At 45.4% G+C, this 72,089-nt stretch overlaps 1 non-coding gene across 1 annotated transcript; it reads left to right on the top strand.

The window, feature by feature from the left end:
* The first annotated feature begins 37,654 nt into the window (after positions 1-37,654).
* On the top strand, positions 37,655-37,726 carry trnas-cga (transfer RNA serine (anticodon CGA)). The gene has a single exon. It is a non-coding gene; the product is annotated as a tRNA-Ser (tRNA).
* Positions 37,727-72,089: the final 34,363 nt, after the last annotated feature.

Genomic DNA, 72,089 nt, shown 5'->3' with positions numbered 1-72,089 from the left:
CTCTACCATTACCATCAAGCCAAGGGAGCAATAGTGGTTCAATGAAGTGTGCAGGAGGGCATGTCAGGAGCAGCACCAAGCAGACGTAAAAATGAGTGAAGCTACAACACAGGACTACTTGCATGTCATATAGCGGAAGCAGCATGCAATAGACAGAGCTGAGTGATCTCACAACCAACAGATCAGATCAAAGCTCTGCAGTCCTGCCACATCCAGTCCTGAATGGTGGTGGATAATTAAACTATTAACAGGAGGACGAGGCTCCACAAATATCCCCATCCTTAATGATAGGGGAGACCAGTATATCAGTGCAAAATACAAGGTTGAATCATTTGCAACCATCTTCAGCCAGAAGTGCCAAGTAGATGATCAATCTCGGCCTCCTCCTGAGGTCCCCAGCATCACAGGTGCCAATCTTCAGCTAAATCCACTTCACTCCACATGATATCAAGAAATGGCTGAAGGCTCTGGATACTGACAACATCCTGCTGCAGTGCTGAAGACTTGTGCTCCAGAACTAGCCACGCCGCCCGCCAAGCTACAACACTGGCATCTACCCAGCAATGTGGAAAATTGCCCAGGTATGTTCTGTATACAAAAGGCAGGACAAATCCAACCCGGTCAATTCCTGCCTGATCAGCCTCCTCTTGATCATCAGTAAAGTGATGGAAGGTGTCGTTGACAGTGCTATCAAGCAGCACTTACACAGCCATAACCTACTCACCAATGCTCACTTTGGGTTCCGCCAGGGCCACTTAGTTCCTGACCTCATTATGGCACTGGCCCAAATATGGACAGAAGAGCTGAATTCAGGAGGTGAGGTGAGGTGACAGTGACTGCTCTTGCCAAGGGCATCAAGGAGCCCTTGCAAAATTGAAGTCAATGGCAATCAAAGAGAAAAATCTCCACTGGTTGGAGTCATACATTGCGCAAAGGAATATGGTGCTGGTTGTTGTTGGCCAATCATCTCAGTACCAGACATCGCTCAGGAGTTCCTCAGGGTAGTGTCCTAGGCCCCAACCGTCTTCAGTTGCTTCATCAATAAACTTCCTTCCATCATAAGGTCAGAAGTGGAAATGTTCACTGATGATTGCAAAATGTTCAGTTGCATTAGTAACTCCTCAGATACTGAAGCAGTCCGTGTCCACATATAGAGAGACCTGGGCAAGATTGGGCTTGGACTCATAAGTGGCAAGTAACATGCACGCCACAAAAATGCCAGGCAATGACCATTTCCAACAAGAGTGAATCTAACCATCTCCCCTTGACAGTCAATGACATTACCATTGCTGAATCCTTCACAATCAACATCCGGGGGGGTTACCGATGAGCAGAAACTGAATTGGATCAGTCATATAAATACCGTAGCAACAAGAGCAGGTCAGAGGCTGGGAATTCTGCTGCAAGTAACTCACCTCCTGTCCACCATCTACAAGGCACAAGTCAGGAGTGTGATGTAATACTCCCCACTTGCCTGGATGAGTGGAGCTCCAACAACACCAAAGAAACTCAACACCATCCAGGATAAAGCAGATCACTTGATCAGCACTCCATCCACTACTTTAAATATTCACTTCCTGCACCACCAGTGGACAGTGGCAGCAGTGTGTACCATCTACAAGATGCACTGCAGCAACTCACCAAGCCTCCTTCGACAGCACCTTCCAAACCCCCAATCTCGACCACCGAGAAGGACATTGGATGAATGGGAACACCACAATCTGCAAGCTCCCCTCCAAGTTACACACTGTCCTGACTGGGAACGAGATCACCATTCCTTCACTGTCACAGGATCAAAATCTTGGAACTCCCTTCCTAACAGCAATGTGGGTTTACGTACAACACATGGACTGCAGCAGCTCCAAAAAGGCGGCTCACCACCACCTTCTCAAGGGCAATTAAGGATGGACAATAAAGGCTGCGTTTGCTGACAATGCAACCACTAGGTGGCACAACTCGCTTTCTCCCCCTCCTTCGCACCGGCCGCTTCCACCCTCCACAGTCGCTCGCTCCAGACCTCGCTGCTCCCCCCCCCCACTACTTCCCTGGCCGATTGTCTCCCGATCATGTCACCCCATTCTCCAGTCGTTCGCTCACTCCCCACCAACCCCCTCCCCTCCAGCCACTAGCTCGAGGCCGCGCTGCTTCCCTTCTCTCGGCCACTTGCTCCCACGTTTGTCCAGTCTCCACGCGCCGCCCGAAGAAGTAAGGTGGGCTGCAAAGTGTGACGTAGGAGCGAGTAGTGAGTGCCCTAGAGGAGGGAAGTGGCACGGCCTAGAGCTAGCGGCTGGAGCAGGGGTTGGGGGGCAGAGAGCAAGCAGCCAGAGAGCTGGATGACGCGGGTGGGGAACAATTGTCCAGGGGAGCATCGAGGTGTGGAGCGAGCGGCTGAGGGGAGGAAGCGTCGAGGCCTGGAGCGAGTTGCCGAGGGGGGAGAGCTCCAGCCTCAAAGTCTCCTATTCAGCCGCTTCCTCTAGCTGAGTGAGGGGCTGGATACCCGGTGACGCTTTAGCTCACATGTGCGAAGATGGACCAGGCGCAGATATGCGATGACGTTGGCGCTGTGCAATGACATCATCCTGCGCATGTGCCACTTAATCCTGGCAAGATGTAGCTGTGCCTATGCGCAGCTTGGCACAGTCCGATGATGTCAGCGGACCGCTGCATTGACAGGAATCACATTGTGTCAGCAGTGCCCACATCCCATGAAAGAATAAAAATGAGATTTACCACAATGGTAGCAGGGTGAGGGATTTCAGTTATGTGGAGAGATTGGAGAAGCTGGGGTTGTTCTCCTCGCAGCAGGGAAAATTCAGAAGAGATTTGACACATTTGTTCAAAATCATGAAGGTTTTCAATATTTTAAATAAGGAGAAATTGTTTCCAGTGGTAAAAGGGTCAATAAGCAGAGGACACAGATATCAGGAGATTGGCAGAAGAACCAGAGGTGACATGAAGAACCAATTTTTACACTGCAATGTGTTGTGATAAAGAAAGAAAAGACTTGTATTTATATAGCACCTTTCAAGACCACTTGAAATATCAAAGCACTTTGAAGACAATGAAATACTTTTGAAGTGTAATCACTGTTGCAATGTCAGAAATGCAGCAGCTGATATTCACAAACAGCAATGTGATAATGTCTAACTGATCTGATTGAGGGGCAAATATTGGTCATAACACCGGGGGTGGTGCAATGGTTAGCACTGCAACCTCACAGTTCCAAGGGCCCAGGTTCGACTCTGGGTTTTGACTGTGTGGAGTTTGCAAGTTCTCCCTGTGACCATGTGGGTTTTTGCCGGGTGCTCCGATTTCCTCCCTTGCAGGTGATAGGGAAATTGGCTGTTGTAAATTGCCCCTAGTGGAGGTAGAGAATATGGGATTACTGCAGGATTAGTACAAGTGGGTGGTTGTTGGTTGGCACAGACAAGGTGGGTTGAAGGGCCTGTTTCAGTGCTGTAGCTCTCAATAAAAATAAAATACTTGCTCTTCACTTGTTTGAAATTGCAGCATGGGATCTTTTACATTCACCCAAACATGCAGACCAGGTCTTGGTTTAACATCACACCTGAAAGGCAGCACCTTCAACACCCTCAGTGCTGCACTGGAGTGTCAGCTGTGAAATCTGAACCCAGAAGCTTGTGATTTCGAGGTGAGTGTGACCAACGGAGCCACAGCTTTTACCTGAGTCTCAATCCTTCTCCCAACAGTTTCTCTCTATCGGGTCTGTCACGACCCCTCATGATTGTGAACACCTCTATCAAATCTCCTCTCCAAGGAGAACAACCCCAGCTTCTCCAATCTATCCACATGACTGAAATCCTAACCACACGTTGCAGAAAGGAATTTTTCCTCATGTTCCTTCTGGTTTTGTGAGTCACCTTAAATCTGTAACCTTCGGTTATTGACCATTCAGCAGTTAGAAACAGTTCCTCTGTATTTACTCTACCTCAAACCTTCAAGGAAGCTCTGCAAAGTAACTGAAAATCAAGTTGTCAGAAGTGGGATTTAAACACATGCCTCCAGTGAAAGCTGCAACCTGAACAGAGAAGCTGAAACCGCTCAGTCACCTCAACTGTTCAGACCTTTTTGACCTCGTCATCACTTCTGTACTTTGAAAGGTTCACTCAGTTCTGGAACTTCTTCAATGTTACTGGAATGCTCAGTGATTGGGATATTAACTCCCCCGGGTTTTCCTGAGCTTGTTCTCGGTGTATGGGGATGTTTGACCTGGGCTGTGGAATCTTGCATCCCTGTAATGGACATTAACCCACTGATTGAATCTGTATTCACTGCTTTCCGCTGGTGCTGGGTAATTGCAGAGTGTGGGGCCGGAATGTTGCTGCTTGCCCCGGCCTCACTCACTCTGCGAAAGAGTGAATAATTGATGCGTCTGTTTCTGTATCTGAAATGTGACTTCGATCTGCTGTTATTAACCGAGGCAGCGCTGCAGAAGGATACGTTAATAATCTCTCACTAATCAACTGTAAACAGTCAGAATGTGTAACTTTGAGCAGCGCTTTCTGCACCGTCAGGGCTGGAAAGTTGAGTGAGGGAGAAACACTGTCTGTATCTGAGTGGATACAGCCCTGTACAGAGAAAGAGCCAATATACCGGGGCTGAGACACAGTGCATCTTTTCACATTTAATCACAATGATAGCCACAGTCAGGAGCTGAAAATGATGAAAAACCAAATAGCAAGAGCAAAAATAAGAAATGTCAGTAATTATAGATTAGCTGATCAGCTTTCACTGTGTTACCTGGTAGTCTACTGTTTTATATTCAATGCTCTCTCCACTGTGGCCAGGGAATGATTTCTTCTCAAAGGCTGAACATTAACAAAACTGCTTGTAATTTAAAATCTTTTAAAAGTAATTCCATGGAGCGAATGGGGCAAAGTCAAATAACTGCACCAATTATAGGAGAGCTGGTTGGTGATGACGTGGATGTGTCTGCAGTGTGCAGGACCAGACTGTTTCTATAGATTCACAATGAATGTTCCACCCTTTATTTATAAAAGTAAAACTGATAGTGGACAATGGCTATTCTGGTTGCAGCAACCTGAAGCTTTAACTCATTAACACCCTACTTTAGGGTAATTTAGAAAGAACAACATGCAGCTCTGTCAGTTAGTGTGCTTGTTTGTTCACCCACAATTTGATGGTTCAAGCACATAAACGGATGAGGCTTTATTAAATTAAACTCTTCTACATCTGCTATATTACTCTTGCTGTTGATTTTTCAAAGATAAGGTTCATCAAGTCTTTCTTTATGAAATCCATGCTGACTGTGTTTTATTATTTTTCATTTCCATCTGTATTTTCTACTTTGGAGGATTACAGGATATTATCATTTTTTTTATTCATTCATGGGAGGTGGGTGTCGCTGGCTCGGCCAGCATTTATTATCCATCCCTAATTGCCTTGAGAAGGTGGTGCTGAGCTGCCTTCTTGAACCACTGCAGTCCATGTGCTGCTGTTATGAAGAGAGTTCCAGGATTTTGACCCAGCAACAGTGAAGGAACGGTGATACAGTTACAATTCAGGATGGTGTGTGGCTTGGAGGGGAACTTGCAGGTTGTGGTGTTCCCATGCATCTGCTGCCCTTGTCCTTCTAGGTGATAAAGGTCATGGGTTTGGAAGGTGCTGTCTAAGGAGCCTTGGCACATTGATGCAGTGCATCTTGTGGATGGTACACACTGCTGCCACTGTGTGCCAGTGATGGAGGGCAAGAATGTTGTAAATGGGGTGCCAATCAAGCGGGCTGCTTTGTCCTGTTGAGTTTCTTGAGTATTGTTGCAGCTGCACCCAGCCAGACAAGTGGAGAGTATTCCATCACACTCCTGACTAGTGTACAGGCTTTGGGGAGTCAGGAGGTGAGTTACCTGCCGCAGGATTCCTAGTCTCTGACCTGCTCTTGTCGCCATACTATTTATATGGTTACTGGAGTTCAGTTTCTGCTCAATGGTAACCCCCAGGTTGTTGAGAGTGGGGGATTCAGCGATGGTAATGCCATTGAATGTCAAAGGGAGATGGTTAGATTCTCTCTTGTTTGGGATGGTCATCGTCTGGCAGTTGTGTGGTGGGAATCTTATACATCTTTATTGTGGAGTACTCTATTGTACTGTTGTGTGACTGCACTTGAAAAGTCGTGAAATGCAAGTCTTGCTTTTTCCATTGTTATCAGTGTCATTGTGATCAAAAGATAGGATTCATGAGCACAAAGTTTAAATCAATTTTGATTAAAATAATGTAAAAGCATCTATATTTTTGCACTGTACTTAATAATCTCCATGTTCCTATCCTTACCAAGTACAATGTCTTTGACCCTGAAATTGATTCCACAATCTCAGTCCCTCAGACAATTTCAGCTCAGTTCTGATGAAAGATCACAGATCTGAAACGTTAACTCTGTCTCTCTCTCCACAGATGCTGCCAGACCTGCTGAGTATTTCCAGTATTTTCTGTTTTTATTTCAGATTTCCAGTATCTGCAGTATTTTGCTTCTGTGTTACTTTGAAAGTTAAAACTGGCCCACCTGTCTACAATTCACACTGGGGTCTCCCATGAAATGATTCTGTATAATGTTGATGTAATGAATACAGACTCCAAGCACAGAGCTTCCTGTGGGGAATTGGGGATATGAAAACCAGCAAACTCTGCAGGAATTTCCACTGGGAGCACAAATTCACAAAATCTACCTTTTGTCTATCGATTCATTTTGATTGTCCTTCTGGAAAATTATTTTGAAACAATTTAAACATCAACCCACAGCTCCATGACTGGGTCAATTATGAGGTCATCCTCTGACAGGTCATGTGACAGCTGGAGCCACAAGACATCAGAACCAGATTTGTGACTGGATTAAAACCCGGAATCCTGTCAAAATGGCTTTTCAAATAAAGCTGTTGCTGTTTGAAAACACAGCAGTTAAACTTTCTGCCTGACCATGAGGGGAGCTAGGGAGAAATTTACAAAACTCAATCCTTTTACAAAATAGTTCAAAAACCATTCACTGAGAAATCATGTGAGGACTCGGATGCAGTCGAGAAACAAGCAGAATACAGAAAGTGCAGAGGAGAGCTGAAAAAGGAAATGAGATCAGCAAGATGTATGAGAAAAGATTAGCGGGTCACATAACTGGGAACACTGAAGTCTTTTACCAACATATGGACAGTCAATGAAAGGGTGGGTCAATTAGAAGATCCTGTGGAGGCAGAGGGTGTGGCTGAGGTACTAATTAAGTACATTTCATCTGCCATCACAAAACAAGCGGGTGCTGCAAATGTCACAGGAAAGGAGGAGGAAGTGGAGAATTTGGAGGAAATGAAAATAGATAAAGAGGAGACAATTACAAGGTTCGCAGTGCTCACAGTAGAAAAGTCACCCGGTCTGGATGGGCTGCATCCTGGGTTGCTGAGGGAAGTAAGAGTGGAAATAGCGGAGACTCGAACCACAATCTTTCAATCCTCCTTGAATTTGGGAATGATGCCAGAGGACTGGAGGATGGAGGTAAGATTGGGTAGTTCGATCTTAGTTTAACTTGACCATTTTTATAATGTATCCATTGTCAAAACTAACAACGTTAAGAAAGCCATTTTATAATTAACACATGACCAAAGGAACCATTTTGTGTTCAATACTAACGTTTATATCCTGTATAATTAATGAGTAGCTACCCATCCTGAAACAGATGATTGTAAAAGTAATGAATCTTGATTGAGTTATAATTAATGAATCAATAAACATTTTAGAGAGAATGGGTTTTCATTTAAAGTTTGTTCAATCTAATTACTGTGAGTTTCTGTGTCTTTGTGGGAAAGGGCAGTTTCAGCGAAATTTATTCAAACAATGGACCTTTCTCGGACCCCTGATAAAACCCATGGTATGTCACATTGTGACCTTCAAGAGTCTAGATTTAATGAATAGGAAACTTGTTTCAGATCAGATGGGGAGACAGTGTGAAACCACTCCATTGTACTCATGTCTGAGATTCTGAGGACAGGTGGCTGTTAGTGGAAGACATTATTAAGAACAAATTAAATGTACCTAGCAACAGCTTGGACCAATTATTATTTTACATGGTGGTGTGATGGCCATCCAGGGGTTAAAAGTAGGGATCTTGTAAGGTTTCAGTGTGCAGGAACAGTAGAAAACCTCAGGGGTAAAGGCTCAGATCATCGACCAAGTTCTCCACCTGATGAGGGATCTAGACAGGACAAAGAGGACCGTGACACTCTGAGACCAAGCTCGACCAGTCCACACACCTGCTAGAGCTGGAAAGTTATATTCCCCAAGTTTGTTCAAGATAATTTTACTTCCAATTATTAAGTACTATTTTACTCTCAATAAAAGTTCTGGACTTATTAATCAAGTATCCTGTTGCTTTAATTGGTTAAAGTCATGCCCAAAGTGATTGTCTGCAATAGACTTTCCAGAATTAAAAGATAAGTCTGCAAGGGTTGTGAATATTACAGCCCTGTTTAAAAAGAGAGATAAACCCAGGAACTACAGACCAATTAGTCTAATGTCGGTGGTGGGGAAACTTTTAGAGACAATTATCCAGGAGGAAATTCACTGTCACTTGGTAGAACATGGGCTAATAAATGACAGCCAGTACAGATTGGTGAACAGAAGATTGTGTCTGAAATAATTACTGAATTAATTTCTTTGATGAAGTTTCAGAGAGAGTTGACGAGGGTGGTGAGGTTAATGGTACGTGTCTGGACATCAAAATTGTGTTTGAAAAGGTACCATAAACTAGACTTGGGGCAGCACAATGGCACAGTGGTTGGCACTGCAACCTCACAGCTCTCGCAACCCAGGTTCAGTTCTGGGTACTGCCTGTGCAGAGTTTGCAAGTTCTCCCTGTGACTGTGTGTGTTTCTGCTGGGTGCTCCGGTTTCCTCCCACAAGCAAAGACTGCAGGTTGATAGGTAAATTGGTTGTTGTGAATTGCTCCGAGTGTAGGTAAGAGAATGGTGGGGATGTGGTAGGGAATATGGGATTATGGTGTAGGATTACTATAAATGGGTGGTGGTTGGTCAGCACAGGCTCAGTGGGCCGTAGGGACTGTTTCAGTTTTGCATCTCTCTATGACTTGTTAACAAAATTCAAGCAGATGGGATTAAAGGGGCAGTGGCAGTCTGGATCCAAAATTGGCTGCAGGGTAAAAAGTAGGGTGAATGCTTGTTTTTCAGAATGGAGGGAGTTATACAGTCATGTCCTTGTTGTTGCAATATGTTCAATGTCAGACCCCGAGCTGTCCGAGGGATGGGGCAATTTGTGATGTTCCTGTGGTTGCAATATTTGCAGTGTCTGACCTTGATCTGTCACAGGGATGTGGCATTTATGAGGTCCCTGTGGGGTGCTGTTTGTTTGGTGTATCACACTGACCTGTCCCAGAGAGCAGGAAGGTTGTGATGTCCTTGTGGGTTGCACTCTGTTCAGTGTCTGACTCTAATCTGTACCAGAGATGGGGCAGTGTGTGATATCCTTGTGCATGTCATACAGGCCTACTGGTGTGTGGTTCCATCCTGATGCCAAGAAACAGAGCCCCATCTCTGGGCAAAAAGTCTCACTTCTCAATGGGTGTCTCGAGAAGACACAGTGGTGCAGTGGTTAGCACCGCAGCCTCACACCTCCAGTGACCCACGTTTGATTCTGTGCACATGCCTGTGCAGAGTTTACAAGTTCTCCCTGTGACAGCGTGGGTTTCTGCCGGGTGCTCCGGTTTCCTCCCACAGCCAAAGACTTGCATATTGATAGGTAAATTGGCCATTGTAAATTGCCCCTAGTGTAGGTAGGTGGGAGGCGAATTGAGGGGATGTGGTAGGAATACGGGATTAATGTAGGATTAGTATAAATGGGTGGTCGATGGTCGATACAGACTCGGTGGGCTGGAAGGGCCTGTTTCCGTACTGTATCTCTAAATAAATAAATCAGAAGGCTGAGGGAGTAAACCTGGACAGTAAATCCGGAGTGGAGTCCTGGAGGCGGTTACCTGTGACTTATCAGGCAGTTTTCCAGCAACTCCTACAGTAGAGCTGGTACCAAACAGTACTGGTTTTTCCTTTCCTTTGGACAATACGAGCAATGCTGAGAGGGGGTCCTGATGCTCAGGGTCTCCATACTATTTGCCCAGGCCTGTGCCCTGGAGAGGACACTCCAGCTTCGTGGTTAAACATTGGCACAACCCGGGAATAAACAGTTACTGATTATAAGCTCTCATTCAATTGGTGCAGAGTATGAGCGCCAGGGGTTACTTCGGACAGTGGGAGAGCTCTTACTGTCTCATTGGATAGCTACCATTCACTCCAAGCTGGGCAGCCCCCAGTCAGTTTGGTGCTGTGAAGCCACGACCTGCTTGCTTCAATGGGTGCTTGGAGCTTGGAGAGTCATCTCTGAACAGACGGATTGATAATCTATGCACCAAGAAAAACAAATTCAACAAAGAAGACACCAGTCCTTCGCATCACAAGCTGGAATCTAAGGACCATGTGTCCTGGCCTTACCGACAACCTTCTGCAGGTTGATGACACACACAAGACAGTTGTGATCGACGAGGAACTCACAAGGCTCAATGTGGACATTGCTGTGCTGCAAGAAACTAGACTCGTTCAAAGTGGATCCCTCAAAGAGAAACACTACACCTTCTTCTGGCAGGGGAAAGCCCAAGAGGCAACTCGTGAGCATGGAGTGGGTTTCACAGTAAAATACACGCCACTTGAGATGAGTGAACCACTCACAGTAGGCTCAGAGAGACTTCTTACTCTTCACTTGTCAACAAGCATGGGCCCAGGTAATCTCATGTGCATCTATGTCCCGACACTCACCTCCACCCCAGATGTCAAGGATCAATTCTATGTGACACTTGACACTGCCATCAGAAGAATTCCCAGCACTGAGGGACTGTACCTTCTAGGAGACTTCAACACAAGCTTGGATACTGACTACACAGCTTTGCCAATGTGCATAGAGCACCAGGGGATTGGCAAGATGAACGAAAATGGACAGAGGTTGCAGGAGCTATGCTGTCACCATGGATTCTGTGTGATGAACAGCTACTTCCAGGTCAAGCTGTGCTACAAGGTGTCCTGGAGACATCCGAGATCAGACAACAATGCTCAAGGTCTCAGTGCGGTGTCAAAGTGGAATCAGCTGCACACCACCATCTATAACTCTGCACTCACTGTGTATGGGAAAAGAGATGGGAGGAATGCTGACTGGTTTGAGGCTTATTGGACTTAAATGGAGTCAGTTACTGTAACTAAGAAGAGAACCCTCATGAACTACAAACAAGTCCCCAGCAAACCACATCTAGATGCTCTCAGAGCAGCCAGAAACAAGTCTCTGCAGACTGCTCGGCACTGTACCAATCAATACTGGTTAAAACTCTGCTGATGAATCCGGGCATGCTAGAGGGATTTATGAAGGAATTAAGAAAGCAATGGACCCAGTAGTAACTAAATCAGCACCTTTTGAAGACAAAGACATGGGTGATCATCACTGAACCTAACAAGCAGATGGAAAGGTGAGTGGAGCATTACCTTGAACTCTACATAACGGAGAACATTGTCACTGAAGTAGCTCTCAGTGCAATTCAAGACTTCCCTGTCATGGAGGAACTGGACAGTGAGCCCTGCATAGTCCAGCTCAACAAGGGCTCAAAACATGCGTGAAGCAAACATTGTCACCTTGGACAAAATTAAGGGGGATCGCAGTGACTGCAGCAATTATCGGAGCCAGCTACTCAGTTTCACTCACCTGCTCGATCCCTTTCCTCCTGCAAGTTCCTTTGCTTCAAGTATCCATCCAATTTCCTTTTCAAATCATTGATTGTCTCTGCTTCCACCACACTCGTGGGTCAGGACATTACCACTCACAGCATAAAAAAATTCCACCTCACCCAAGGATGGGAAATATTTATATCTTCCATATTTAGCTTATTCTCTATCTCTACGAGAATAGAATGGCAGTCAACATGAAAGGGAACCCAAAAATCTTCAAGCAGTTTATAAATAATAAGCAGGTAGTAAACGGTGAAGTGGGCCCCATTAGGGACAAAGAGGGTAATATATACTTAGAGCTGCAGGGCAATGTTAATCTAGTTAATCTAGTTAAACCTTGTATCAATGATCACTAAGGAAGTGGAATTTGACAAAATATCAGTAGAAGTGGAGAGTGTAGAGGCAATGGAGAGGGTACAAATTGAGAGAGGGAGGTACTGAAAAGGCTGGTTATGCTTCAGGAAGATAAATTACCTGGTCCGGATGGCTTTCATCCCAGATTGCGAAAGGAAATGTGGATGCAGATAACAGAAAGGCTTTCTATAATCTTCCAATCTTCCCTGGATACGGGGGACGTGTCAGAGGATTAAACAGTGGCAAATGTGACACCCTTATTCAAGAAAGGGTGCAAGGACAGTCCGGCTAACTACAGGCCAGTTAGATTAACAGCAGTGGTGGGTAAGGTTTTAGAAAGAACAATCAGGGAAAAAATGAACAGTCACTTGGAGAGGTTTGAGTTAATTGAGGAGAGTGAGCATGGATTTATAAATGGGAGTTCATGCTTGACTAATCTAACTGCATGTTTTGATGAACTAACAGAGAAGGTTTATGAAGGGAATGCAGTGGATGTTGTTTATGTGGATTTTAAGAAACGACACATAAAAGGGTGATTGAGGTTCATGGAATAGGAGGTTCAGTGTCCAATTGGATAGAAAATTGGCTTAAGGAGAGAAAACAGCAAGTCGTAATAAATGGTTCATTCTCAGTCTGGAAGGTTGTCGACAGTGCTGTTCCCCAAGGGTCACTGCTGGAACCACTGCTTTTTATTTGCTACAAATAAATGACTTGGATCTTGGAATATAGAGTAGAATCTCAAAATATGCCGATAACACCAAACTTGGAGAAGTGGCAAACAGTGAGGATGAAATGAACCACCTGCAACAAGACAGTGATAGGCTAGCAGAATGGGCAGACAGGTGCAGATGGATTTTAATAGTGACTAGTGTGAGGTGATGCATTTTAGCAGAAGGAATAGGGAGAGGCAATATATACTTAATGGCACAGTTCTAAAGAGTGTGCAGGAATAGAGGGACCTGTTCACTGAACAATGAACAACGTGAACAATAACTTCTTGTTGTGTGCTCTCAGATTTGTAACCTTCACTGTACTGGAGTGAGGTGACATCTACTGGCAGGAAGCAAGAACTGCAATCAAGCAGCATAAACTCCATCGTCTGTCAGGGTGAAAGAAACATTGCAATGTGAGGAAATAGTGAATGGGTTTGATTGGGTTGATGGAGACATGATTCCAATTGTGCTGGAGTCCAAAGCAAAGGCCAGAAATATAAAATTGTCATTATTAAAAGATATGAGGAATTCATGATAAATGTATTTAGGTAGTGAGTGGGTGGAATCTGGATAGAATAGAAAGTGAGATTGGGTGGACAGAAGCAGTGTGAAAGGATGGCTCAAACAAAAGGTAAACGCCCTGAAAGGCGAACTCTGTTTCTCTCTCCACAGATGCTGCCAGAGTTTCTGAACATTTCCAACACTTTCTGTTTTTATTTCAGAATTTGCAGGATGTTGCTTTGCTCTGAAAAAAAATGGATGATCGGCTTTGGCTGCCAGTGAAATTCCACAGGAGCTAAAAGGAAGTTCTGATATCAGTGGCATGTTGATCTAGGGGTATGATTCTTGCTTAGGGTGAGTGATTAATTAATGTGTGAGAGATCCTGAGTTCAAATCCTAGACAAGCCCTTCTTCTTTGGCATTTTTAATTTAAGGTCATTGTTTGGTTTTAGCCTTGCAGAAGGCAGAATTGATTTCCATATGGAGCCTGCTTGAGGACCAGAGAGCTGGATTCAAAGAGCTTGATTAACTAAATGTGCAGATAGCCAAGTGGTAATATAAAGTGTTGCAGTAATTGTGACCTGACTCAAAAACAACAGGACTGGGTTCTGGACTGGAATGGAGTGGAATTCTTCAGTGTTTCTGTTGTTTGGCTTGCATTGACTCATCGATTTTCTTGTTTTTCACTTTGTCGATGCCTTTGAATAATTGTGGATCCTTCTTCAGATTGTCTTCTTTCACCAGGTAGTTCTGACCTCTGATGCTGATGATCGTAATGAGCTTCAACTCACTGATAGTTTTGGAACTGAACAGATTTCCTTTGCTTGAGTCTACAACATGGAACTCAGTCTGACATGTGGACCCATGGGAGGATTTGAATGCCACCCCTGCGTTGGAGAACACAGTTGCATCCATCCAATAAGAGAGCGAGTAGAAGTGACAGTTCTGTCAGTCAAACATTAAACTTTTAATTTCAGGGTGGTGAGTTTGAGCGCCATTTTGTTTTTCCCTTTTTTAAGGCTTCATTAGCAGAGAGTACAAGGAGTGTTTGAAATGAAATTCAGCAAAAGTATGAGAAAGTCTCACTTTGATTCGGGACTCATCTCTCTGCAGCATCTCGCTGTGAAAGATTGAACTTCATCTCATTTCATTCCCAGCTCGGTGTCAGTGCGGCTCAGTGGGACTTCTGGCTGTCTCCTGCTTCACAATCCATCAGTGCTGAGAAAGCAATGTGGAATATTATTCACGGCTCTGTAACCTGAGGACACCGATTTAAGGTGAATGGCAAAAGAACCAAAGGCAACATGAGGAAAAACTTCTTTTGCACAGCGAGTGGTTAAGATCTGATGTGCACTGCTTGAGACTGTGATGGAGGCTGATTCAACCATGGCTTTCAAAATGGTAAAAGATAATTATCTGAAGTGGAAACATTGCATGTTTCCATGGAATACATGAGTCTGTGGAATGAGCTGAGTTGCTCGTGCATAGAAGCAGCACAAGCACAATGAGATGAATGGCTTCCATTTGTTCTGTAACTATTCTATGATCTATGATTCTTTTCAGAGTGAAATCAACACTCACATACTAGAAACTGACAGGTACACTGTAAACTTCGCATTACCAGACAAGAAATTGACAGATACAGTGTGAAACCCACAGTCACGTAGCAGCAGTTGGCAGGTAACGTGTAAAAATCTTTCTTTCATATCCCAACTGCAAGGTACAAAGGAAATTAGGTACAAACCCAGGCTCACACTTCAAAGACTGAGAGATACAAAGCAAAACACATACTCACCTACAAGTACAGAGACGAAGACACACTCAGAGGAGGTGCAGATTAAAGACACATGCATGTAACAGAAACTGATAGGGATAGAATCAAACCCTTTCTCACTTCTCAGATACTGATAGATATAGACAAAAGCTGATGCTCACATACAAGTTGTTGAAAGATATGTGGTGAAACTCACAGAGCAATAGCAGAAACAAACAGGTACTGAATAATACCCACAGTCACAGACCAAAAACTGAAATATAGTGAGTTAAACACCACTTTCTCACACCAGAAACTCATGGCTACAAAGTGAAGCTGCCTCTATCCTCCCAGGCATTGACAGGTGCAAAAGAAAACACTCACGACGATTCCAGGTCATGAAATGTACGTAATAAAACCTTTCAGCTGAAAGAATAGCATTAATGACAGGTGTGATACCCAGAATGCTCAGCGTCCTAGAATCCGCCCTATCTTTGACAGGAGCGGGGCGCGCAGGCGCAGTAGAGAGCTCTGTCAGCAGCTGGAGCTGCGGGTTCGGAGTTGGAGCGGGATATTCACAAAGTGCGAGAAGACTTTGCGGACTCACACAGCTGGAGCAGGGCCTCAGGGCCACAATAAGATGGAACAATCCCATCTGTATCCCTGCGGATGGCGGCGGTGAAGCTTTTCCCGGTGAGGCTTCCCGAAACGGCGTCAATAAATGGATAAGAATTGGGGACTGGGCAGGGAGCGTCTCTAAATGAATAAAATTTGGGGACTGGTCAGGGAGCGTCTGTAAATGGATAAGAATTGGGACTGGGCAGGGAACGTCTGCAAATGGATCAGAATTGGGGGACTGGGCAGGGAGCGTCTCTAAATGAATAAGATTTGGGTACTGGTCAGGAAGCGTCTGTAAATGGATAAGAATTGGGGACTGGGCAGGGAGTGTTTATAATTGAATAAGAGTTGGAGACTGGGCAGGGAGCGTTTCTAAATGAATAAGATTTGTGGACCTGGCAGGGAGCGTCGATCAATGCTTAAGAATTGGGGACTGGTTCGGGAGCGTTTTTTTATTCGTTCGTGGGATGTGGGCGCCGCTGGCTTGAACTCAGCTCGAGTAATGTGTCCAGTTCTGGGCACCAGGCTTTAGAAAGGACATCAAAGCTTCTGAGACAGTTCAGAGGAGATTTACTAGAATGATACCAGAGATGAGGGGTGTCAGTTCTCTGGACAGGCTGGTGAAGCTGGGATTGTTCTCCTCAGAGTAGAGAAGGTTAAGGGAAGATTTAATAGAGATGTTCAGAATCATTAAGGATTTTCCTCGGGTAGAGAGGGAGAAACTGTTTCCACTGTCCTGGGGGTCAGTAACCAGAGGACACAGATTTAAAATAATTGGCCAAAAATGTCAAGGGGAGGTGAGGAGAGATCTTTTTACCCAGTAACTGATTCGGATTTGGAATGAATTGTCTGACAGGGTGGTGGAAACAGATTCAATTATAACTTTCATAAAGGAATTGGACAAATATTTCAAAGTGAAATTCTCCAGGATTATGGGGAAATAGGCAGGGGGTTGGACTAATTGCATCTTTTTGTCAGAGAGTCAGCAGAGGCACAATGGGGCCGAATGGCCTCCTTCTGTGCTGTATGATTCTATGAACATAAGAACGAGGAGCCGGAGTCGGCAACTCAGCCACTCGAGCCTGCTCTGCCATTCAACACAATCATGGCTGATCTCATCACGGCAGTTCTTGTTTCTTGCCAGTAGATGTCACCTCACTCCAATGCAGTGAAGTTTACAAATCTGAGAGAGACACAACAGGAAATAATTGTTCACATTATAGTGAATGTGTGGGATTTAGAAATACTAGGAGTGGAGACGAGTTATTACTTGTCTGCTCGATCCCCATAGCCCTGTAAAATTATTTCCTTCAAGTGGCCATTCAAATTCCTTTTGTAATCCTCGATTGTCTGCATTTCCACAGCTCTCGTGGGCAGCGAGTTACAGATCATCACCAATCAGTGTAAGAAAGTTCTTGCACACATTCCCCCTGTACCTCCTGTCCAAAACCTTCAATCTGTGTCCCCTAGTCCTTGTACCAATAGTTAACGGGAACAATGTTTCCTTGCCAACTTATTTAAAACTGTCATAGCCGAAAACAAATCTATCAATTCTCCCCTCAATCTCCTTTGATACAGGCAGAACAACCCTAGCTTTTCCAACCCAACCTTGTAACTAAAATCCTCCATCCCTGGATCCATTCTGGTGAATTTCCTCTGCATCCTCTCAAGGACGCTCACATTCTTTCTTAAGTGTGGGAAGCAAAACTGGAAGCAACACCCCAAATGGGGCCTAACCAGAGCTTGATAATGGTTCAGCATAACTTCCCTGCTTTGTACTCAATGCCTCTATTTATAAAGCCCAAGATCCCATATGCTTTACTAACCACTCTCGCAAAATGTCTTGCCACCTTCAAAGATTGATGCACATGAACCCCAAGTCCCTCTATTCCAACACACACTTTAGAACTGTGCCATTAAGTAAATATTGCCTCTCCCTATTCCTTATGCCAAAATACATCACCTCACACTTGTCACTATTAAATTCCATCTGCTACCTGTCTGCCCATTCTGCTAGCCTATCATTGTCCTGTTGCAGGCAGTTCATATCATCCTCACTGTTTGCCGCTCCTCCAAGTTTGGTGTCATCCGCATATTTTGAGATTCTACTCTATATTCCAAGATCCAAGTCACTTACCTTTAGCAAAAAAAAGCAGTGGTTCGAGCACTGACCCTTGGGGAACACCACTGTCGACTATCCTCCAGTCTGACAAATAACCATTTAAAAAGACTCGTTGTTTTCTGTCCTTAAACCAATTTTCTATCCAATTGGACACTGACCCTCCTATACCACGAACCTCAATTTTGTTAACTGCCCTTTTATGTGGTACCTTGTCAAACGCTTCCTTAAAATCCATATAAACAACATCCACTGCATTCCCTTCATCAAGCTGCTCTGTCAGTTCATCAAAAAATGCATTTAGATTAGTCAAGCATGAACTCCCATTTATAAATCCATGCTCACTCTCCTTAATTAACTCGAACCTCTCCAAGTGACTGTTGATTTTTTACCCTGATTATTCTTTCTAAAACCTTACCCACCACTGCTGTTAATCTAACTAGCCTGTAGTTACCCGGACTGTCCTTGCACCCTTTCTTGAATAAGGGTGTCGCATTTGCCACTGTTTAATCCTCTGGCACCTCCCCCGTATCCAGGGAAGATTGGAAGATTATTGCAAGTCCTTCCGTTATCTGCATCCGCATTTCCTTTCGCAACCTGGGATGTGAGCCATCCGGACCAGGTGATTTATCTTCCCTAAGCACAGCCAGCCTTTTTAGTACCTCCTTCTCCTAATTTGTACTCTCTCCATTGCCTCTACTCTCTTCACTTCGACTGATATTTTGTCAAATTCCACTTCCTTAGTGATCACTGATACAAAGTACTCATTAAGTAGATTAACATTGCCCTGCACCTCTAAGCTTATATTATCCTTTTTGTCCCTAATAGGCCCGACTCAACCTCTTACTACCCACTTATCATTAACATGCTGCTCGAAGATTTTTGGGTTTACTTTCATGTTGACTGCCAGTCTATTCTCATAGAAATAGAGAAAAAGCAAATATCGAAGATGTAAGTATTTCCCATCCTTGATGAGGTGGAATTTTTTATGTTGTGGGTGGTAATGTCTTGGCGCACGAGTGTGGTGGAAGCAGAGACAATCAATGATTTGAAAAGGAAATTGGATGGATACTCGAAGGAAAGAAACTTGCAGGAGGAAAGGGATCGAGCTGGTGAGTGGAACTGACTAGATTGCTCCGGGAAGAGCCAGCATGGACGTGATAGGCCAAATGACCACCTTCTGTGCTGTAAATGACTCTGTGTTGTTTCTCAAATTCAATCCACTGGTGCTTGGTGAATAATTTCAAAGTAAATTGTGCAACCGGAAAATCAGAACCAAGGCAAGGGACGCAAAAGGAAGCAAAATTGCTGAAACCCGGGATTAAACCAGCGACCTTTCGATCTTCAGTTTAACGCTCTCCCAAATGAGCTATTTCAGCCCAACATCAACAGCGGCTTGGTGTCCTTGTTTTGGAAGAAAATACATACATTCAGGTTTTCCAAAAAATTAAAGAACACAACATGTGAGTAATATTCCCCATTGCTTTCTCAGTACTGATGGATTGTGAAGCGGGAGACAGCCAGAAGTGGCACTGAGCCGCACAGACCCCGAGCTGAGAATGAAATGAGATCAAATTCAATCTTTCATAGTGAGATGCTGCAGAGAGGTAAGAGTCCTGAATCAAAGCGAGACTTGCTCATTTCAAACGCTCCCTGTACTCTCTGCTCATGAAGCCATAAAAAAGGGAATAAGAAAATGGCACACAAACTCACAAAAATAAAAGCAAAATACTGCGGATGCTGGAAATCTGAAACAAAAACAAGAAATGCTGGAATCACTCAGCAGGTCTGGCAGCATCTGTGGAAAGAGAAGCAGACTTAACGTTTCGGGTCAGTGACCCTTCTTCGGAACTGACAAATATTAGAAAAGTCACAGATTATAAGCAAGTGAGGTGGGGGTGGGGCAAGAGATAACAAAGGAGAAGGTGCAGATTGGACCAGGCCACATAGCTGACCAAAAGGTCACGGAGCAAAGGCAAACAATACGTTAATGGTGTGTTGAAAGACAAAGCATTAGTACAGATTAGGTGTGAATACACTGAATGTTGGATAGCAGCAAGTGCAAACCTGAAAAAAAACCTGAAAAAAAAACAGTGGGTAAGCAAACTGAACAAACTAAGATGAAATGAAATAAATGCAAAAAAATATTGGAAAAATTGTAAAAAAGAATGTAAAAAAAAAAGGAAGAGAAAATAACTAAAAATGAAAGTAAAATGGGGGGCTGTCATGCTCTGAAATCATTGAACTCAATGTTCAGTCCGGCAGGCTGGAGTGTGCCTAATCGGTAGATGAGATGCTGTTCCTCGATCTTGCGTTGATGTTCACTGGAACACTGCAGCAATCCCAGGACAGAGATGTGAGCATGAGAGGAGGGGGGTGTGTTGAAATGGCAAGCAACCGGAAGCTCAGGGTCCTGCTTGCGGACTGAGCGGAGATGTTCCGCAAAGCGGTCACCCAATCTGCGCTTGGTCTCCCCAATGTAGAGGAGACCACACTGTGAGCAGCGAATACAGTATACTACATTGAAAGAAGTACAAGTAAATCGCTGCTTCACCTGAAAGGAGTGTTTGGGGCCTGGGATAGCGAGGAGAGAGGAGGTAAATGGGCAGGTATTACACCTCCTGCGATTGCAGGGGAAGGTGCCCTGGGACGGGGACGAGGTGGTGGGGGTAATGGAGGAGTGGACCAGGGTGTCGCGGAGGGAACGATCCCTTCGGAATGCTGACAGGGGAAGGGAGGGGAAGATGCGACTGGTAGTGGCATCACGCTGGAGGTGGCGAAAATGGCGGAGGATGATCCTTTGGATATGGAGGCTGGTGGGATGAAAAGTGAGGACAAGGGGAACCCTGTCACGGTTCTGGGAGGGAGGGGAAGGGGTGAGGGGAGAGGTGCGAGGAATGGGTCGGACACGGTTGAGGGCCCTTCAACTCCACGCACTTCCTTCAAGTAAAATGTGTCGCTATGGGTACCCGCATGGGTCCTAGTTATGCCTGTATTTTTGTGGGATATGTCGAGCATTCTTTGTTCCAGTCCTACTCAGGCCCCCTCCCCCAACTCTTTTTCCGGTACATTGATGACTGTATCGGTGCCGTTTCCTGCTCCTGCCCCGAACTAGAAAACTTTATCAACTTTGCTTCCAATTTCCACCCTTCTCTCACCTTCACATGGTCCATCTCTGGCACTTCCCTTCCCTTCCTCGACTTCTCTGTCTCCATCTCTGGGGATAGGTTGTCTAATAATATCCATTATAAGCCCACCGACTCCCACAGCTACCTCGACTACACTTCTTCACACCCTACCTCCTGTAAGGACTCCATTCCATTCTCCCAGTTTCTCCATCTCTGACGCATCTGCTCTGATGATGCTACCTTCCATGACGGTGCTTCTGATATGACCTCCTTTTTCCTCAACCGAGGAATTCCCCCCACTGTGGTTGACAGGGCCCTCAACCGTGTCCGACCCATTCCCCGCACCTCTACCCTCACCCCTTCCCCTCCCTCCCAGAACCGTGACAGGGTTCCCCTTGTCCTCACTTTTCATCCCACCAGCCTCCATATCCAAAGGATCATCCTCCGCCATTTTCGCCACCTCCAGCGTGATGCCACTACCAGTCGCATCTTCCCCTCCCTTCCCCTGTCAGCATTCCGAAGGGATCGTTCCCTCCACGACACCCTGGTCCACTCCTCCATTACCCCCACCACCTCGTCCCCGTCCCAGGGCACCTTCCCCTCCAATCGCAGGAGGTGTAATACCTGCCCATTTACCTCCTCTCTCCCCACTATCCCAGGCCCCAAACACTCCTTTCAGGTGAAGCAGCGATTTACTTGTACTTCTTTCAATGTAGTATACTGTATTCGCTGCTCACAGTGTGGTCTCCTCTGCATTGGGGAGACCAAGCGCAGACTGGGTGACCGCTTTGCGGAACATCTCCGCTCAGTCCGCAAGCAGGACCCTGAGCTTCCGGTTGCTTGCCATTTCAACACTCCCCCCTGCTCTCATGCTCACATCTCTGTCCTGGGATTGCTGCAGTGTTCCAGTGAACATCAACGCAAGCTCGAGGAACAGCATCTCATCTACCGATTAGGCACACTACAGCCTGCCGGACTGAACATTGAGTTCAATAATTTCAGAGCATGACAGCCCCCCATTTTACTTTCATTTTTAGTTGTTTTTTCTTCCTTTTTTTCCATTCTTTTTTACATTTTTTACAATCTTTTTTTGCATTTATTTCATTTCATCTTAGTTTGTTCAGTTTGCTTACCCACTGTTTTTGTTCAGGTTTTTTTTCAGGTTTGCACTTGCTGCTGTTCAATATTCAGTGTATTCACACCTAATCTGTACTAATGCTTTGTCTTTCAACACACCAATAACATATTGTTTGCCTTTGCTCCGTGACCTTTTGGTCAGCTATGTGGCCTGGTCCAATCTGCACCTTCTCCTTTGTTATCTCTTGCCCCACCCCCACCTCACTTGCTTATAATCTGTGACTTTTCTAATATTTGTCAGTTCCAAAGAAGGGTCACTGACCCGAAACGTTAACTCTGCTTCTCTTTCCACAGATGCTGCCAGACCTGCTGAGTGATTCCAGCATTTCTTGTTTTTGATTCAAATCCTCCCATGGGTCCACATGTCAGACTGAGTTCCATGTTGTAGACTCAAGCAAAGGAAATCTGCTCAGTTCCAAAACTATCAGCAAACTGAAGCTGATTGCAATCAACATCATCAGAGGTCAGAACTACCTGGTGAAAGAAGACACTCTGAAGAAGGATCCACAATTATTCAAAGGCATCGACAAAGTGAAAAACAAGAATATCGATGAGTCAATGCAAGCCAAACAACAGAAACACTGAAGAATTCCATTCCATTCCATTCCAGAACCCAGTCCTGTTGTTTTTGGAGTCAGGTCTCAATTACTGCGACAACTTTATATTCTCACTTGGCTCTGTGTACATTGTGTAAATTTCAATTTTGTCGACAAGCTCTTTGAATCCAGTTCTCTGGTCCTCAAGCCAGCTCCGTAAGGCTGACACCAATCAGTAACATTCAACTAAAAATGCCAAGAGCTCATTGGTGATTTGAACCTGGGGTCGCTCACACTTTCATTAATCACACTCCTTAAACAAGAATCACACCCATTGACCAAGGAGCCACTGACAGCAAGGTGTTGTATTAGCTCCTGTGGAATTTCACGGGCACCCACAGTGGATCATCCAACCCATAATCCTGAGATTAAAAGTGTCCTGTTCCACTGACTGAACTGTCACTTCTACTCTGTCTCTTATTGGACGGATGCAGTTGTCGGCTCCACCCCCGGGTTGGCAGTTTTTTCTCCATGAACCAGCTTCCTCTCAATTCCCAAATTTATCAGTAAATCCACTGACAAAATCTCCAAAGTGTTATTTATTCCTCTCACTCCTCGATAATAAAATTTCGATCTCTTTGCTCTTTTTACCTTCCAAACATTGATATCCATTTTGCTCAGCATTTATTTCTCTCTCCCTTTTATTTAGTTCATGCATTTTCTTAGAAACATTTCATTTCAATTATTTCTGGGGCAAGAAATGAACAGAAGAGATTTGCTGCAATGATACCAGGGGTGAAGGATTTCAGTTATGTGGAGAGATTGGAGAAGCTGAGGTTGTTCCTCTTGGAGCAGAGAAAGTTCAGAAGAGATTTGTCCAAGGTGTTCAAAATCATGATGGTTCTCAACACTTTAAATCAGGAGAAACTGCTTCCTGTGGCAAAAGGGTCATTAAGCAGAGGACACAGATATCAGGTGATTGGCAAAAGAACCAGAGGTGACATGAAGAACCATTTGTTACACAGTAATGTGTTGTGATCTGGAATGCACTGCCTGATTGGGAGATGAAAGCAGATTCAATCGTAACTTTCAAAAGGGATATGGATAGATGCTGGAAGGGAAAATGTACAGGATTACAGGAAAAAGCCACGCAGCAGGACTAATTGTAATTTGTCTCTACCAAAGAGACAACACTGGCATGATGGACCAAATGGTCTCTTTGTTCGTCATTCTGTGATTCCATAGACATCATGTTACTAGAATTCCCTCTGACCTGGAAGAGAATCAAACCGAGATTCGAGGTATTGTAAACACCACCCATGCCATGTTGTTTATTCCCTGTTTTTCACATTGGCTGCCCCTCGTTCTTTATGTGTTTCCAGCCTGGTCTGCTCCTCTGACCTTCATTCCTGACACTCTATCGAGCGTGGCTGACTCATTGCTTGCAATGTTGTGTAATGGTGACTTCACCTTTAAGAAAGTGTACCTTTAAGAGACCAAGCCACTGATGCAACAGATGACATCATCATACATATATAAGGAGACACCATTTTGAGAGACACATTCTACACATGGCTTGTGGAGAGCACACACACACCAATGAGAAAATGGCAGCGATCTCTCTCCATTGTGGGTAAGAACCTGGTCATCAGGTGCGAGGCGCTCACGTTGTAGCTCTACGTGGTGCAGGTCTGGCCCATACACCACTCCTGCGCCGTGGCAGTCACCCGAGCCATTTTCCGCTTCGTCTGGGGATCTAAAATGGACCGGGTCCGCAGGGACACGATGTTCAAATCTCTGGACATGGGCGGGAAAAATGTACCCAACGTGGCCCTCATCCTGATGACCACCTTCGTGTGCGGCTGCATCAAGCTATGTGTAGAGCCCCAGTACGCAAACTCCAAGTGTCACTACGTGCTGTGGTTCTATCTGTCCCCGGTGTTGCGAAGGATGGGCCTGGTCACATTGCCGCGGAACGCTCCGTGCAGTTGGGCGGCGCCGTACCACCTATCCTTCGTGGAGCAGTTTCTGCAGAAAAACACCTTTGACCACCGGTCCATCAGGCAGTGGTCTGCACGGAATGTCCTCAAGGCCCTACGGGAAAAGGAAACGGTGGATCCTGTCGGATGGTTCCCCGAGCAGACCGTCAAAGTCATTTGGCGGAATGCCTCATCACCAGAACTTTCAAACAAGCACCAAGACGTAGCTTGGCTGGTGGTGAGAAGGGCCCTCCCCGTTAGATCCTTCATGCACACCCGAAGTCTCGCCCCCTCCGCACAGTACCCCCGCGTTGGCTGTGGTGGGGAAGAGACGGTCGCCCACCTCCTCCTGGAATGTGCCTTTGCAAAGCAGGTGTGGAAAGAGAAGCAGTGGTTTTTGTCAAGGTTCATCCCAAGCAGCTCTGTAACACAGGAGTCTGTGCTCTCCGGGCTATTCCCAGGGACGCACACCGAGACAAACATCAACTGCTGCTGGAGGACTATCAATTCGATGAAAGACGCCCTTTGGTCTGCCCGAAACTTGCTGGTCTTCCAGCGCAAAGAGTTGTCCACCACCGAATGTTGCAGACTGGCACATTCCAAGGTCCAGGACTACGTGCTGAGGGACGCACTAAAGCTTGGGACAGCCGCAGCAAAGGCTCAATGGGGAAAGACCACAGTGTAAGGTTCCCCCACCAAGCTGGACTGAGGGGCTGGAACCATGGGAAGCCCCTCGAACTGTATCGTTAATGTTCTCAATTGCTGTAAATGTAAAACTGTAATTGACATGACAATTGTGAAACGGAAGGGTTGGGAAGAAACTCATGACATTATTGAAAGAAACTGATCTCTTTTGCAATGTTTGTATTTTTTTGTGCTGTTTGGAAACTGTTTGGCAATGTAATTTTTACAGATTTTTATGAATAAAGTATATTTTGGAAATAAAAAAATAAAAAAAAAATGAGAAAAAGACCTGGGACCTGTGATCATGCCATGTAGATAAGAAAGACAATAAATACTGTTTGTATTGAATCTGAATATAAAGCCTGGGGTCATCATTTAATGTAGACGTAAGAACACAGCACAACACTATATTTTTCTGACATTGAGGATTAAAAAGAAGTAATCACACAGACAACCAGGGACATACAGAAGACTTACATTGACAATTCTAGATTTAAATAAATAACAATCATCATGTGTGCACAACAACAGCCAGTCTTTCCAGCCTTTACAGAGATAGACAGCAACCCAGGGCCACACTGGAGCAAATGGCTCACAAGACTTGAACTCCTAATGATGGCACTCGCTATCAATACACCCCGAAGAAAGAGAGCGTTACTCCTACACTCTGCTGGACCAAAAGTTGACAATACCTTCAATACACTCAGAGACACTGGGACCGATAATGATTATGATGTTGCGATGCATTTTCTAACAAGATATTTTTAAGCAAGGGCAAATCCCCACTCTGAAATTTATGTTTCAGGCAAGCAAAACAATCTGGTGCGAGACTCTTGACCACTACATGATGAGACTCAGAAGTCTGAGAAAGAGGCAAATAACGTGACGACGAGATTCCCCTGAGAAACACACAAAACACAAGGACACAGAGGAAACCCAGAGCAAGGTCAAGGATGACCAAGACAGAAATCACAATCACATTCAAACATCCAATCATTGCAGTGGTGAGGATCCTTATTACAAAACTTGTCCTTCGAGAGGGAAGAAGTGTCAAGTCTGCAGAAAAATGGGACATTTCACTACAGTATGCTGATCGAAGCCTGCAGGAAACATTCATAGATTTAAATGCCAGAAGGAAGATTACATATTTGCAGCACGAGAGAAGATTTTTGTTGCTCGCGACCACAAGTCCCGACACCTGCCCATATGTGATGTGTTCAGAGGTAATTAGACAATATCTGCAGTAATTGACTCGGAGCAATGATCAACATAATGGATGCTCCGACATTCCACAAGTAACAGAGAAAACAGAAACTGTAATTGAACAAGCTGATATCTAAAATCTTCTCCCATGGATCAGATACTCCTCCACCAGTCCTAGGGATCATGCAAGTTACTTTTAAGTCCTCCCAGGGGTCCACATGTCAGACTGAGTTCCATGTTGCAGAATCAAGCAAAGAAAATCTGCTCAGTTCCAAAACTATCAGCAAGTTGAAGCTGATTACGATCAACATCACCAGAGGTCAGAACTACATTGTGAAAGAAGACAGTCTGAAGAACGATCCACAATATATACAAAGACATCGGCAAAGTAAAAAAGAAAACTTTATTTTAGTTTGTTCAGTTTGTTTCTACTGTGCCTACCCACTGTTTTTTTCATGTTTGTGATTGTGGCTGTTTAGTTTTTCAGTCCATTAACACCCTATCTGCACTAATGCTTTGTCTTTCAGCACACCATTAACATATTGTTTGCCTTTTTCTGGTCAACTATTCTGTGGCCTTGTCCTATCTACACCTTCTCCTTTGTCATCTCTTGCCCCACCCCCGCTTTACTTGCTTATAATCTTTTACATTTCTAATATTTGCCAGTTCTGAAGAAGGGTCAGTGACCTGAAACGTGAACTCTGCTTCTCTCTCCACAGATGCTGCCAGACCTGCTGAGTCTTGTCAGCACTTTCAGTTTTTATTTCAGATTTCCAGCATCCGCAGTATTTTGCTTTTAAGAAATTCGATGAATCAGTTTCCTTATTTATTTCTGACAAATGATAGATTTGAGTTAGGTAAGGTACCAAGTGTGACAGAAACAAGCAGACAAATGGTGTTAATATACAGATCAGCAAATATCTAATTGAATGGTGGAACAGACTCGAAAGGCTGAATGTCCTCGTCAAGTTCCTATGTTTCTCTTCATTGTCCAAACCCCAACAGTAAACGTCTTTGTTCTCTCGATAGACATTGAATGAGCCATCGTGTGTTTCCAGTGTTTTGACTTGTTTAAAGGTCGGTTTTTGGGATGAGCCGATGGAATTTAAAACATATCCGGCTTCAAACTGCTATTAACCGAGGCCACGCTATTGTCGGATCATTTAATGACCACTCAAAATTCACCTGAGACCAGTGTTAGTGTGCAGCTATGAGAGGGGATTTCTGTACAGTCAGAGCAGGGAACAGCAGTGAGACCAGTGTTAATGTGCAGCTATGAGAGGGGATTTCTGTGCAGTCAGAGCAGGGAACAGCAGTGAGACCAGTGTTAATGTGCAGCTATGAGAGGGGATTTCTGTACAGTCAGAGCAGGGAACAGCAGTGAGACCAGTGTTAATGTGCAGCTATGAGAGGGGATTTCTGAACAGTCAGAGCAGGGAACAGCAGTGAGACCAGTGTTAATGTGCAGCTATGAGAGGGGATTTCTGTACAGTCAGAGCAGGGAACAGCAGTGAGACCAGTGTTAATGTGCAGCTATGAGAGGGGATTTTTGTACAGTCAGAGCAGGGAACAGCAGTGAGACCAGTGTTAATGTGCAGCTATGAGAGGGGACTTCTATACAGTCAGAGCAGGGAACAGCAGTGAGACCAGTGTTAATGTGCAGCTATGAGAGGGGATTTCTGTACAGTCAGAGCAGGGAACAGCAGTGAGACCAGTGTTAATGTGCAGCTATGAGAGGGGATTTCTGTACAGTCAGAGCAGGGAACAGCAGTGAGACCAGTGTTAATGTGCAGCTATGAGAGGGGATTTCTGTACCGTCAGGGCAGGGAACAGCAGTGAGACCAGTGTTAATGTGCAGCTATGAGAGGGGACTTTTGTACAGTCAGGGCAGGGAACAGCAGTGAGACCAGTGTTAATGTGCAGCTATGAGAGGGGACTTTTGTACAGTCAGGGCAGGGAACAGCAGTGAGACCAGTGTTAATGTGCAGCTATGAGAGGGGATTTCTGTACAGTCAGAGCAGGGAACAGCAGTGAGACCAGTGTTCATGTGCAGCTATGAGAGGGGATTTCTGTACAGTCAGAGCAGGGAACAGCAGTGAGACCAGTGTTCATGTGCAGCTATGGGAGGGGATTTTTGTACAGTCAGGGCAGGGAACAGCAGTGAGACCAGTGTTAATGTGCAGCTATGAGAGGGTATTTCTGTACAGTCAGGGAATGGAACAGCAGTGAGACCAGTGTTCATGAGCAGCTATGAGAGGGGACTTTTGTACAGTCAGGGAATGAAACAGCAGTGAGACCAGTGTTAATGTGCAGCTGTGAGAGGGGATTTCTGTACTGTCAGAGCAGGGAACAGCAGTGAGACCAGTGTTAATGTGCAGCTATGGGAGGGGATTTTTGTACAGTCAGGGCAGGGAACAGCAGTGAGACCAGTGTAAATGTGCAGCTATGAGAGGGTATTTCTGTACAGTCAGGGAATGGAACAGCAGTGAGACCAGTGTTAATGTGCAGCTATGAGAGGGGACTTTTGTACAGTCAGAGCAGGGAACAGCAGTGAGACCAGTGTTAATGTGCTGCTATGAGAGGGGACTTTTGCACAGTCAGGGCAGGGAACAGCAGTGAGACCAGTATTAATGTGCAGCTATGAGAGGGGATTTCTGTGCAGTCAGGGCAGGGAACAGCAGTGAGACCAGTGTTAATGTGCAGCTATGAGAGGGTATTTCTGTACAGTCAGGGAATGGAACAGCAGTGAGACCAGTGTTCATGAGCAGCTATGAGAGGGGACTTTTGTACAGTCAGGGAATGAAACAGCAGTGAGACCAGTGTTAATGTGCAGCTGTGAGAGGGGATTTCTGTACTGTCAGAGCAGGGAACAGCAGTGAGACCAGTGTTAATGTGCAGCTATGGGAGGGGATTTTTGTACAGTCAGGGCAGGGAACAGCAGTGAGACCAGTGTAAATGTGCAGCTATGAGAGGGTATTTCTGTACAGTCAGGGAATGGAACAGCAGTGAGACCAGTGTTAATGTGCAGCTATGAGAGGGGACTTTTGTACAGTCAGAGCAGGGAACAGCAGTGAGACCAGTGTTAATGTGCTGCTATGAGAGGGGACTTTTGCACAGTCAGGGCAGGGAACAGCAGTGAGACCAGTATTAATGTGCAGCTATGAGAGGGGATTTCTGTGCAGTCAGGGCAGGGAACAGCAGTGAGACCAGTGTTAATGTGCAGCTATGAGAGGGGATTTATGTACAGTCAGGGAATGGAACAGCAGTGAGACCAGTGTTCATGTGCAGCTATGAGAGGGGATTTCTGTACTGTCAGAGCAGGGAACAGCAGTGAGACCAGTGCTAATGTGCAGCTATGAGAGGGGATTTCTGTACAGTCAGGGAATGAAACAGCAGTGAGACCAGTGTTAATGTGCAGCTATGAGAGGGGATTTCTGTACAGTCAGGGCAGGGAACAGCAGTGAGACCAGTGTTAATGTGCAGCTATGAGAGGGGATTTCTGTACAGTCAGGGAATGGAACAGCAGTGAGACCAGTGTTAATGTGCAACTATGAGAGGGGATTTCTGCACCATCAGGGCAGGGAAAAGCAGTGAGACCAGTGTTAATGTGCTGCTATGAGAGGGGATTTCTGTCCAGTCAGGGCGGGGAACAGCATTGAGGGAGAGAAGCTGTCGTTATCTGGGTAGGGTCTGAGTTTATCGAATAGTATCAAGAAAGAGCAATTATATTGGGACTGGGTTGTGTTCTCTCTCACACACAGACAGTTACTCTCCCTCCCTCTGTCTTGCTCTCTCTCACAGACACATACCCAATTTTTTCTCTCTCTTGTGAACTCTGTCTGATACTCTTTCTCTCTGCCCATTTTCCAGTAGAAATAGAACGCCTTCTACTATTTTGGAGAATCTGGAGTTGTTCTTCTTTGGGAAGAGAAGGTTGAGATGAGATTTGATAGAGGTGTTCAAAATCATGAAGGGTTTGGACAGAGTAGATAGGGAGAAACTATTCCCATTGGCAGAAGTGTCAAGAACCAGAGGGCACAGATTTAAGGTGAAAAGCCAAAGAACCAGAGGCAACATGAGGAAAAACTTTTTTATGCAGCGACTGGTTAGGATCTGGATTGCACTGCCTGACAGTGTGGTGGAGGCAGATTCAATCATGACTTTTGAAAGAGAATTTAATAATTATCTGAAGAAAAGAAAATGCAGGGTTACAGGCAAAGGCGGGGGAGTGTGACTAGCTGGCTTGTTCTTGCAGAGAGCTGGCATGGACACAAAGGGCTGAATGGCCTCCTTCTGTGCTGTAACCTGTCTATGATTCTCTGACTCTAAGCCTAGAGATTACCAGTGCCTGTGAGTGCCTCACATGTCTGCAGGTGGTGAACCAGCCCGCAAACCAAGGAATGAAGCAGTAATTAAAGTTCAGAAATCCTAAGGTATCAGGATGTGGGAGGGACTATTGCTCTCAGTTTAAAGTACTGATTTCATTAATTGAATATCCTTAGTGTCCCAGCTCAGTGTAATCCTGAGCAATAATTGCCAGCAGGTTTTTGAAGTGACAATTAAATGAGGCCCTGTTGGTGGATGTTAAAGATTCCCCAGCGACATTGAAAGAATCACAGGGAATTCTCGCACTGTCCTGACCAACATTCCTGACTCAGTAACATCACCTGAAACAGCTAAACACAAAGAACTAACTGAAGGGTCAAAGTGTAAGGGAGAAAAACCAAACCCGTGTCAACTTCACACAGGAACCCATCGACCATCAGAAAACACACTTCATGAGCTGCAATGTCTGATCATTGAGTCACAGGTATCTCCTCCTGCCTGGCTTCGTTCCGTGTGGGAATGGGAATTAGAATGTTTCAGCAACTCATGAAGGTATCCCCGGAGCAGTTGAAACAGCATTCCCCGTGTTTCAATAAGAAATTCTGATCTGAAATGAAGAAAAAACAGAAAATGCTGGTAATACTCAGCAGATCTGTCCATGACAGGACTGATACAAGCTCAATTCTCAATCCAAACAGTGAGAGATCCAAACACTGAGACAGAATAAGAACAGAGAGAGAAAAAACAGGTTAACTGTGCTATGAGAGTAAAAGCAGGAAATGCTGGAAATACTCAGCAGGTTTTGGCAGCATCTGTGCAGAGAGAGAAGCAGAGTTAACATTTCAAGTCAGTTACCCTTCATCACAGCTGACAAATATTATAAATGAAAAGGTTTTAAGCAAGTAAAGCTGGGGGTGGGGCAAGAGATAACAAAAGAGGTGTTGATTGGACAAGGTCACAGAGAATAACTGACCAGAAGGGCATGGAACAAAGGCGAACAGTGCTGAACAGTGCTCAATGGTGTGCTGAAAGACAAAGCGTTAGTACAGAGAAGGTGTGAATTGACTGTAATGCACAAAGCACTCCGAGCACAAACATTAAACATTTTTTTAAAACAGAAACAATGGGTAGACACAGTAGAAACAAACTAACCAAACTAAAAAAAAAACTGAAATAAAATAACCAAATAAAAAAGAAAAAAGAAAAAAAACTAAACATAAAAAAGTGTGTAGGGGGTGTGGGGGTGTGGGGGGTGGGGTCCGTCATGCTCTGAAATGATTGAATTTAATGTTCAGTCCGGCAGGTTGTAGCGTGCCTAATCACTGACCTGAAACGTTAACTCTGCTTCTCTCTCCACAGATGCTGCAGACCTGCTGAGTATTTCCAGCATTTTTTGTTTTTGTTTCAGATTTCCAGCATCTGCAGTATTTTGCTTTTATGTTATGAGAGTACTTCTACTGTTTTTGTAAACATGTTTTAAATATGTAAAGTTGAATTATGGACACTGATTCATGTGGAATCTTGAGGAGATTCCTCCAGTCCTCTGGCATCATTCCCATATTCAAGGAGGATTGAAAGATTGTGGTTCGAGTCTCCGCTATTTCCAACCTTACCTCCCTCAGCAACGCAGGATGCAGCCCATTCAAACTGGGTGACTTTTCTACTGTGAGAGCTGCCAACCTTGTAATTGTCTCCGCTTTATCTATTTTCATTCCGTCCAATTTTCTCACTTCCTCCTCCTTCACTGTGACGTTTGCAGCATCCGCTCATTTTGTGATGCCAGATGAAATGTACTTAATTAGTACCTCAGCCACACCCTCTGCCTCCACAGGATCTCCTAATTGACCCACCCTTTCATTGTCTGTCCATATGTTGGTAAAAGACTTCAGTGTTCCCAGTTATGTGACCCGCTAATCTTTTCTCATACATTCTCTTGCTGATCTCATTTCCTTTTTCAGCTCTCCTCTGTACTTTCTGTATTCTGCTTGTTTCTCTACTGCATATGAATCCTCACATGATTTCGATATGAATGATTTTTGAACTATTTTGTTGAAGGATTGAGTTTTGTAAATTTCTCCCTAGCTCCCCTCATGGTCAGGCAGAAAGTTTAACTGCTATGTTTTCAAACAGCAACAGCTTTATTTGAAAAGCCATTGTGACAGGATTCCGGGTTTTAATCCAGTCACAAATCTAGTTCTGATGTCTTGTGGCTCCAGCTGTCACATGACCTGTCAGAGGATGACCTCATAATTGACCCAGTCATGGAGCTGTGGGTTGATGTTTAAATTGCTTCAAAATAATTTTCCAGAAGGACAATCAAAATGAATCGATATATAAAAGATAGATTTTGTGAATTTGTGCTCCCAGTGGAAATTCCTGCAGAGTCTGCTGGTTTTCATATCCCCAATTCCCCACAGGAAGCTCTGTGCTCGGAGTCTGCATTCATTCTAACAACATTACACAGCATCATTTCATGGGAGACCCCAGTGTGAATTGTAGACAGGTGGGTCAGTTTTAACTTTCAAAGTAACACAGAAGCAAAATACTGCAGATACTGGAAATCTGAAATAAAAACAGAAAATGCTGGAAATACTCAGCAGGTCTGGCAGCACCTGTGGAGAGAGAAACAGAGTTAACGTTTCAGATCTGTGACCTTTCATCAGAACTGGGCTGAAATTGTTTGTGGAACAGACACGATGGGTCAAGTGGCCTCTTTCTGTGCCTTAAACATTCTCTGACTCTGTGATTCCATGAGATTGTGGAATCAATTTCAGGGTCGATGACATTGCACTCTGTAAGGATAGGAAGATGGAGATTATTAAGTGCAGTGCAAGAATATAGATGCTTTTACATTATTTTAATCGAAATTGATTTAAATTTTGTGCTCACGAATCCTATCTTTTGATCACAATGACATTGATAACAATGGAAAAAGCAAGACTTGCATTTCACGACCACAGGACGTTGCAAAGCCTTTCACAGCCAATGAAGGACTTTCCAAGTGTAGTCACTGTGGTCATGTAGGAAACATGGTGGCCAATGTGCGCACAGCAAGCTCCCAGAAACAACAACGTGATAAAAACGAGATAATCTGTTTTTAAGTGATGTTGATTCAGGGTTAAACAATGACCAGTACCCCAGAAATAATTCCCCTTCTATTCTCTGAAATAGTGCCATGGTACCTTTAACATCCACCTGAGAGGGCAGAGGGATCCTCAGTTTTCTGTCTCACCTGAAAAACAGCATTTCTGACAGTGCAGCACTGCCTTAGTACTGTACTGGAGTGTCAGCCATTTTTAACGGGCTGTTAGTCCGACTGGAAAATATTTAAAGGAAGATGAAATGAAATGAAATAAATACATTGCTTTTGCCTCTCTCCCATCCCCCCAATAACAGTTAAATTAATTATTTGCCCTTCCCTCCCAAAACCTACCTTTACCATCTGACCTTCCGCCCAAAACTGCGCAAACTGTAAACTATAACCCTTCCCACCATCCCCTACACCCATGACATTAATTTGACTCCGTCCCCCCTCCCCCACACTGAGAAACTTACCTTCTCCCCCCTCCCCACCAGTGTTGCACCTCATTTCCCCGGATGGGGCTCCGAAGGCACGGCAGTGCCGGTCACCGGGCTGAAGATCGCAGCTGGATATCAGGAAGTGATGGGATAATAATTAATGCAGGTTTGTGGTCCCGTTGCCGAGCGGTGGGGGTCCCCCCACAACGCCTCGCCGTCGCCAGCAATATCGAGCCAGGCCCTGCCGGCGTTGAGGTCCATGGCGTGCCTCATCCGGGGCCATCTTCAGGAGGCTCCCACCCCACCCCCACCACAGATCTCGACGTTGAGGGCTCTATAGAATCCAGCCCATTTATTCTGTCAATCTCAACTCCACAAGGATTTGTCTGTTAATTGTAGAAAAATTAAAGCTCTATCACCTTTTGATAAAAGGGGGTTTCAAATCCATTTCCAAACAAATGATAGTTCTCATTGTATCTAGAACATGTTTTCTTACATACAAACATACCAATTAGGAGCAGGAGTAGACCACTCGGCCCCTCGAGTCTGCTCCACCATTCAATAAGATCATGGCTGATCTGATTGTTACCTCAACTCCACATTCCCAACTGCCCCCGATAACCTTTCACCCCCGTGTTTATCAAGAATCTATCTACCTCTATCTTAAAATATTTCAGAATTTCTGTCGTCCAGCAACTCTCACTTTATTTCCTGGATTTCACATAAAAAATGTATTTCCACACTTCCTGTACTTCATTAATGTTTTTGCTCTCTGGGGATTTCCCTTTAATTATATTCAGCGCTGGTATTTTACTGCCACACACTGACTGAAAGTGTCCCATCTTTCTGCAGGAAAAACACTCAGCTTCTTTGGCGAGGCAGTTTTCCCACTTGTGTCTCGCTCGGCCACACATACTGCAATTGGTTGCAGCTACCACTAGATGCTCTTCCCGTCTTTCTTGTCTTTTACCCCTAATTTTTCCTTTTGTTTTCTGAACAAATTCAATTGAGTCTGCAACTCTCGAGATCAGACTCCCCCGTCCCCTTGGACAACGGATTGGTTAAACTTTCTAACCTCTGTTTGTCTGCTCAATTGAAACTCTTTCGTTAATGTGAGACCAGCCCTGGACTGTAGATGATCTCAAAGGGTGTTGTCTAATACCCCGAACACAATCCTGTCTCCATTCAGTTCTTCCCTTAAGTTGCGGTATTCACAATCCTCCGTGAGATTGTACAAGTCATTGATAAATGAATGAATACTCTCCCCTTTCTGTTTTGTACGCTTATTAAATTCAAAGTGATTGCTGACAATGCAGCAGCCAGCCGACGTCATCAGAGCGCTCCAAGCTCGCACATGCACAAACAGTCTCCTGCGCTCTGAGATGCTGCGCATGCTCAGCCTCCGTCTTCCAGGACGAAGTGGCGCATGCGCGGGAAAACTCTCTACCCCCTCTCAGCCACTCACTCCAGGCCGCTCGCTGCCCGCTCCTCGCTACCCCGCTCCCCCGCCCTCCGGCCACTTGCTCCCCCCCCCACCCCCGCACTGCCCTCTCTCCGTCCACTCACGGCCCGCTTCCCCCCCACGTCCCTCCAGACACGAGCTCTAAGCCATGCTGCTTCCCTCCTCTCGGCCGCTCGCTCCAATATTCGATCATTCTTCACCGCACCACCCGATAAAGCAAGGCGAGCCTCGAGGGGTGATGGGGCAATGTTGGAGTGAGTGGCCGAGAGGAGGGAAGCGGCAGAGCCCATGGCCTGGAGTGTGAGCGGCCAGAGAGCAGGATGGGGGTGGTGGTGGGTGAAGCGGGGAGTGAGCAGTCAGAGAGTGGGATGGGGCGAAGCGGGGAATGATTGTCCGGAGAATGGGATGGCGCTGTTTAGAGGGGATTTGAGGAAAAAATGTTTCACCTCGAGGGTGGTTGGAATCTGGAACACATTGCCTGAAGGAGTGGTAGAGGCAGGAACCCTCACAACATTTAAGAAGTATCTAGATGAGCACTCAAAACGCCACAGAATACAAGGCTACGGCCACGTGCTGGAAAATGGAATTAGAATAGATAGGTACTTGATGGCCGGCACGGACATGATGGCCGAAGGGCCTGTTTCTGTGCTGTATAACTCTATGACTCTATGAAACCTCACTGAATTACAGAGGGTGTGCAGCACTGTCAGAGGTGCTGTCCTTCTAATGAGACTTCAAACAGCGCAACGTTCTCCGAGTATCAACCAAAACATGTCCATTGTGTAGATATGTGCCGTATTTGCTTATGAAACGACAGTCACTGCTCCTAAAGTAATTCACTTTAGGTGAATTAAGATGACTTGGTACTATATAACGTGAATGCGCAAGAGGTAGCGGGGGACTGTTGGGGTGGGACGGAGGCGGCGATGGCAAACTTTGAGGGGATTTTTGGGTCGAAGTTGTTTTCTGTGATAAATTGAGTAGCTCCATCTTTAATCCTGGCAGCTGCCTGAATGTCACAGACAGTGACGTTTCAGTGGAAGAGGCTGCATTTGCGCATGTGCTAGTACAGCGTCACCTGGTGGTTGCGTTGTCAGCAAATGCAGCGTTTTAACTTTGGCTCCACGATGACATTTTTTTCCTCAATTAAAATATGTCTTGAGTGCCTTAATAACTTCTTCACATGTAGCCTTCTGTTCTTCATGAGGATGTTGCCTGCACACTCCCTCCATTGCAGACAATAGCGTACTGACCTGTTCCATGTCTGGCTTCTGCACGAGACCCGATGCAGTACGATACCTTGCAAACCTCTGGAACCATCTCGGCCACTCCTCGGCTTGGTTCAGTCCAGTGACCTTTTCAAAGGTGCAGGCAAAGATTTCTCCATCTTCACTTTGGTTTACTGTGGCCCCCATATAATATTCTGATATCTTTCAAGGCTTAGTACAGAATTTATAAGAATCTGACGGTTAAAATAACCTGAGTTTACTCCACACACCTTGCATTGAAGGTTTCATCGACAACTCTCCATGAGGTGCCACACAGATTATATTACATCACTTCCTGTGATGATGCACATAGTCTATTTATATAATCTGCCCAGTAACAACCCAATGTCCACTCTTATATTACTGTACAGATGTGAGAAAAGCTGAGGATGGGAATGGAACGTCTGAATGAAGATTTCATGATGCTGATGATGTGAATGAGGCTGATCTGTTACCCATTCCACAATCCCTCTTTATTTCTGTGCATGTTTCTCGATGCTGTTTCAACCAAATTGAAAAAGAATCACAAATCCTCCTCTGGAGCCTCAGGTGTCCATTAATAAAAGGCATGGTGGCCAAGTGGTAAGGCGTCAGTCTCGAAAACTAAAGATCACGGGTTCAATCCCCGTCCGTGCCTTATGATTAGCTTCTCACTTTAAATGTGATGTTTCCAGAAAAGATGTGCGTTGCATTCGTGTCGGCCATCTTGAAATCAGTGTCATGTTGCACTTTATTCTGGACACTGGGAAGAACATGAGGAGTAGCCACATGGTTCCTCGAGCCTTCTCTGCCATTGACAGAGTGAAAATAACTGAGGTCCAAGCACTGAACCTTTTTACTGTGCATTTGCTTGATATTTAACAGAGCTATTTTATTTAGGGCGGCACAGTGGCGCAGTGGTTAGCACCGCAGCCTCACAGCTCCAGGGACCCGGGTTCGAATCCAGGTACTGCCTGTTTGCAAGTTCTCCCTGTGTCTGCGTGTGTTTTCTCCGGGTGCTCCGGTTTCCTCCCACAAGCCAAAAGACTTGCAGGTTGATAGGTAAATTGGCCATTATAAATTGTCACTTATGTAGGTAGGTGGTCGGGAAATACAGGGACAGGTGGGGATGTTTGGTTGCAATGTAGGATTAGTATAAATGGGTGGTTGATGTTCGGCACAGACTCGGTGGACCGAAGGGCCTGTTTCAGTGCTGTATCTCTAATCTAATCTAATATAATCTAATCCCACATCCCGCACTCCTGTCCTTTCCCCCATTGCCCTGTTAGATTTTCCATGTCAGGTATATATCCAATTCCATTCAGAGTTAACATTGAATCTGCTTCCACTGACCTTTCAGGATTGCATTCCAGACCAGAACAACACACTGCGGAAAAAACAATCTCCTCATCACAACTCGAATTCTTTTGTCAATTACTTTAAATGTGTTTCCTCTGGTTACTGACCCTTCTGTCACTGGCAACACTTTCTCCTTCTTTACTCTATCAAAACTCTTCAGGATTTGCATATCCTGCTGCCTTTGCTGATATAACAAAGCTGAGCACACATCACCAAAAGGAATATGATTGGCTCTGAATCACATTTATCCTTCCTGTGAATCTGATGTGGATCTTGTATTTTCCCGGAACCAAACAATCTGAGCAGCAAGTGTGGGTTCCAGTGATTCCCACCACTCTGAGAGAGAGAGGATGTGATAATGAGCCAGATAGAAGAAAGGAGTGAGATAGAGAGTAAAATAGCCCTGGTCTGTTTCTACTAACCCCCGGCCCCCTACTTAAAATGGCATCATTTTCTCCTGCCTCTCCACATTCTAATCCATTGATTAATGCAATCCTTTCATCTGAAACATAGAACATCGAACAGTACAGCACAGTACAGGCCCGTCTGCCCACGATGTTGTGCCGAACCTTTAACCTACTCTCAGATCAAACTACCTACATACCCTTCATTCTACTATCATCCATGTACCTATCCAAGAGTCGCTTAAATGTCCCTAATGTATCTGCTTCTACTACCACCGCTGGCAGTGCATTCCACGCACCCACCACTCTCTGTGTCAAGAACCTACCTCTGACATCTCCCCGAAACCTTCCTCCATCACCTTAAAATTATGTCCCCTGGTGACAGCCCTTTCTGCCCTGGGAAAAAGTCTCTGGCTATCCACTCTATCTATGCCTCTCATCATCTTGTACCCCTCTATCAAGTCACCTCTCATCCTTCTTCGTTCCAATGAGAAAAGCCCTAGCACCCTCAACCTTTCTTCGTAAAACGTACCCTCCAGTCCAGGCAGCATCCTGGTAAATCTCCTCTGCACCTTCTCTAAAGCTTCCACATCCTTCCTAGAATGAGGCGACCAGAACTGAACACAATATTCCAAGTGTGGTCGAACCAGGGCTTTATAGAGCTGCAGCATAACCTCGCGGCTCTTAAACTCAATCCCCCTGTTAATGAAAGCCAACACACCATATGCCTTCTTAACAACCCTATCAACTTGCGTGGCAACTTTGAGCGATCTATGGACATGGACCCCAAGATCCCTCTGTTCCTCCACACTACCAAGCATCCTGTCTTTAAGCCTGTATTCTGCATTCAAATTCGACCTTCCAAAATGAATCACTTCACACTTTTCCAGGTTGAACTCCATCTGTCCCTTTAATTCCTGTTTCCTAATCCATTGATGTTTCACAATGTACTGAACTTTCCCAATCCATTGATATAACTCAGTCTATAGAATTTCTCAATCCACTGATATTTTCCAGTCCATTGACTATCCCAATCCATTAATGGTTTCTGACCATTGACATTCCCAATCCATTTATATTGCCTGTGATTTCAAAGCAACTGTGGAATACAAATAGTATCAGTATTATCAGATACATCGAGATGAGGTGCAATAGCCAAGTGGACAGATGTCAGGTTTATAAAGAAAAAAGCACTGGCTCGATATTTGTCCAGTCTATCACTGGATCTGAACTCTCAACCTACTGTATTTCTGTGGGTCTGCTGACTTGTAGATTTGAAGAACCATTGGATGTTTCTCAATCCTCTGACTTTTCTCATTCTTGTGCCATATTTGTTCCTTTGGGTTCACCAGTGAAGAAAATTATTCCCTATTACATTTGGTGAAGACTTTAATAACCTCACAACCTTGTGTCTCACCATCTCAGGTCAAACTCCCTACAGAAACTTTAAACATTTAACTAATCTGCTGGAAACATTTTCAAGGGCGCAGACATTCCTTCATTACGCTTCCTTCTTTGACATGTGATTGACAAATGTGTGTGTAATGGAGAGAGAGAGAGTGAAAAAAAAGAGAGAGAGAGTGCGATAGAAAGTTAGAGGACCAGCTAAAGACAGATAGAGAGAGAGAGGCAGAGAGAGGTAAAGCGATAGACAGAGAGAGAGAGAGAGAGAGAGAGAGAGAGAGAGAGAGAAGGAGAGAGAGTCATTGAGTCATGGAGTCACTACAGTACAGGAACTCATTTTGCCCATCAAGCCCATGTAAATCAATCCATTCAGTCCCATTCCCCCGCTCTATCCCCATCGCCCTGTAAGTTATCTAAACCTGTCATATTTATTATAATCTTGTACCTGTCTATCAAATCTCCCCTCAATCTCCTTTGCTCCAAGGAGAACAACCCCAGCTTCTCCAACCTAACCTTACAGCTAAAATCCCTCATGTCTGGAACCATTCTGATAAATCTTCTCCACCCTGTCAAGGACACTCACATCCCTCCAAACGTGTGTTGACTAGAACTGGATGCAATTCTCTGGTTGTGGCCCAACTAGAGATTTATACAGATTCAGCATAACTTCCCTACTTTTGTACTCAGTACCTCTATTTATGAAGCCCAAGATCCCATATGTTTTGCTAACTATTTTCTCAATGTGTCCTGCCACCGTCAAAGAACTATGCATATGAATCCCCAGGATTTTATTCCTAAAAATATGCTTTCTTCATATAAATCTGTAAAAAATGCATTATACAACAGTTCAAAACAGCACCAAGTTGACATTCCAAAAAGTGCAAAGGAAATCAGTTTTCTTCAATACAGGAGTGAGTTGCCTCACAACCCTTCCACTCCGTTTTACCTGACATGGACATTTTACAGCAAACCCATATCTGGTGTATACAGCACGAGGGGTTTCCAATGGGTCCAGCTGCCCAGTTCACTATGGCGGGGGGACCTTACACAGTGGTCTTTCCCCATTGAGCCTTTGCAGTGGCTACCCCAAGCTTTAGTGCGTCCCTCAGCACGTAGTCCTGGACCTTGGAATGTGCCAGTCTGCAAAACTCGGTCGTGGACAACTCTTTGCGCTGCAAGACCAGCAAGTTTCGGGCAGACCAAAGAGTGTCTATCACCAAATTGATGGTCCTCCAGCAGCAGTTAATGTTTATCTCGGTGTGCATCCCTGGGAGCAGCCCGTAGAGCACAGACTCCTGTGTAACAGAGCTGCTTGGGATGAACCTCGACAAAAACCACTGCATCTCTTTCCACACCTGCTTTGCAAAGACACATTCCAGAAGGAGGTGGGCAACTGTCTCTTCCCCACCGCAGCCACCTCGAGTGCCGCGTGTGTAGGGGGCGAGACTTCGGGCATGCAGGAAGGATCTGACAGGAAGGGCTCTTCTTACCACCAGCCAAGCTACATCTTGGTGCTTGTTTGAAAGTTCTGGTGATGAGGCATTCTGCCAAATGACTTTGGCAGTCTGCTCAGGGAACCATCCGACCGGATCCACCATCTCCTTTTCCCGTAGGGCCTTGAGGACATTCCGTGCAGACCACTGCCTGATGGATTGGTGGTCAAAGGTGTTTTCCCGCAGAAACATTCCCACGAAGGATAGCTGGTACGGTATGGTCCAACTGGATGAAGCGATCCGCGGCAATGTGACCAGACCCATCCTTCGCAAAACCTCAGCTCATAGTGACACTTGGTGTTTGTGTACTGGGGCTCCACACACAGCTTGGTGCAGCTGCACACGAAGGTGGTCATCAGGATGAGGGCGACGTTGGGTACGTTTTTCCCGCCCTTGTCCAGAGGTTTGAACATCGTGTCCCTCCCGCCCTGGTCCATTTTAGATCTCCAGATGATGCAGTTGAAGTCACCGCCTAGGATGACCGGCCTGGACGTCGCCAGCAGCAGTGGGAGCGGCTGGAAGACGGTCAGCCGCTCGCTGCGTTGTACCGGGGCGTACACGTTGATCAACCGGAGCGGAGCGTTGTTGTACATCACGTCTGCTACGAGGAGGCGGACGCCCACCACCTCCTTAACTTCGGAGATGGTGAAGTTACCTCCCCGCAGCAGAATACCCAGGCCGGAGGAACGGCAGTCATTACCCCCCGACCAGATCGATGGCCCGTGGGACCACCATCGCGACCACTGCCTGTAGCTGCTGAGGTGTGGTATTCCACACTCCTGCAGAAACAGTAGGTCAGCTTTGACCTTGGCAAGGTAATCCAAGGTTGAAACACATCGCGTAGTAGATTTAATGCTACGCACATTAATGGAAGCAATTCTTACACCCATTTTTTACTAAAAATTAGTTGTTGCTTCCCATACTATTTGTCCTAGCCTCCTTGATGAAGGGTCACTGACCCGAAACGTTAACTCTGCTTCTCTTTCCACAGATGCTGCCAGACCTGCTGAGTGGTTCCAGCATTTATTGTTTTTATTTCAGGTTTCCAGTATCCGCAGTATTTTGCTTTTATCTCGCTGTCTCTTGCTGGTTTGCTCAGTACCTTTCTCTGTCTGTTCATTTCTGGATCCTGATAATATCTTCCTGGTTTTCTGTGTGTCTTTCTCTGCCTGCCTCATTGTCGGTGCTGTTACTCTGTGTCCTTGTGTCATTGGGCAGTGAGGGTGAGTCCGTCAGCACGTGTGTTGCTGATTCCGGGATTCTTGAGAAATCCGACTCCAATCCTATTTTTATAAAAACATTGGGGAATGAACATATTTCACTAACGGGCAGCTAAAATTGAAAACAGTAGTCAGCAGAGTGCTGCAGGGGAAGCGTGCTGGGCCCAGAACACAGAGGTCGATGGATCGAAACCATTCTCTGCGATTTATGTTTGGTAACAATGCAAACAGTTCACTTTCAAAACATCAAGTATTTTACCCATAATAACAAGATGCTTCCAAAGGCTCTCTATTGCAATGAGCTTCTTCTTTTCAGTGAACACATCAATCAGTAACAAATCACTTTTGCTCACACGAGCACAAGCTGCAAACACGGACCAGCCGAGTCTCTCCCACTTTGTCAACCCCTTCCTGCAGAGCCTCCTCTCCACCACCAGATGGTGATGTTGGCCACAATAAAACCAGGACAAATGGTCACAGTTCGGAGACGGTCAGTAACAGAAAATAAAACAATAACAGGGAAAACCTTTACACAACAACAGGGTACATCTTTACACAACAGAAAACATATTTACACAACAGGAAATACCTTTAGATAACAGGGAGAACACAATCATACAAATGCCTTGTTTCTCCATTTCAGTCTCGTTGCCTCTCTCTCTGTCCCTCACTTTTGCTTCCTCACAGTCTATTCTTGGTTTTCTGTGTGTTTTTCTCTCTATCCCGTTGTCGATGGTGTTACTCAGCGTCCTTGTAACATTGTGTAGCCAGGCTGAGCCTCCCAACACCTGTGTTGCTGTAATAAAAACAGAAAATGCTGGAAATGCTCAGTAGGTCTGGCAGCATCTGTGCAGAGAGAAACAGTTAACAGTTCAGGTCTGTTTCCTTAGCTCACATTAACTTTGTTCTCTCTCCACAGATGCTGCCAGACCTGCTGATTATTTCAAGCATTTTCTGTTTATGTTTCAGATTTCCAGCATCTGCAGTATTTTGCTTTTGTACGTGTGTTGCTGTGTCTGGGACTGTTTGAGTGCAATGCTATTGCTTTATAAACAGCGTTGAAACAAACATTTATCTCGTTAACACACAGCACGAATACACAGCTGGATATAAACAGCAGCCTGCAGCAGAGGGCGCAGTGGAAGTTTATTGACACAAATAATTCACCAGCACCATATTTACTGCTGCCCACAATCACACCACACTTCATCTTAACACGTTTTACTCTTTATTTACATCAACTTCTTGCTTCCAGTAAACACTTCAATTTGGAACACAGCTTCCAAATCACCTTTATTCACAAACCCGAACACACACCAGCCCAGACTTTCCCCTTTCTGTCAACCCATTCCTGCATGACTGCCTCTCCACCAACAGTTGTTGCTAGAATCATACAATCACAGAATGGCTACAGCACAGAAGGAGGCCATACAGCCTGTCGAACCCGTGCTGGCTCTCTGTTAGAGCAACTCACCTCATTTCACTCCCTAGTCAGTTCAATTTTGGAGGTGGGAAAACTTCTCGAAAGAATAATTCGGGACAAAATTAATAATCCCATGGACAAATGTGGGTTAATTCAAGAAAGCCAGCATGGATTTCTTAAGGGAAAATCATGTTTAACTGTCCTGCTGGAGTTTTTTGATGAGGTAACAGAGAGGGATGATGAGGGCAATGCTGTTGATGTGGTGTACATGGACTTTCAAAAGGTCTGGCAGCATCTGAAAGGTCACTGACCTGAAACGTTAACTTTGCTTCTCTCTGTGCAGATGCTGCCAGACCTGCTGAGTATTTCCAGCATTTCTTGTTTTCATTATGGCACAGAGTTCCCTTTTCAAACTTACAGAATTAACCACAATAGTGTACTCTGAGATTCAAGTTAAATACCAGCCCAATATTTACACACATTATGATTTTATAAGTTTCAGTATTAATTCCCATAGTGCATCCTGACATATACATTAGATATAACATAACATAAGAACAGAAGAAATCGGAGCAGGAGTAGGCCATTCGGCCCCTCAAGCCTGCCCTGCCATTCAGTAAGATCATGGCTGATCTGCCCCAGACCTCAACTCCTCTTTCATGCCAGCTCTTCATAGCCCTCAACTCTCCAATATTTCAAAAATCTATTTACATCCTCTTTAAATACTTTCAGTGATTTAGCCTCCAATACTGTCTGGGGGAGAGAATTCCAGACATTCACTACCCTCTGAGAGAAGAAATTCCTTTGCATCTCAGTTTTAAATGAGTGTCCCCTTATTCTGTAACTTTGTCGCCTAGTTTGAGATTCCCCCACTAGTGGAAACATCTTCTCAACATCGACCCTGTTAATAAAAACAAGAAATGTTGGAAATACTCAGCAGGTCTGGCAGCATCTGTGAAGATAGAAGCAGAGTTAATGTTTCAGGTCAGAGACCCTTCTTCACCCTGTTAAGCCCCCTCAGAATCTTGTACGTTTCAAAAAGATCACCCCTCATTCTTCTAAACTCTAATGAATAACCTGTTTAGCCGTTCTTCATAAGTCAACCCCTTCATCTCAGGAATCAGCTGAGTGAATCGCTTTTGAACTCCTCCAATGCCAGTACATCCTTTCTTAAGTCTGAATCTCAAGTGCGATATCAGATTGAGAGAATCTGAAAGATAGTATAACCTGAGATACAAACTGAGAATTCAGTTTAAAACTCACCCGGATTGTGAAACTAAAAGATACAATAGCAATTTAATTTGTATAGACTGTGCTTTGGATCATATTCCAGCCCTCATACAGTATCAGACTGGAAGATACTGTAGCAATTCCATTAGTGCAGACTCAGCTCTACATTACAGAGCAGGGAACATATTTAAACTACCCGGAACACTTTTACACAAGACGGATCACATTTACACAACTGAGAAGATCTTTACCCAACAGGGAACCATTTTACCCAATAACAGAGAACATCTTCACACAACAGTGAATACAGTAACACAACAGAGAACATATTACACAGCAGGAAATATCTTTAAAAGAACACAGGGAACATCTTTACACAACAGAGAACACAATTACATAAATCATCAGTCTTTCGCTGTCTCTTGCTGGTTTGCTCAGTACCTTTCTCTGTCTGTTCCTTTCTGGGTCCTGATAATATCTTCCTGGTTTTCTGTGTGTCTTTCTCTGCCTGCCTCATTGTCGGTGCTGTTACTCAGTGTCCTTGTGTCATTGTGCAGTGAGGGTGAGTCCGTCAGCACGTGTGTTGCTGAGTCCGGGATTCTTGAGAAATGCGACCACAATCCTATTTTTATAAAAACATTGGAGAAATGAACATATTTCACGAACAGGCAGCTAATCTTGAAAACAGTAGTTAGCAGAGTGGCGCAGCGGAAGTATGCTGGACTCATAACCCAGAGGTCAATGGATCGAAACCATTTTCTGCTATTTATGTTTGGTAGTAACACAAACAGTTCACTTTCAAAACATCAAGTGTTTCCCCACAATAACAAGACGCGCTCGATTGCAATCAGCTTTTTCCTTCGAGTGAACAGATCAATCAGTAACAAATCACTTTTGCTCACATGAACACAAACTGAAAACACGGACCAGCCGAATCTCTCCCACTTTGTCAACCCCTTCCTGCAGAGTCTCCTCTCCACCACCAGATGGTGATTTTGGCCACAATAAAACCAGGACAAATCGTCACAGTGAGGAGACAGTCAGCAACAGAAAATAAAACAATAACAGGGAAAACCTTTACACAACAACAGGGTACATCTTTACACAACAGAAAACATATTTACACAACAGGAAATACCTTTAGACAACAGAGAGAGCACAATCATACAAATGCCTTGTTTCTCCATCTCAGTTTCGTTGTCTGTCTCTCTCTCTCCGTTCCTCACTTTTGCTTCCTCACAGTCTATTCGTATTCTGTGTGTTTTTCTCTCTGTCCCGTTGTCGATGGTGTCACTCAGCGTCCTTGTAACATTGCGTAGCCAGGCTGAGCCTCCCAACACCTGTGTTATAGAACATAGAACATAGAACAGTACAGCACAGTACAGGCCCTTCGGCCCACGATGATGTGCCGAACCTTTAACCTACTCCAAGATCAAAACTACCTACATACCCTTCATTCTACTATCATCCATGTACCTATCCAAGAGACGCTTAAATGTCCCTAATGTATCTGCTTCTACTACCACCGCTGGCAGTGCATTCCATGCACCCACCACTCTCTTGTGTGAAGAACCTACCTCTGACATCTCCCCGAAACCTTCCTCCATCACCTTAAAATTATGCCCCCAGGTGATAGCCCTTTCCACCCTGGGAAAAAGTCTCTGGCTATCCACTCTATCTATGCCTCTCATCATCTTGTACCCCTCTATCAAGTCACCTCTCATCCTTCTTCGTTCCAATGAGAAAAGTCCCAGCTTCCTCAATCCTTCTTCATAAGACATGCCCTCCAGTCCAGGCAGCATCCTGATAAATCTCCTCTGCACCCTCTCTAAAGCTTCCACATCCTTCCTATAATGAGACGACCAGAACGGAACACAATATTCCAAGTGTGGTCTAACCAGGGCTTTATAGAGCTGCAGCATAACCTCGCGGCTCTTAAACTCAATCCCCCTGTTAATGAAAGCCAACACACCATACGCCTTCTTAACAACCCTATCAACTTGGGTGGCAACTTTGAGCGATCTATGGACATGGGCCCCAAGATCCCTCTGTTCCAATACACTACCAAGAATCCTGTCTTTTTGCCTATATTCTGCATTCAAATTCAACCCTCCAAAATGAATCACTTCACACTTTTCCAGGTTGAACTCCATCTGCCATTTCTCAGCCCAGCTCTGCATCCTGCCAATGTCCTGTTGCAACCTACAACAGCCTTCCACACTATCCACAACTCCAGCAACCTTCGTGTCATCGGCAAACTTGCTAACCCAGACTTCCACTTCCTCATCCAAGTCATTTATAAAAATCACAAAGAGCAGAGGTCCCAGAACAGATCCCTGCGGAACACCACTGGTCACCGAGCTCCAGGCTGAATTCTTTCCATATACTACCACCCTCTGTCTTCTATGGGCCAGCCAATTCTGTATCCAGACAGCCAACTTTCCCTTTATCCCATGCCTCCTTACTTTCTGAATGAGCCTACCATGGGGAACCTTATCAAACGCCTTGCTGAAATCCATATACACCACATCCACTGCTCTTCCTTCATCAATGTGTTTTGTCACATCTTCAAAGAATGTAATAAGGCTTGTGAGGCATGACCTGCCCCTCACAAAGCCATGCTGACTGTCTCTAATCAAACTATGCTTTTCCAACTAATCATAAATCCTGTCTCTCAGAATCCTCTCCAATAATTTTCCCACTACCTACGTAAGACTGACTGGTCTATAATTCCCAGGGTTATCCCTATTCCCTTTCTTGAACAAGGGAATAACATTTGCCACCCTCCAATCATCTGGTACTACTCCAGTGGACAGTGAGGACGCAAAGATCATCGCCAAAGGCGCGGCAATCTCTTCCCTCGCTTCCCGAAATATCCTTAGGTATATCCCGTCTGGCCCCAGGGACTTATCTGTCCTCATGTCTTTCAAAATTGCCAGCACATCCTCCCTCTTAACATCAACCTGTTCGAGCATATCAGCCTGTTTCACGCTGTCCTCACAAACGACCAGGTCCCTCTCACTAGTGAATACTGAAGCAAAGTATTCATTTAGGACCTCCCCTACCTCCTCCGACTCCAGGCACAAGTTCCCTCCACTATCCTTGATCGGCCCTACCGCCACTCTGGCCATCCTCTTGTTCCTCACATAAGTGTAGAACGCATTGGGATTTTCCTTAATCCTACCCGCCAAGACTTTTTCATGTCCCCTTCTAGCTCTCCTAAGTCCATTCTTCAGTTCCTTCCTGGCTACCTTGTAACCCTCTAGAGCCCTGTCTGATCCTTGCTTCCTCAAACTTAAGTAAGCTTCCTTCTTCCTCTTGACTAGCTGTTCCACATTTCTTGTCATCCAAGGTTCCTTCACCCTACCATCCCTTCCTTGCCTCATCGGGACAAACCTATCCAGCAGTCGCAGCAAGTGCTCCCTAAACAACCTCCACATTTCTGTCGTGCATTTCCCTGAGAACATCTGTTCCCAATTTATGCACCCAGTTCCTGCCTAATAGCATTGTAATTCCCCCTCCCCCAATTAAATATTTTCCCATCCCGTCTGCTCCTGTCCCTCTCCATGACGATAGTAAAGGTCAGGGAGTTGTGATCACTATCACCGAAATGCTCTCCCACCGAGAGATCTGCCACCTGGCCTTGTTCGTTGCCAAGCACCAAATCCGACATAGCTTCCCCTCCAGTCAGCCTATCTACACAAACAGGTCAGTGGCAAGTGGTCCAGAGGAAAACCACAAAGAAAAAACATCCCAAAGCCACCACCCAAACCAGTGGCAAGAGGAGGCTCTCTTCTGAATCAGACTGCAACAACCCCTCTTCACTGGACGGGGAAATGCTGGAACGACAGCCCCTTCAAAAGAGGCGGCAGAACTCCGAGATGGATGATAAAGCATCCCAGCCCCCGGGCACTGGAAGCTGTGATGGGCCCGGCGTGGCCCAACCCCAATGCCACACACGTAACGACGTGGCCAACGCATCTCAGCTCCGGGACATCGGGAGCAAAGACACGTCTGGCGCACCTGAGCTCCGGGAGACCGGGAGCTGTGATGTTTTCGAGGAGGAACAGATGGAAGCAGCTGAGGACAACCCAATGCTCTCTGCCTACAAGACCCCCCCCCCCCCCCCCGATGTCACCCGAGCGGCACAAACCCTGCATGAAAAATCAGGAGGGGTTTCTGAGCCCAACCAACGTGAAACTGCTTGCGCACACGATGGGTATGCAGGAACATCCCGAAGGACTGGGACTAGCGAGGACAAATGGTATGGGAAGCAACAACTAATTTTTCGTAAAACATGGGTGTAAGAATTGCTTCCATTAATGTGCGTAGCATTAAATCTACTACGCGATGTGTTTCAACCTTGGATTACCTTGCCAAGGTCAAAGCTGACCTACTGTTTCTGCAGGAGTGTGAAATACCACACCTCAGCACCTACAGGCAGTGGTCGCGATGGTGGTCCCACGGGCCATCGATCTGGTCGGGGGGTAATGACTGCCGTTCCTCCGGCCTGGGTATTCTGCTGCGGGGAAGTAACTTCACCATCTCCGAAGTGAAGGAGGTGGTGGGCGGCCGCCTCCTCATAGCAGACGTGATGTACAACAACGCTCCGCTCCGGTTGATCAACGTGTACGCCCCGGTACAACGCAGCGAGCGGCTGACCGTCTTCCAGCCGCTCCCACTGCTGCTGGCGACGTCCAGGCCGGTCATCCTAGGCGGTGACTTCAACTGCATCATCGATGCGGCTGGACGATCCAGCAGTGACGACAGCAAACTGGACGCTACGTTCAGATTCTTAATAGAAACAATTAAGGATGCCAAACTGCAGGACGTCTTCAGCAAACCTGCAGACGGAGCGCAGCGCAGATACACATGGTCAAGATCGGACGGGTCTGCCCGTTCCAGGATTGACTTCCTGTTTGTGTCCCGTGCTGTCACGGTTGGATCCACCGACGTCAAGCCGGTGTTCTTCTCTGACCACTGCCTCTTACTGGCCGACTGTCACTTACAGGACGACCAGCGGGTTGGCAGAGGGACGTGGAAGCTCAATGCGACACTGCTGACCCCAGAGAACGTTGAGGAACTCAAAAGGGATTACAAAGGTTGGAGGACCGTGAAACCCCTCTTTGAGTCTCCAGTTCACTGGTGGGAAGCGATTAAGGAGAACATCAAGAGGTTCTTCATCCACAAAGGTGTTCAGAAGGCGAGAGAGAGACAGAGGGAACTGTCCCGACTCCAGAAAATTATGCAAAATCTACTCCGGTTGCAGTCAATGGGGGTCGAGGTCAAGGAGGACCTTCAAGAGGTGAAGAGCCAGCAAGCCTCGCTCTTTGCCAAGGAGGCCTCCAAGATCATCTTCCGATCCAGAGTCCGTTCCATCGAGCAGGATGAGACGTGCTCGCGTTACTTCTTCCAAAAGGTACACAGAGAGAGCTCTGTTATCAGCAGCCTGAAGGAAGAAGATGGCTCGGTAACGTCTTCGCAGTCCGACATACTAAGGATCAGAAAATCCTTTTATGTTGGGCTGTATGACGCGAAGCCCACAGACAGCAGAGCCTCCCAGTCCTTCCTGTCATCTATCACAGAGGTCTTAGATGACAGCAGGAGGGAGAGACTGGACAAGCCGCTAACTCTGGACGAGCTGACGACGGCCGTCCAGTCTTTCGAGACGAGTAAAACTCCCGGGAGCGACGGCTTACCGGTCGAGTTGTACTCGGCCCTGTGGGACTGGGTCGGCCCAGACCTGCTGGAAGTATACGAGAGTATGCTCCTGGCCGGCAGCATGTCAGAATCCATGAGAAAAGGCATCATCACCCTGATTTACAAGCAGAAGGGGGAGAGGGCAGAAATCAGAAATTGGCGGCCCATCTCACTGCTTAATGTTGATTACAAGATTCTGTCCAAAGTCATAGCCAGTCGAGTCAAGTCTGCTCTGGAGTTGGTGATTCACCCCGATCAGACCTGTACTGTACCCGGCAGGAAGATCTCTGATAGTCTCGCGCTACTCAGGGATACGATCGCCTACGTACAGGACAGGAGGGTCGACACCTGCCTCATCAGCCTGGACCAGGAGAAGGCTTTTGACAGGATATCGCACACCTACATGATGGAATGCTTTCCAAAATGGGGTTTGGGGAGGGAATCTGCAATTGGATCCAACTGCTCTACACAAACATCAGTAGCGCAGTCTCAATCAACGGGTGGGAATCGGAAAGTGTCCCGATCAAATCTGGAGTCAGACAGGGCTGCCCTCTCTCCCCGGTCTTGTTTGTTTGCTGTATTGAACCCTTTGCTGAGTCTATTAGGAAGGATGCGAGCATAAGAGGGGTGACAATCCCAGGCAGCGGAGGCACTCAGGTCAAAACCTCCCTGTACATGGATGATGTGGCCGTTTTCTGCTCGGATCCGCTGTCCGTGCGCAGACTGATGAGCATCTGTGACCAGTTCGAACTGGCCTCGGGAGCCAATGTTAACCACGGCAAGAGCGAGGCCATATTCTTTGGCAACTGGGCTGACCAATCCTTTGTCCCCTTCACCGTCAGGTCAGATTACCTGAAGGTGCTGGGGATATGGTTCGGAAGGGCCGGGGCGTGCACCAAAACATGGGAGGAGCGAGTAGCCAAGGTACGACAAAAGTTGGGCATTTGGGGGCAGCGATCTCTCTCCATTGTGGGTAAGAACCTGGTCATCAGGTGCGAGGCGCTCACGTTGTTGCTATACGTGGCGCAGGTCTGGCCCATACCCCACTCCTGTGCCGTGGCAGTCACCCGAGCCATTTTCCGCTTCGTCTGGGGATCTAAAATGGACCAGGTCCGGAGGGACACGATGTTCAAATCTCTGGACAAGGGCAGGAAAATGTACCCAACGCGGCCCTCATCCTGATGACCACCTTCGTGTGCGGCTGCATCAAGCTGTGTGTAGATCCCCAGTACGCAAACTGCAAGTGTCACTACGTGCTGAGTTTCTATCTGTCCCCGGTGTTGCGAAGGATGGGCCTGGTCACATTGCCGCGGAACGCTCCATGCAGTTGGGCGGCGCCGTACCACCTATCCTTCGTGGAGCAGTTTCTGCGGGGAAACACCTTTGACCACCGGTCCATCAGGCAGTGGTCTGCACGGAATGTCCTCAAGGCCCAACGGGAAAAGGAAACGGTGGATCCTGTCGGATGGTTCCCCGAGCAGACCGTCAAAGTCATTTGGCGGAATGCCTCATCACCAGAAATTTCAAACAAGCACCAAGATGTAGCTTGGCTGGTGGTGAGAAGGGCCCTCCCCGTCAGATCCTTCATGCACACCCGAAGTCTCGCCCCCTCCGCACAGTGCCCCCGCGTTCGCTGTGGTGGGGAAGAGACGGTCGCCCACCTCCTCCTGGAATGTGCCTTTGAAAAGCAGGTGTGGAAAGAGATGCAGTGGTTTTTGTCAAGGTTCATCCCAAGCAGCTCTGTCACACAGGAGTCTGTGCTCTCCGGGCTGTTCCCAGGGACGCACACCGAGACAAACATCTACTGCTGCTGGAGGACTATCAATTCGGTGGAAGACGCCCTTTGGTCTGCCCGAAACTTGCTGGTCTTCCAGCGCAAAGAGTTGTCCACCACCGAATGTTGCAGTCTGGCACATTCCAAGGTCCAGGACTACGTGCTGAGGGACGCAATAAAGCTTGGGGCAGCCGCAGCAAAGGCTCAATGGGGAAAGACCACAGTGTCTGGTTCCCCCACCAAGCTGGACTGAGGGGCTGGATCCATGGGAAATCCCTCGAACTGTATCGTTAATATTCTCAATTGGTGTAAATGTAAAACTGTAATTGACATGACAATTGTGAAACGGAAGGGTTGGGAAGAAACTCATGGCAGTATTGAAGGAAACTGATCCCCCTGTCATTGTTTGTATTTTTTGGTGCTGTTTGGAAACTGTTTGGCAATGTAATTTTTACAGATATTTATGAATAAAGTATATTTTGGAAATTAAAAAAAAAATCTACATATTGAGTCAGGAAACCTTCCTGGACACACCTGACAAAAACTGCTCCATCCAAACTATTTGCACGAAGGAGGTTCCAATCAATATTAGGGAAGTTGAAGTCACCCATGACAACAACCCTGTTACTTCTGCACCTTTCCAAAATCTGCCTCCCAATCTGTTCCTCCGTGTCTCTGTTGTTATTGGGGGGTCTATAGAAAACTCCCAATAAAGTGACTGCTCCTTTCCTGTTTCTGACTTCCACCCATAATGACTCAGTAGACAAACCCTCCTCGATGACCTACCTTTCTGCAGCTGTGATACTATCCCTGATTAACAATGCCACTCCCCCACTTCTTTTACCTCCCTCCCTATTCCTTTTGAAACATCTAAACCCCGGAACATCCAACATCCATTCCTGCCCCTGTGATCTCCAAGTGTCCGTAATGGCCACAACATCGTAGCTCGAAGTACTGATCCATGCTCTAAGTTCATCACCCTTATTCCTGACACTTCTTGCATTAAAATAGACACACTTCAACCCATCATACTGGCTGAAACTTTGCCCTGTCAACTGTCTAACCTTGTTCACAGACTCTCTGCACTCGGTATCTGACTGTTCAACAGCTACCCCATCCACTGATCCATAGCTCCGGTTCCCATCCCCCTGCCAAACTAATTTAAACCCGCCCGAAGAGATCTAGCAAACCTCCCGCCCAGGATATTGGTGCCCCTCCAGTTCAGATGCAACCCGTCCTTCTTGTACAGGTCCCACCTTCCCCAGAAGGTATCCCAATGATCCACATAACTGAAGCCCTCCCTGCTACACCAGCTCTGTAGCCACGTGTTCAGCTGCACTCGCTCTCTGTTTCTAGCCTCACTAGCACGTGGCACCGGTATCACTCCTGAGATTACTACTCTGCTCGTCCTGCCTTTTAGCTTCCAACCTAACTCCTATATTCGCTTTTCAGGTCCTCATCCCTTTTCCCAGCTATGTCATTGGTGCCGATATGTACCACGACTTCTGGCTGCTCCCCCTCCCCCTTAAGAATCCTGTAGACTCGATCTGAGACATCCCTGACCCTGGCACCCAGGAGGCAACATACCATCCGGGAGTCTCGTTCGCGACCACAGAATCTCCTGTCTGTTCCTCTAACCATTGAAACTCCTATCACTATCGCTCTCCTATTCTCCACCCTTCCCTTCTGAGCCGCAGAGCCAGGCTCAGTGCCAGAGACCTGGCCGCTGTGGCTTTCCCCTGGTAGGTCCCCCGCCGCCCCCCCCCCCCGTATCCAAAACGGTATACTTATTATTGAGGGGAACGGCCACAGGGGATCCCTGCACTTTGTGCCTATTCCCTTTCCCTCCCCTGACGGTCACCCAGCTACCTTTATCCTGTGACTTAGGTGTCAGTACTTCCCTATAACTGCTCTCTATCATCCCCTCTGCCTCCCGCATGATCCGAAGTTCATCCAGCTCCAGCTCCAGTTCCCTAACGTGGTCTGTGAGGAGCTGGAGATGGGTGCACTTCTCACAGGTGAAGTCAGCAGGGACACAAGTGGTGACCCTTACCTCCCACATCCTGCAAGAGGAGCATGCAACTGCCCTAACTTCCATCCCCTCTGCTCTAAATTGACAACAGAGAATAAAAAAATATAAAGGAAAACCTTACCTTACCAAACCCTCCACACAAGAGTCCATTTTTTTGGTTGGAGGAGGAGGGTGGGTGGGAGACACGTGTAGTGTTTCGGGTTTAGCCACTGCCCGAATATATAAGTTCACTTACCCAGCAGTCCCCGTGTCCGCGTCCGCCGAATCGCCAGGTAAGTACTTTATAGTGAAACGTACCTTCCCGGCTGCCCCCAGGCTCGCACTATCACCGCTACTGCTGATCAAAGGTGTTGCTGTAATAAAAACAGAAAATGCTGGAAATGCTCAGTAGGTCTGGCAGCATCTGTGCAGAGAGAAACAGTTAACAGTTCAGGTCTGTTTCCTTAGCTCACATTAACTTTGTTTCTTTCTCCACAGATGCTGCCAGACCTGCTGACTATTTCAAGCATTTTCTGTTTATATTTCAGATTTCCAGCATCTGCAGTACTTTGCTTTTGTACGTGCATTGCTATGTCTGGGACTGTTTGAGTGCAATGCTATTGCTTTATAAACAGCGTTAAAACAAACATTTATCTGACACACAGCACTAATACACAGCTGGCTATAAACAGCAGCCTGCAGCAGAGGGTGCAGTGGAAGTTTATTAACACAAATAATTCACCAACAATATATTTACTGATATCCACAATCACACCACGCTTCATCTTAACACATTTTATTCTTCATTGACATCAACTTCAGGCTTCCAATAAACACTTCAATTTGGAACACAGCTTCCAAATCACCTTTATTCAAACCCGCACACAAGCTGCAAATGCTGCAAACACACACCAGCCCAGACTTTCCCCTTTCTGTCAACCCATTCCTGCATCACTGCCTCTCCACCAACAGTTGCTGCTAGAATCATACAATCATAGAATGGCTAAAGCACAGAAGGAGGCCATTCGGCCTGAAGAACCCATGCTGGCTCTCTGCTAAAGCAACTCACCTCGTCTCACTCTCTTCTCGAAAGAATAATTCGGGACAAAATTAGTCGCCCCATGGACAAATGTGGGTTAATTCAAGAAAGCCAGCATGGATTTCTTAAGGGAAAGTTATGTTTAACTGTCCTGCTGGAGTTTTTTGATGAGGTAAAAGAGAGGGATGATGAGGGCAATGCTGTTGATGTGGTGTACATGGACTTTCAAAAGGTCTGGCAGCATCCGAAAGGTCACTGATCTGAAACATTAACTCTGTTTCTCTCTCCACAGATGAAGCCAGACCTGCTGAGTATTTCCAGCACTTTCTGTTTATATTTCAGATTTCTAGCATCTGCAGTATTTTGCTTTTATTGACTTTCAAAAGGAATTTGATACAATGCAACACAACAGACTTGTGAGCAAAGTTATAACTCATGGAATAAAAGGGACAGCAGTAACATGGATATGGAATTGGCTGAGTGACAGGAAACAAAGAGTAGTGAGCAATGGATGTTCTTCGGGCTAGAGGAAGGTTTGTAGTGGAGTTCCCCAGGAGTCAATGTTGGGACCCTTGCCTTTCCTGATATATATTAATGACCTAGACCTTGGTGTACAGGGCAGAATTTCAAAGTTTATGGATGATACGAAAATTGGAAGCATTGTGAACTGTAAGGATGATAGTGTGGAACTTCAAAAGGACAGAGACAAGTTGGTGGAATGGGAGGACAGATGACAGGTGAAGTTCAATGCAGAGAAATGTGAATTGATTCATTTTGGTAGGAAGAACATGGAGTGACAATATAGAATAAAGGGTACAATTCTAAAGGGGGTGCAGGAGCAGTGGGACCTGGGGTTATATGTTATTGGTTGAGAGAGTGGTTAATAAAGCATACAGTATCCTCGGCTTTAGTGATAGAGGCATAGAGTACAAGAACAAGTAGGTCATGTTGAACTTGGCTAAGACACTAGCCTCAGCTGAAGAACTGCATCCAGTTCTGGGTGCCACACTTTAGGAAAGATGTGAAGGCATTGGAGAGATTATGGAAGAGGTTCATGAGAATGGTTCCAGGGATGAGGAACTTCAGTTATGAAGATAGATTGGAGAAGTTAGGACTGTTTTCCTTGGAGAAAAGAAGGCTAAGAGGAGATTTCATAGTGGTATTCAAAATGATGAGGGGTGTGGACAGAGTGGATAGGGAGAAACTGTTCCCACTTGTGAAAGGATCGAGAACGAGAGGGCACAGATTTAAAGTCATTGGTAAAAGAAGCAAAAGCGACATGAGGAAAAACTTTTTCACACAACGAGTGGTTAAAGTATGAACTGCCTGAGAATGTGATGGAGGCAGGTTCAATTGACGAATTCAAAGGGGAATTAGACTGTTATCTGAAAAGGAAGAATGTGCAGGATTATGGGGAGAAGACGGGGAAGTGACATGAGGTGAATTGCTCATTTGGAGAGTCAGTGCAGAGACGATGGGCCAAATGGCCTCCTTCTGTGTAGTAACAATTCTGTGATTCTGTGATTCCAATATTCAAGTCATTTATATATATGGTGGTCCTGACACTGACCCTTGTGGACATCACTGTTCACCATCTTCCATTCTGAAAAACAACCAAATATCACAACTCGCTTTTCTTGATATTTCATCCATTTTTAAATCCAAGCAGATACTGACCCTCCTATTCCAGGAGCCTCAGTTTTGTTACCCAGTCTTTTATGTGGTAGTTTGTCAAACGCTTTCTTAAAATCCATATAGACAACATCCATTGCTTTCCCTTCATCAACCTTTTCTGTTACTTCATCAAAAAAAATCAGTTATATTAGTGAAGAACTGGAAAGGTGCTGAACCTCTCAGTTTTCGGTCTACCCAAACCAAGTTCAAGGCCTGAATAATGAACCGATTGCCTCATTAGTTCTGTGAATAATACAATGATTTAATAGACAACGTTTTGAAACATTCCTGCCCATAAATCTTGGTAACAGAGAGTGTATGGATCCCCTGACTCAGAATGTTTAATGGATACAGTCCTCAGATCCGACATGGAACCCCTGAACATCCACAGTAAAGACAGTGTGGATGAAGAAATGTAAGAGCCGGGAGCTGAAACTCAGGGACGGCCGAGCTCTCCTGTCATTGAGCTTGTGTGTCTGCTCTGCTCGCCGCACTTCCGGCTCTACTTTGTTTCCAATGAAAAGATGAAAAGGGCCGTTCGGTTTCCCTCTCACTGACAGCGTGTTTCACTCGGGTTAATATAACCCGGGACTTTTGCTGCTGAAATGAATTCTGCAAGGTCCCAGCAAACACACCGGCTCCCTCCTTTCTCCCCTCTTTCTATCGGATTGTTTTACCAGGAGGGGCTCAATAATAACAAACCCCCTGCAGGGAATGACCGCAAATTGAGCATCAAAATGGGGCAAGTGGGCAGCTTTCTGGGTTCTGGGTTCCCCCTACCCCGCCCCTCCCTCCCTCCAGTCCAAGCCCCTCTTCACTTTCTTTGGGACTTTGATGAGGGTGAAATGGGGAAAGTTCCCATTGATGTTTGAATGCTGAATTGCTGCAAAGATCTGCGCACGCGCGATCCAGCCCCGCCCCAGTGGGACGTCACAATGAGGAGTGGAGCGCATGCGCAGTCTTTCCCCAACCCAGTCTGTGAGGCCATTCACTCAATCAGGGGAAGTTGCTTTAAATCAGCTGCTAATGGAGACTTCCCGGGCCCGGGGGAAGGGAACAAACAGCATCTGCTTCCAGCAGCCACTGCTTTGGGAGCGTGTCCGCAGATGTGCTCAGAGATTAGCATTGAGTGGCGGGAAGTTGAGGGGGAATCGGGGAGTGTTTGTAAAACCTCTGCAAACACCTGGTAAACAGAAGCTGAATGCTGCAGTACTGCAGTGGAGTCAGACACTGACACTGTTTGTGTTCCTGGTTTTCATTTTGTGATTGTTCATAATGATTATTATTGGGACGATTACATTGATCGCTTTTGTATCTTCTACCTCACCAGTTCTTTCATTCCTGCAGGAAAATACACGAAGGAACCTGAATGGATGTGGTGATTCTTGGACACAAGGAAAGTGATCTAGTTCCAACACACAGTCGGTACAGGATCACTCCCAAAGCACAGAGATACTGCCAGCTCATTAGTTCCACTGGAGCAAACAAAATAAGTAGTCAGACAGACACTGATCCCAAAGTCAAGAGACACATTTTCAATCCAACAGTCAAACAACAACAGGAGAGACAGAAGTTGTTTCCATTTCACTCCAATTCAATACAGCTGACAGGTTGATACATCAATCACAGTCCAAAAACAAACTCACTATCAGATCTAAATAAACTCTGTCACCATGGTTACATTTTAAATATAAAATATGAAATAGAACAGACAAAATTTACCTGGTTGAAAGGTACAGAATGAATGCAAGGAGGCTTCAAGGGGATTTGGACAGGTTAAATGAATGGGCAAGAACATGGCAGATGGAATATAATGTAAATAAGTGTGAAGTTCTCCACTTTGGTAGAATGAACAGAAAGAGTATTTCTTAAATGGTGAGAGGCTGGGAAGTGTCGATGTCCAAAGGCACCTGGGTGTCCTTGTTCATGAGACTAAAAGCTAGTGTGCAGGTGCAGCAAGCAATCAGGAAGGCAAATGGTATGTTGGCTTCATTGAAAGCGTATTTGAGTACATGAGTAAAGATGTATGAAGTCTGGATGAGACCGCACCTGGAGTATTCTGTACAATTTTGGTTTCCTTATCTAAGGAAGGATAGACTTGTCACAGAAGGAGTGCAACAGAGATTCACCGGTCTCATCCCCTTGGATGGTGGGATTGTCTGATGATGAGAGACTGCAGAAACTGGGCCGAAATTCTCTGGAGTTTTGAAGAATGAGAGGTGATCTCATTGAAACAGACAAAGTTCTTACAGGGTGTCACAGGGTAGATATGGATAGGATGTTTCCTCTGTCTAGTGAGTTAGAACAATGGGACACAGTCTCAGAATAAGGGCAGGCCATTTGAGACTGAGATGAGCAGGAATTTCTTTACTCAGAGGGTGAGAAATCTGTGGAATTCTTTATCCCAGAGGGCTGTGGAAGATCAATCATTGAACATATTCAAGACATAAATCGATAGATTTCTAAATACTAACAAGATCAAGGGATATGGTGACAGCAGGGAAAAATGGCGTAGAGGTAGATGATCAGTCACGATCTGTTTGAATGTTGGAGCAGGCTTGATGGGCTCAATGACCTAATGCCCCTATTTCCTATGATCCTATGAATCCCAATAATGTACATCAGACGTTAGACCAAGTTATGCATTACATACCAGTTCAAAAATCCCACAGAGATTAAGACTGAAAGATACAGTATCAATTCCATTACTACAAAATGAAGGACTTGGAGCTTGCAGACCAGCCCATGTATAAGATTGAAAGTTATATTTTCATTCACAATCGTTTTCACAGAGCTAAATATTAAATACCAATCCATAACTTGCACAGGACTACCAAATAAAACCTACAACTGTAAAATACAGTTAATCCATATTTTAAATTAAACACAAGGCAAACAAATATTGATACATTAAGAGAGCAGGAAACAGTGAGAGCAGAGTGGAGCATAAAGAGCCCAGGAGAGAGAGGGAGCAAGAGTTCACTCGGAGAGCAGGGAACAGCGAGAGCAGGCGTCAAAAAAGGCAAAGGAATACACAATTAATGGGAGAACACTGAACGGTGTAGAGGAAGTGAGGGACGTTGGAGTGAATGTCCACAGATCCCTGAAGTAGCAGTACAGGTCAATAACTGAGGTATAGAATATAAGGGTGACCTGGTATCCATGTCAATAAGTCACTGACAGCTAACATGCAGGTGCAGCAAGCAATTAGGAAGGCGAATAGTATGTTAGCCTTTATCGCAAGAGGATTTGAGTATAGGGGTAGTGAATTCTTGCTTCAATTGTATAGAACCTTGGTTAGACTGCACTTGGAGTACTGTGTGCAGCTTTGGTCGCCTTACCTCAGGAAGGATATTATTGCCATAGATGGAGTGCAAAGAAGGTTCATCAGACTTGTTCCTGGGATGGTGGGACTGTCCTATGAAGAGAGATTGGGGAAACTGGGGCTGTATTCTCTAGAGTTTTGAAGAATGAGAGGTGATCTCATTGAAACCTACAAAATATTTAAAGGACAGTCAGGGTAGATGCAGCTAACATGTTTCCCCTGGTTGGGGAGTCGAGAACCAGGGGACGCAATTTCAAAATAAGGGGCAAGCCACTTAGGACAGAGATGAGGAGAAATGTTGTTACTCAGAGGGTTGTGAATCTTTGGAATTCTGTAACCCAGAGGGCTGTGGAAGCTCAGTCATTGAGTATGTTTAAAGCAGAGATTGATAGATTTCTAAATACAAATGACATAAGGGAATATGAGGAAAGTGTTGGAAAAAGGGCATTGAAGTGGATGATCAGCCATGATCATATTGAATGGTGGGGTAGGCTCGATGGGCTGAATGGCCGACTCCTGCTCCTATGTTCCTATGTTCCTAACTCCACATTATCTATGAGTCACAGCCTCAGGCCGACTTGTCGGGTGTTGCAAACAGATAACACTGCTTCTGATCTTCACCAGAACAGAGTGAGATGCAAAATTGATCATCAAACAGACTGTGAGAGAATACAACAGAATAAAACACATGGAGAGCCACTGTGGAATAACAAATAGATTTGATTGGAATGTTGAATTATGATTGGAATGGATAAAACAGCAGATTAAATTGGGACAGAAAAGAGAAACTGATGGGAAGAAGGAAGAAAAGAAAGGATGGATCTGTTCACTTTTTTCAGTTTTTTCACTGGTCCATCAAAGCTGGATTAAAAAAAGATGCAAAAAACAGAGAATTTCACCAAAAAGGGAGATTAAATGCTGCCGAAACCTTGGATTGAAGGATGCCCCAACAGATCACCTGTTTAACTGTCTCCTCACTGGGGGATTTCAATCAATGAGCAATATTATTCTCTACTTTTCTTTTGTTAAATGAAACCACTACTGTCACTTGGAGTTAATATCCCTGTGTTCCAACTCCTGAATAATAAAATTGTGAGTTTCGCGATATTTTCTGGACACATTTCCTGCTGAAAGAACTAAGAACTCTTTTCTAATTTACACAATACTATCTACACACTCATCAAGCCTCCTAAACTGGCATCCTTGGTGCTGCTCTCTCTCCTCCCAAACCTCATCTCATGTGACTGTTACATCATCACTCTGATTGTGGGAGGGGTTGATCCCACTGTCTTCAGCATTAACCCTTTACATCCTCATACTGCACTGTCTGTCCAAACAAGTTGGTGGAGGGAACTTGAATTATCAAAACAGCAACAGCTGCCAGTTGAAAATCAACCCAACCCATCAGAGAGAGACTGTCAGAGAACTTCCTGCATCCAGTCCTGACCCTGTCACATTAAGCAGCTGCTCAGCCAGACCCCACTCTCATCAACACTGAACATTTTTACTGAGACCCTTCAAATACTGCTTATAAAAGGCAGGAAAGATCAAAGTTCACACAGTTGTATTAAATACAACAAAGTTTAATATCTTCTCACCGTTTCTCGGTAACCACATGAGACATAGGTTTTCTGATTTGGTTCTTTTGATTTTTCTTGTTCCTGACTGACAAATATTCCAAACCTCAGAGAAACCCTCCCACTTGCGTCATGTCCCAGTCTCGGTTGAAAGCAACACATAATGACACAAACACTCTCCTTCAGTGAGATCAATATCAAGCTGTTTTCCAGGTTGAATGGAACTGTGAACAAATTTATGTCAAAGAAGTTACCTTTGATGTATCAGCACTGACATTCTGCACAAGGAGGAACAGCCATTCCAAACTCATATCCTTCACAAAGGCTGTTTGTTTATGTCATTGAAATTCATCATGTATTTTGAATTAAAGTTCACAAATGTCAATGTTAATAATGAAACTTTTCAAGCAAGTTGTTACTGTGAAACAAGGCTCTGCTGGGAGTTGAACCCAAGATTTTTTGTTTACTGGACAGGTGCTTTAACCAACTAAGCTACAGAGCCAGATCACAAAAGTGCGTATAATTGAAATCAGAGGAAGGCCTTGTCGATAGTGGGCAGGCTTTGGCGAGTCAAGAGTTGAGTTCGTCACGGCAGAGTTCCCAGCCTCTGACTCGCTCTTGTAGTTGTAGCTGTCGTTTTAATTGTAATAGGCAACCGTCCGTCTTGGAAGACGATGGGCTACACCCGGGGTGTACGTCACTTCTGTATGAAACATCGTTTGTTGTGGCTGTAGAGGATGACTCGTGAGTGACAATCCCTTCCGCAGCTGGTACAGATGAATATCATTGGCCCGAGGTCGACTGATAATTTTTCCTTCCTCTGAGCTCTCTTTCCCACCATCTGGTCATTTCTTTTGTCCTCTGCTTTTCCCATGGTCTTCCTGAATGCCTTTCTCCAGGAATTCCAGTCAGCAGGAAGGACGTCCCATGCATCGACTCCAATCCCAGTCAGCTTGAGATCTCGCTTTGCAGATATCCTTGTATCACAGACGTAGGTGACCTGTTGGTCTCGTGCTGATAGCAAGCTCACCAAAGAGCGTGTCTTTGGCAAAGCGACCGTCATCCATTCAGCACACATGACCCAGTCAACAGAGTCACTGCTGACTCAAGAGGGCAAACATGCTGCAGATCCCTGCACGCTGGTGTACTTCCGCATTCGGCACTCTGTCCTGCCAGGAGATGCCCAATATCCATCTGAGACAGCGGAGGTGGAAGCTGTTCAGCTGCTTTTCTTGGCTTGTATAAGTTGTTGATGCTTCTCTACTCTAAAGGAGGATGCTGAGAACACAAGCCTGTTACACGCGGAGCTTTGTATTTTCGATCAGTTTGCTGTTGGTTCACACTCGTCTTCTCAACTTTGACATGACAGCTGCAGCATTGACAATCCTGGTGCTGATTTCAGTATCAAGGGACAGATTGCTGGTGATTGTTGATCCAAGGTCTGTGAAGCTGTTGACAACCTCCAAAGTGAGGTTGTCGATGTTGATGGAAAGTGGAGTCTCTACGGCCTGGCCCATAACTTTGATCTTCCTGATGCTGATCGTCAGTCCAAACTCGTTGCAGGCCAGGGAGAACCGATATACAAGCTGCTGTTAATGAACTTCATTATGGGATGTCAGCACAGCGTCATCAGCAAACAGCAACTCACAGACCAAGAACTGACTCATTTTGGTCTTGGTGCGCAGTCTTGCCAAGATGAACAGCTTGTCATCAGCTCTGGTATGCAGGTGGACACCCCCATCTGAGTCACTGAAAGTGTAAAATAGCAGCATGGAGAAGAATATGCCAATTGTAAAGGATGTGAGCTATGAGGAGGTTACAAGGAAGTTTCCAGGGGACTTGGACAGGATAAGTGAATGAAATGACATATGGAATATAATGTGAATAAGTGTGAAGATATCCATTTTTGGTAGAATAAGCAGAAAGACAGAGTATTTCTTAAATGGTGAGAGGTTGGGAAGTGTTGATGTCCAACGGGACCTGGGTGTCCTTGTTCATGAGACACTAAAAGCTCGCATGCAGGTGCAGCAATCAATTAGGAAGGCAAATGGTATGTTGGCCTTAACACAAGGGGTCATGAGTACAGAAGTAAAGATGTCTTGCTGCAATCGTATAGAGCCTTGGTGAGATCGTGCTGGAGTATTGTGTACAGTTTTGGTTTCCTTATCTAAGGAAGGATATACTTGCCACAGAGGGAGTGCAACAGAGGGTCACCAGACTAATCCCTGGGATGGTGGGATTGTCTTATGAGGAAACTGGGATTGTATTCCTTCAAGTTTCATTTAAAAGGCCATTTAAAACTGAGATAGGGTGGAATTTCTTCACTCAGAGGGTGGTGAATCTTTGGAATTCTCTACCTCAGGGGTTTGTGAAGGTTCAATCATTGAGCATGTTCAGGACAGAAACTGATAGAAATCTTGATCCTCATGACATCAAGGGATATGGGGAGAGCGCGGGAAAGTGGTGTTGAGGTAGATGATCAGCAAGGATGTAATTGAATGACAGAGCAGGCTCGACAGGTTAAACTGCCTCCTCCGACGTTCCGAAGAGAGTTTGCACCAGGACACAGCCCTGTTTTACCCCACTGCTGATCGTGAAAGTGTCTGATGTTGCTCCATTGTAACTGACGGAACTGTGCATGTTCTCGTCGAAAGAAGAGATGACGCCCAAGAGTTCAGGAGGGCAGCCTAGTTTCCACAGCAGTTTGAAGAGTCCGTCTGTGCTGACAAGATTGAAGGCCTTGGTGATGTCTATAAAGACAATATAGAGTGGTCTGTACTGTTCACAGTACTTCTCCTGTAACTGCCGAAGTGAAAAAATCATGTCGACTGTCGATCTACCAGCTCTGAAGCTGCACTGAGACGCAGGATAGATGTGTGATGTCAGGGTCTGCAATCTGGTCAGAGCAATGCGAGCAAAGACCTTCCCCACAATACTTAGCAAGCAGATGCCTCGGTAATTTCTGCAGTCACTGCGATCACCTTTATTGTTGCACAAGGTGACAATGTTTGCATCACGCATGTTTAGAGGCGCAGATCTCCCCTTCCAACAGAGACACAGAAGTTCATGGAGATGCTGCAGCAGAGCTGCTTTTCCACTTTTGATGATTCCAGGTGGAATACCATCATTTCCCGGGGCTTTACCACTGGCAAGACGGTCAATGGCGTTGTTGAGCTCTATGGTGGTGTCGCTGTCCAGCTCCTCCATGACAGGGAAGTCTGGAATGGTGCTGAGAGCTACTTCAATGACAATGTTCTCCGTTATGTAGAGTTCAAGGTAATGCTCCACTCACCTTTCCATCTGCTTGTTAGGTTCAGTGATGATTGTCCCTGTCTTTGTCTTCAAAGGTGCTGATTTAGTTACTGCTGGGCCCGTTGCTTTCATAATTTTCTTTTTATTCATTCATGTGATGTGGTCATCACTGGCTAAGCCAGCATTTATTGCCCATCCCTCAATTCCCATGAGAAGGTGGTGGTGAGCTGCCTTCTTGAACCGCTGCAGTCTGTGTGAGGTAGGTACACCCACAGTGCTGTTAGGAAGGGAGTTCCAGGATTTTCACCCAGCAACAGTGAAGGAAAGGCGATATAGTTCCAAGTCACGATAGTGTGAGGCTTGGAGGGGAACTTGCAGGTGGTGGTGTTCCCATGAATTTGCTGCCTTGTCCTTCTAGTTGGTAGAGGTTGCGGGTATGGAAGGTGCTGTCTAAGGAACCTTGGTGTGTTGAATTCCTTCATATGTCCCTCTAGCATCCCCCAGATTCAGTGGCAGATTGTATGCTGTTGCAGAGTTTTAACCAGTATTGATTGGTGCAGTGCCGAGCAGTCTGCAGAGACTTGTTTCTGGCAGCTCTGAGAGCATCTAGAGTTTGTTTGCTGGGGACTTGTTTGTAGTTCATGAGGGCTCTCTTCTTAGTTGCAGTAACTGACTCCATTTCAGTCCAATAAGCCTCAAACCAGTCAGCATTCCTCCCATCTCTTTTCCCATACAGTGAGTGCAGAGTTATAGATGGTGGCGTGCAGATGATTCCACTTTGACACTGCACTGAAGCCTTGGGTGTTTTCTGAAAGAGCCTGATCTAGGATGTTGAGGAACTCCTGGGTCCTTTCTGGATCAGTGGTTCGGTGAGTGTTGATCCGAGAACGACCTTTCTTCATGGATGGATGAAGCTTCCTTGGCTGAAGCCTGACCTTGCTACACACCAGGGAGTGGTCAGTGTCACAGTCAGCGCTGTGATAGCTGCGAGTGATGAGGACACTGCTGAGGGTGGTACGTCTGGTGATGATAAGGTCTAGCTGGTGCCAGTGGCATGATCTCGGATGTCTCCAGGACACCTTGTGGCACAGCTTGACCTGGAAGTAGCTGTTCGTCACACAGAGTCCATGGTGACAGCATAGCTCCAAAATCTCTGTCCATTTTTGTTCATCTTGCTAATCCCCTGGTGCCCTATGCTCATTGACCAAGCTGTAGTCAGTACCCAAGCTTGCGTTGAAATCCCCTAGAAGATACAGTCCCTCAGTGCTGGGAATTCTACTGATGGCAGTGTCAAGTGTCTCATAGAATTGATCCTTGACATCTGGGGTGGAGGTGAGTGTCGGGACATAGATGCACATGAGATTAACTGGGCCCGCGCTTGTTAACAAGTGAAGGGGAAGAAGTCTCTCTGAGCCAACTGTGGAGGGTTCACTCATTGCAAGTGGCGTGTTTTTTTACTGTGAAACCCACTCCATGCTCACGAGTTGCCTCTTGGGATTTCCCCTGCCAGAAGAAGGTGTCGTGTTTCTCTTTGAGGGATCCACTTTGAATGGGTCCAGTTTCTTGCAGCACAGCAATGTCCACATTGAGCCTTGTGAGTTCCTTGTCAATCACAGCTGTCTTGTGTGTGCTGCAGAAGGTTGTCGGTAAGGCCAGGACACATGGTCCTTACATTCCAGCTTGTGATGCGAAGCACTGGTGTCTTCTTTGTTGAGTTTGTCTTGCCTGGTGCATAGATTATCAATCCGCCAGTTGAGAGATATCTCTCGAAGGTGCAAGCACCCATTGAAGCAGGTAGGTCGTGGCAGGACAGCACCTAACTGACTGGCGGCTGCACAGCTTGGAGTAGGTGGTAGTTATCCATTGAGACGCGATGATCTCTCCCACTGTCAAAAGTAACCCCTGGTGCTCATACTCTACACCAATTGAGTGAGAGCTTATAATCGGTAACTGTTTCTTCCCATGTTTTGCTGATGTTTAACCATGAAGCTGGAGTGTCCTCTCCAGGCACAGGCCTGGGCAAATAGTATGGAGACACTGAGCATCAGGACCCCCTCTCAGCATTGCTAGTATTGTCCAAAGGAAAGGAAAAAAACAGCACTGTTTGGTACCAGCTCTGCTGTAGGAGTTGCTGGAAAACTACCTGATAAGTAACAGGTATGGGACTCCACTCCGGATTTACTGTCCAGGTTTACTCCCTAAGCCTTCTTCTCTCTCAAGACACCCACAGGGAAGTGAGACTTTTTGCCCATAGATGGGGCTCCGTTTCTTGGCATCAGGATGGAACCACACGCCAGTGGGCCTGCATGACATGCACAAGGATATCACACACTGCCCCATCCCTGTGACAGCTCAGAGAGATACCCTGATGATAATACACCCCACAGGAACATCACAAACAGCCCCCTCCTTAGGACAGCTCAGGGTCAGACACTGCACACACTGCAACAACAGTGACATTACTGGATTAGTCCCTCCATTCTGAAAAACAAGCATTCACCCTACTTTATGCTTTCCGTCTCTCAGCCAATGTTGTATCCACGCTGCCACTGCCTCTTTAATCCCATCTGCTCAAATTTTGTTAACAAGTCTATTTCATGGTACTTTTTCAAACACAATTTTGAAGTGCAGACACACACCATCAACCTCACCACCCTGGTCAACTCTCTGTGAAACTTCATCAAAGAAATTAATTCATTAATTATTTCAGACACAATCTTCTGTTAACCAATCTGTACTGGCTGTCATTTATTAGCCCATGTTCGACCAAGTGCCAGTTAATTTTCTCCTGGATAATTGTCTCTAAAAGTTTCCCCACCACTGACATTAGATGAACTGGTCTGTAGTTCCTGGGTTTATCTCTCTTTTTAAACAGGGCTGTAAAATTAGCAATCCTTGCAGACTTATCTTTCAGTTCTGGAAGGTCGATTGTGGACAATCTCTTTGGGCATGACTTTAACCAATTAAATCAACAGGATACTTGATTAATAAGTCCAGAACTTTTATTGAGAGTCAAATAGTACTTAATAATTGGAAGTAAAATTATACTTAACAAACTTGGGGAATATAACTTGACAGCTCTAGCAGGTGTGTGGACTGGTCGAGCTTGGTCTCAAAGTGTCACGGTCCTCTTTGTCCAGTCTAGATCCCTCATCAGGTGGAGAACTTGGTTGATGATCTGAGCCTTTACCCCTGAGATCTTCTAGTGTTCCTGCACACTGAAACCTTGCAAGATCCCGACTTTTAACCCCTGGATGGCCATCACACCACCATGTAAAATAATAATTGGTCTGAGCTGTTGCTAGGTACATTTAATTAATGTCTTCCACTCACAGCCAACTGTCCTCAGAATCTCAGACATGAGTACAATGGAGTGGTTTCACACTGTCTCCCAATCTGATCTGAAACAAGTTTCCTGTTCATTAAATCGAGACTCTTGAAAATGCTGGAAATACCCAGCAGGTCTGACAGCATCTGTGGAGAGAGAAACAGAGTTAACGTTTCAGATCTGTGATCTTTCATCAGAACTGGGCTGAAATTGTCTGAGGGACTGAGATTGTGGAATCAATTTCAGGGTCAAAAACATTGTACTCTGTAAGGATGGGAAGATGGTGATTATTAAGTACAGTGCAATAATATAGATGCTTTTACATTATTTGAATCAACATTGATTTAAACCTTGTGCTCACGAAACCTATCTTTTGATCAAAATTACACTGATAACAATGGAAAAAGCAACACATGCATTTCACGACCACAGGACTTTGTAAAGCCTTTTACAGCCAATGAAGGACTTTCCAAGTGTAGTCACTGTACAGGACAATACAATACCCTACAATAAGGATATTTCACATTCGAGTCACGAAAGTGCCAGGCAATGACCTTCTGAATCAAGAGAGCATCTAACCATCTCCCCTTGACATTCAACAGCATTGCTGAATCCCCCACTATCAACATCCTGTGGGTTACCATTGACCAGAAACTGAACTGCAGTAGCCATATAAATATCATGGCTACAAGAGCAGGTCAGACACTAGGAATCCTGCGGCAAGTAACTCACCTCCTGACTCCCCAAAGCCTGTCCCCTATCTACAAGGCACAAGTCAGGAGTGTGATGCAATACTCTCCATTGCCTGGATGGGTGCAGCTCCAACAACACTTAAGAAGCTCAACGTCATCCAGGACAAAGCAGCCCACTTGATTGGCGCCTCATTCACTATATTCACTCTCTCCATCACCAACACACAGCGTGTACCATCCACAAGATGCACTGCAGCAACGCAGCAAGCCTCCTTACACAGCACCTTCCAAACCCATGACTTCTATCACCTAGAAGGACAAGGGCAGCAGATGCATGGGAACACCACCACCTGCAAGTTCCCCTCTGAGCCACACACCATCCTGTAATTGGAACTATATCACCGTTCCTTCACTGTGGCTGGGTCAAAATACTGGATCTCCCTTCCTAACAGCGCCACATCGACTGCAGTGGTTCAAGAAGGCAGCTCACCACCACCTTCTCGAGGGAATTAGGGATGGGCAATAAATGCAATAAATAAAAATAAAATCAATAAAAAATGACAATATCCTGTAATTCCCAAAAGTAGAAAATACATATGAAAATGAAAATATAATAAAACACAGTCAGCATGGATTTCACAAAGAAAGTCTTGATTAACCTTATCTTTGAAGAATCAACAGCAAGAGTAATGTAGCAGATGTAGAAGAGTTTAAGTTAATAATGCCTCATCCTTTTAAGTGCTTGAACCAACAAATTGTGGGTGAGCAAACAAGCACACTAACTGACAGAGCTGGGTGTTATGCTTTCTCGATTCCCCTAAAGCAGGGTGTCAATGAGTTAAATCTTCAGGTTGCTGCAACCAGAATAGCCATTGTCCACGATCAGTTTTACTGTTCCAAATAAAGGGTTGAACATTCATTGTGAATCTATAGAAACAGTCTGGTCCTGCACACTGCAGACACATCCACGTCATCACCAACCAGCTCTCCTGTAATTGATGCAGTTATTTGACTTTTCCCCATTAGCTCCATGGAATTAATTTTGAAAGATTTTAAATTCTAAGAAGTTTTGTTAATATTCAGCCCTTGAGAAGAAATCATTCCCTGGCCACAGTGGAGAGAGCATTGAATATAAAACAGTAGACTACCAGGTAACACTTTGAAAGCTTATCAGCTAATCTATAATTGCTTAGTTTTCTTACTTTTGCTCTTGTTATTTGGTTTTTCATCCTTTTCAATTCCTGACTGTGGATATTATTGTGATTAAATGTGAAAAGATGCACTGTGTCTCAGCCCCGGTATATTGGCTCTTTCTCTGCACAGTGCTGTGTACACTCAGATACTGACAGTGTCTCTCCCTCCCTCAATTTTCCAGCCCTGACATTGCAGAAAGTGCTGTTCACAGTTATCCATTCTGACTGTTTGCAGTTGATTAGTGAGAGATTATTAACATATCCTTCTGCAGCGCTGCCTCGGTTAATAACAGCAGATCTAAGTCACATTTCAGATACAGAAACTGACGCATCAATCATTCACTCTGTTGTGATCAATATTTGCCTCTCAATCAGATCAGTTGGTCATTATCACATTGCTGTTTGTGGGTATCAGCTGCTGCATTTCTGACATTACAACAGTGATAACACTTCAAAAGTATTTCATTGTTTAGAAAGTGCTTTGATATGTCCAGTGGTCTTGAAAGGTGCTATATAAATGCAAGTCTTTTCTTTCTTTATCACAACACATTGCAGTGTAAACAATGGTTCTTCATGTCATCTCTGGTGCTTCTGCCAATCACCTGATATCTGTGTCCTCTGCTTACTGACCCTTTTACCACTGGAAACAGTTTCTCCTTATTTAAACTATTAAAGAACTTCATGATTTTGAACAAATGTGTCAAATTTCTTCTGAATTTTCTCTGCTGCAAGGAGAACAACCCCAGCTTCTCCAATCTCTCCACATAACTGAAATCCCTCACCCTGCTACCATTGTGGTAAATCTCTTTTTTATTATTTCATGGGATGTGGGCACTGCTGACACAATGTGATTCCTGTCAATGCAGCGGCCCGCTGACATCATCGGACTGTGCCAAGCTGCTCATAGGCACAGCTACATCTTG

The sequence above is a fragment of the Heterodontus francisci genome, unplaced genomic scaffold (genome assembly GCF_036365525.1).
Source record: "Heterodontus francisci isolate sHetFra1 unplaced genomic scaffold, sHetFra1.hap1 HAP1_SCAFFOLD_75, whole genome shotgun sequence".
Taxonomy (NCBI): Eukaryota; Metazoa; Chordata; class Chondrichthyes; order Heterodontiformes; family Heterodontidae; genus Heterodontus; species Heterodontus francisci.
The sequence above is the reverse complement of the archived record's forward strand: the minus strand, read 5'-3'. Positions and strand labels throughout refer to the sequence as shown.